The 72,089-nt window shown below is 42.1% G+C and overlaps 1 protein-coding gene across 3 annotated transcripts; it reads left to right on the top strand.

Moving 5' to 3' along the window:
- Nucleotides 1–22,871: 22,871 nt before the first annotated feature.
- Nucleotides 22,872–40,548, top strand: LOC140694307 (trafficking protein particle complex subunit 9-like). Of its 3 annotated transcripts, none has more exons than XR_012070034.1 (3): nucleotides 22,903–23,139; nucleotides 26,848–27,052; nucleotides 40,038–40,122. XR_012070034.1 is itself a non-coding variant. In XM_072957612.1 (3 exons), the coding sequence occupies exons 2-3, from the start codon at nucleotides 26,871–26,873 to the stop codon at nucleotides 40,284–40,286; spliced, it is 297 nt and encodes a 98-aa protein (XP_072813713.1). In that variant the 5' UTR covers nucleotides 22,903–23,139; nucleotides 26,848–26,870; the 3' UTR covers nucleotides 40,287–40,548. The 3 variants fall into 3 exon arrangements, 1 of the variants encoding a protein (XP_072813713.1); XM_072957612.1 differs by having other exon boundaries at nucleotides 26,848–26,918; nucleotides 40,038–40,548; XR_012070035.1 differs by lacking the exon at nucleotides 26,848–27,052 and having other exon boundaries at nucleotides 22,872–23,139; nucleotides 40,038–40,151.
- Nucleotides 40,549–72,089: the final 31,541 nt, after the last annotated feature.

The following is a 72,089-nucleotide window of genomic DNA, read 5'->3' as shown; positions in this document are numbered from 1 at the left end:
GCATTTTATTTTCTGGACATCACCAGGGCACATGTGGGGTTTGTGCCTGCAGGCTGGAATGCGGCAGGACTCCCTGATCATTCACCTTTATGTCCTGGAGCTGCTCCAGTCAGTGAATGATTTTCTGTGGCTTGGAGATAATGTGGTCTGATGGAGATGATCAGATGTGCAGTTAAATTGCTATTACTTGAAGTAAGAGTAACCTAGAAACATTTCTCTAACAATACAGGATGAGGGAGGAGGATTGGCTGAGCTGCTTGCAGTGGGGAGTCTTAGTTGACTCCCTCACCGTGACTCCTGCCAATATCCACCCCAGCCCTGCACGGTAGTCCTGCCGAAGCAAGCAAGCACTTTGCTCAGAAACACACTGAATTTCCTTGTGCCTCTCTTTGTTGGCTTTTTTTGAAAGCACATTTTGCCCTTTGCTTAAATGCCATCCATGCTAGTCACCTCTTACACTCATTTTTCTGGCCTCGTCCATAAATAGCTGCTGAATGGATGAACAGAATATAGTATCTCCATGTAGTGGAACATTATTCACACGTAAGAGTTAATAAAAAAGACAAAAAAGAAGAGGAAAATGAAAAATGCCACCTGTTTTGGGAAGTCCACTTTGACTGTTCAACCCACACTTTTCCCTTTGAAACCCAATCACTTATGCTCCACTCTACTCTTTTTGATAGTACTTACCACCTTCTAATAATCTTTAAAGTTTTCAAAAAAAAAAAAGAAAGAGATGCTGATACCACTTCAAAATGTACAAGACTTGATAACAGCATGTTAATTGAAAGGAAGCAGACACAAATGGCCACATATTGTTGATTTCAGTGATATGAAAAGCCCAGAATAGGCACATGCAGAGGCAGAGAGCAGGTGATGTTTGGAAGGAGCTGGTTGGAGGGGGATTAGGGAGTGACTGCTAGTGACAGGGGGATTCTTTTGGGGTGATGAAGTGTTCTGGAAATAGAAGGTGATTAGGGCTGCACAACCGTGAGTGTGCAGAAGACTGCTGAGCACTGTCTCTGGAAGTGCCTGTTGTCGGGGCATCTTTATTTTTTTCTCATCCTGCAATGTGAAGAACCATCTTCTGCTCTGGCCGTTCTACTCCTGTGAGTGGTGCGGGTCAGAGACTTTGTAGAGTCATGTTTCTTTTTTCCCCCTGGCTGAGTGTAGGCAAAAAAGATTTAAGCCTGAGAAAGTGTTCCATCTGCAGAAATGTCTTTTAGATTTGCATGGTGTAAAAATCTTGAGATCTTTTAATCGTTGAGGCCAGTCTGTGGGGGGAAATACCCCGTGAAGCCTGGGGGAGCCGGGGAAGAGCCACACTGCTCTCCCAGACATGGGTGGGGATTTCACCCCCGTTCAGGCAGTGAAGGGCCCAGACCCGTGAGCAGACTTGACAATTGTGAATATTTACGTGTATCCGCTGCTTCATTTTGGATATTAATTTCAAGCTGAGTCAGTTTGTGGCGGCAGCCTCATCCTACATCAGGAATTTATAGTATCTGCTCTTTGAGGTGAAGACCTGACAGACTTGATTATTTAACAGTCTACCTTGAATTGATATCTCAGGTTCCTTTGTCAAAAGCAAACAGCAGAAATACAGAAGTCCTTTAATGCCAATGTGACCTGGAACGGGTTTAGTCTCTGTGCCTCAGTGGCCTTATCTGTGAGTGGGGAAGATGATAACAGTGCTTCCCTCAGAGGAGCTGGTGAGGGGAGAGTCAGAAGCACAAATGGAGGACTTACAAAAGATGCTCTTGAATGACCGAATTTAGTGCTCTCAGCCTGGTGAGGCCTGAGGGGCAGAGATGTCAGAACAGAGCAGTCCTAGCCGGAGCTCGATCCATGATGGCAGCTGTTATGATCAGTATCACCACTGTGCGTTATCAGGTAATTTTAAGACTTGGTAATATGAATTCTTGAATAATGTTAAAGGACAAGACATCTCAGATCCAGTTTACATAGTCCTCAAGATTTCTTCTGAGAAATGGATGGTTTCTTCCCCATCTTAAATCTGAGATGAGTCTCTAAAAAATTCTGTATTCCTCCATCTTTTTGCTTTAATTTTCCATTTCTTAAAAAAACAATGTTTTTAAATGGAGTTAATGGGGACTGAACTGAGTGCCTCATGCATGCTAAGCACATACTCTCCCAAATGAGGTATAATCTCCTCCGTGATTTTTTTTTAAATTTACTTTCTTAGTTTACAGAGGTAAGAGGCCTCTAATTCTTTTTCTGGAGACTTGTCCATGAACCTGTAAATCTATAATTAATGGACAAAATTTGGTTTATTAAAAAATCATTAGAATATTCTGCAATTCATCCAAAAGGAAATGCTCTTTGACTTAAAATGTTTCTCCTTTAAGGTGATTTCTCCTGTTTGGTCTAGCTTAATTTATTAACAGGCATCCTCATCATCATAATGACCAAACTCGCTGTGGGTGGACACCTACCTAAGGCTAAAATGCTTTCCTCATGTTTTACTTCATAGCAGGTGTTTGATTGTAGGTATCAGTGTCTCCTTTTTTGCAGCTGAGGGATTGAGAGATGGAGCAACTTGTCCCAAATTACACGCAGCAGGCTGTGGCTAGCTCGGTGCTGGAACCCAGGCTGCACAGAATGCATTCTTAATTGCTCCTCTTATCAGCCTCCCGTTAAGTGGTTACCCGAACACCTGTGACTCCATAAATGGCCGAGTTTAGTGATCTCAGACTGATGAGGCCTTGAAAGGAGAGACACCATTGAGAAGTTGAGACAGAGTGGCAGAAATTAAAATTGCTCATTTTCACAATTTTTTAATTCTCAGGTAATTACATAAAAAGTTGTTTTTTTATTTTAGTGCTCTGTAAGCACTAAAAACAAAACATTAAAAATAATTATAGTGCAAAAGAGAAGTGAGCTCTTAAAGTCCAACCACTGCTAATGATGTTGCTTGTTTTTCTCTTGTGGCCCTTTTTGACAGAAATACTTACAAAGATTGAATTGGTTTTATGTAGTTTTAATATGGAAGAAAAGATTGTCAGTGAATATTGTAAGAAAAGTCTTTACTCTTTTCTTTCCTGTTGATGAATATGTACGTTATTTTCATGGCTTAAGTACATTTCCTCATTTGTGAAATTTGAGTAATATCGTTTAATTTGTCTGACTGTGAGAGGTAGATGCCTTGTATACAAAGAACCCAAGAGGTGCTTAATAAAAGTGTGCTGTCACAATGACAGATATTTTAGAAGGATCAACTCTGAATACTAAAGAGTGTCGCTTATTTCTGATACATATTCAATATGTATTTGTATGATATATTTGAATATGGTTTAAAGTAACAAGGAGTCATTTTTTTTTTGGTGTAGTATGAAGTTTTAATGAAATCTGTATCATTCTAGTGAGACAGGGACTAGTTAAATTGCCTTAATCAGATGACCTTGAAGATTATTTACACAGAATATGTATTGTTACAAATCAGAATTTATGTTGCCGTGTAACCATCCACTCAGACATTTAAATTCGTGGGATTCTGACCAGATCCATTAAGTTTAGTAAAATCCATATTGATCATTTTCAGGGAATAAGCTCCTCTATTTTGTGATTAAAGAAAATTTTGATTTTTTTCTACATTCTTAACAGGTTTAAAATATCAAAACATTGATTTGACATGTCACTTTTTTAATAGAGAGAATAAAGCTCATGCTGTTTTATTATGTAAATAAATGTTTTGGTATGGCAACAAAATTGTATGATATCCTGGCTCTTTTAGTATTTTGCAAGATACTTAGATAACCTACTGTTGGAAAAATACAAACGTGAATTTTATGAATATAGGCCTAGTACAGATCTGTTGGTTTTTGCTACAGTGCAAGACATGAGGCATAGGAGAGCTTTGCTGCAGATTGCCAGGAGGACAGATCCCATGTCTCAGTTTCCCCTCCTGTAAAATGAAGTGGCTGAACTGGATTCTTTCCTCTTCTAAGATGAGTTTCCATGAGCCTATGTCTTCTGTTTATATTCAGGAGTATTAGCAATATCAGATTAAATACTGAATATCCCTCCCTTCCCCCGAATCAAAGTGCAGCATGTGCTACATAAGCGTTTATTTATCTGATACTCGTTACTGATCCTACAGGCAATTTTTGTGTTGCATCATTCCCGATAACCTGGAAGGTCATTTTAGCCATAGGTGGCACTGTTGCACCTTCTTACAGTCTTAACTTTCCTGTTTGTAAAAGAAGGCTTAAACAACGTTATTTTATTTTGGTTTATTTGCTTAATGCTTCAGAATAGCCCAATGTCCATTATGTCTGTCTAACTGGAAAAGTTATTCTGCTTATATCTTAGATTTATTCTGTCATCTCACTGTGAACATTTCAGACTTGCTGTGCAAACAATAGCAAAATCAGGCTTTTCTTCTAGTGTTAGAAACCAGTGAGCCGGGATTTTATAAAACAGCTAGAAGCGGCATCTGGAGGACCTTAAAGGTGAAAAGTGTATTGAGTTCCCTGAGTTTTGACCCCGCCGCTGTGTGTTAATTGGTGGTAGGAGATTTGGTACATATACGAAGGGGTGTAGTTTTTGATATGGTTTGCCTGCAAGCGCTGCCACTGAGCCACTTGAGCCTGAGTCAGTTCGTTTTGAGTTTTTCCCTCGTCTGTGAGATGGGGACATTCGTATCTGATTTGTAGAATTGTGAGAATTAGAAATTATGTGCAGTGTTTACCACAGTGAGTATGTCAAGAGGGCTCTTAAACTTTAGCTACTGTTTCGTGTGAAGCCATCATTTGAGAGTCTTTGGCAATTACTAAGAAACAGGAAAATAAGAAGAGATGGTTTTATGATGAAAGATATTTGAGGAGGTTCCATAGTTCCTATACCCATAATTTAGCATCAGCAGAGTCAGAACTGTTACACAGTCGCCCTAAACCAACGTTAAGCCACAGAATTATTTGTTACTTCATATATTTTGGGGTTTAAGGAGATCCAATACTTATACACATGTTGTCTCCAGCAGCCTACTGAGAGATGACACAAAAGAGTATACAGGCGATAAATGTCTTCTTTGTTACTGATGAAGCCACGTTCTCCATGAACTTCAAGGCTGTGGGAAAATGCGTGTCATGATACTGTGTCCCAGAAATACAGAATCACCCTGTCCCATGTAGCTCTGGGCCACAGCGAGCCTTCCCTTGAGAAGACCTGCCCTTTCATGCACAGGGCTTTCCTGCCATGGAGCTGAGCATCCTGCGTGCTTCCCAATGGTGACCAACACTGGAGTGAAAGGAAGGGTTTCACATGCCCTGCTTGTCTCCCTGGACTCACACCTCACTCTGTTAGTGTAATGAGTGCTAGCTGTGGGCCAGGGGCCGGGGGTGTGAAGGGAGAAGCACTCTCCATGGCCCAGAGGAGTGGTTAGGAGACATCCACTCCCTCAGTTTAAACAGGTGGTTGGGTGGAACATAAGGGTGCTCCCCAAGAGTGTATAAAAGGAGAAATAAGGATTTTATTTGGGACATAGGCTAGCCAAGAAACACATAAGATGATTAGAGGGGAGACTTGTAAAACAATTTGATATTAAGTTGACATTTGTTGAACACCCAAAATGTGCTACATTCTTTTCTGAGAGTTTTACAGAAATGAATCCTTCAATCTTCTCAACAAGCGAGTAAGGAAGGTTTGATTGTTATCCCAGTTTTACAGTGTGGAAATTGAGGCACACAGAGGGCAATTAAGTTGGCAAAATCACAGAACTAGTAATTGGCAGAGCTGGTATTTAAACCCTGGCTGTCTGGTTTTGAGGTTCCCAGAGATGGGCTTTGGGTGTTTAGCATTATCAGCATCCCTGAATCTTTGTACCTCTGTGCATCAGTTAGCCTAGAAAGGACAGGGAAAGGAGTGTTACACAGGAGCTCATAGTCATGTCTTGGCCACTGTCCATGGAGAGTGCACCGTGATTGGCGTTAATTGAATTCTGGGCAGTAGATCTGTTCGTATAATAGAAATATAGTCCATTGAATTAATCTAGAAACCCTTCCTGCTCCGTTTCTGTCCATGCTTGCCATGTGACTGCCTGCCCGTGATTGGGCCGTGGAGGAGAAAATGTACTCATGGTTGAACTCTGATATTTCAGTCTGGTTCATAGATTCACGTCTTCTGTTACATTAAAAAGTTAAGTTTCTGGTTTTCTTGCATCAGTGTCTCATGAGTTTGGTTAATGTGAAACCAGTCCATGGGAGCCCAGGGATGATGACGGTATAATTTCTGAGCACGTTGGGGCACTTCTACCCGTGCAGACGTGGTTGGAGGATGTCCAGCTTCCTCACTGATTTCCCCCAACAGCATGGTCCTCTCCCACCCCTGGATGTGAGGTTGGGAGCTCTCTGAGTAGGCCAGTCAGAGGCCGAGTCCACCAATCAGAAAATGATGAAGTACCTGGAAGTGGGTTTAATAGAAGACAAGGGCTTCCAGGTTTTCAGATGGGCTGTTCGAGTCCATTTGGTGAAAAGCTGTCCACTGTCTGTGGTTGAGCTACTTCTTTGCTGTTGAAAAGTCTGGAGTAGATGAAGGGATTTTAAAAAGCAGAAAGGAGTCATTTCAGGTGGTACGTCCACACCAGTGAGAAGTGATGGATGACCGCCTTTGTAAGTCATAGACAGTCTTACAAACTTCATAAAACAGCTTGAAAAGCTCTTCCATCTGAGTGCACTTCATATGGGGTCCAGATCATCACTGGTCGCACTGTGAGGGCAAGTACCTGATAATGGCAGAAAGGACACGGAGGCATCAAAAAGGTCTCAGTCACTTTCCCTGTTTAAAGGATGCAGCACAGTGTAATATATTTTAGCTGGTTTTTCACTAAAAAGTTTTTGGTGTTTTCTGGGACTCCCCAGTACCCCAAGGTTCCATGCAGCTTGGTGTCCCCTCAGCGCAACACTGTCAGCGCTTGCCCTGGGCTGACGCGGTGTCAAGGGGAGCAGGACGGTCAGCGTCCCCGGCTCCTCCGAGCTCCGTCTCCTCATCCGCAGAGCCGGGTTTCTCATCCGTGTCTACTTAGTAGGGTTGCTGAGAATCACACGTGATGCTTCAGGTGTGACTTGTGGTTGTCTCTGTGATTGGCATATAGTTAATATTTGATAGAAACACTTGTTTTTTTAGTATAATTGTAGCATCTAGATTGCAGTGGTTTTTAGTCTGCATTTTTTATAACTTTATTCTTATTTTTAAATATGCACTTATTTTTATTTTTTTTTGGAGGTACTGGGGACTGAAAACAGGACATTGTGCATGCTAAGCAGGTGCTCTACAACTGAGTAATACACACCCTCCTTTTCTGCACTTGAAAGTAAATATTGCTATACGCAAAATAGCTCTTAAACACCGTCATGGGACCTAGTCACTGTATAGACAATTGAACACGTATACTATTTCAATAGGAATAAATGTTTTTGAGACATACATTTCTGAATCTGTTAATGTGCTTAAAAACGATCATAGGTAGTGATAAACACGAATCTTTGATCCAGTACTTCTTAGAGTCTGTTTTGCCATCAAGGGAAATTACATTCTACAGAGAAGGCTAATTGGGTCTCTTTGATATTTGGATGGTTTAGCAGATGATGAAGGCTTTCAAAAGCTGACAGTTTTGTATTTTAAAGTAACTACAAAGTTACCTTCTACAAGTTGTAAGCACTAAGCTTGTGAAGTGCCCAGTAATCCAGGGGGTATGTGTCTGTGTCTGTGTCTGTGTCTGTGTGAACGTTGGTGTGTGTGATTTCAGGAAGGTAGAAAGAAATTCCATATAGACTTCTGATACCTTTCTCCTCCATTTCAAGGTGTTGGCATATATTTACACTAATAAATTGATATTCAGTTGTCATTTGGCATATTGGGAATAAGACTTTCTCATACTTGTTTCAGAAGGGTTAGGGAGCATGAGCTTAGGAAATGGGAGGAGATAGAGGCAGGGAGGTTCTTTACACTTTGTGCAGAATTAGAAACAGTAACTTTTCTCTTTTCTTCTAAAGCAAACTGGCACTGAATTTTAACATACTATTACTCAGAATTGCTTTTCTGATCAGATACAAGTACCTCAGATTTTTAAAGGCAACATGAATGATGACATGTGTTTTAGCAGTTATTTTTAAAAGTAGTCTCTTTTCAAGTAAAAGGCTATAGCCTGTTCTTTCTTCCAGCGGTACAAGAAATTCTCATTGTTCTGTTGAAATGATCTATGTGCTTACTTTCTTTTTTTTTTCTTTAAGTGCTTTTTTCATTGTGGTTTGAATGAATGTTTAAAATTTCTGGATTTTGATCTTTAGAACATGCTGATTTAACAGAACTGTTGAAAACCTGATTGTTCACTGCTCCTTGTTTGGTGGGGCACCCTATTGATTTCTGTTGTCTGCTAAAGAGTGAAATTCTTCCTTTAGCCTGCAGATCATTAAGTGAATGGTTTGCAGTGTGCCTTTAAAATTATTTGTATGCATTGAGCATGTTTGTCCAGTGAATTTTAAATTGACTCATTGTAATGAGTTTGATTTGATTCTGTGGCTTTTGCTCCTCTCCACAAGAATTTGAATTCTCTGTTGCATTTTGTATACGTGTTCTTAACAGGGGAAGAAATTTTGCATTTTTTACAGAGGTGGGTTTTCCTATCCCCTCTGAATGCCTTCTAAAATTGATACAATTAAAATCAGTTATTGCAGTGCATAATTATTTCATAAATTATTTTTTGGCATAATCAGAAACAATGACCAAGAATGATAATAAAAAATACGAAAACCTTCCTTCCTTTGAAGAATAGAAATCAGGTAGTCAGGCTCCCGCATGCTTTGTGCCTGACACACTTACTCTCATGTCATTGTGTATCATGATTCGGAGATGGTATTGTTTCAGGTTTATAGATTTTTGTTTTAACATTTGTGTTGAATTCTTTCTCCAGGCTGATGTTTCCTGTTGGGTTTGTGGAAAGAGTAGAAGGGAAAAAAATACTTTGTTTTGTTTTCAGGAGGCCTGAGTTGATGGGAAAAGAGTTGAGGGTGGGCTGAGGAAACGCGTGACACTCCCTCTCCTCCTGGCTGAAATTGATAAACAAAGAAATCAATTAAGTGTATCGATATTTGATCAAAAGATGTTAGGGAGCCCAAACTGGCTAGAAATGCACAATGGAAATTACTGAATTCAGCTTCAGAATGAGGTGCTTTACCAAGTAGAAGCAGCTTAGAGCAATCAGAAAATCAGTAATATGATGAGATATAAATGGAATATTATATCTTTTATTGCTGAAACTTTTCTACGGAAAGTTGTGTAGAGCTAAAATTAAGTTTCAAGCACCAGGAGTTAAGAGAGTGAGTGGTACTGTAGGATCGTTATTCACGGATGTGCCTAGACCCTGATAGAGTGGCTGAAGATGGCAGGAAAAGACCCACATCCAGGATTTTCATCCTAGGGTGTCCTCCATAATGGTTCCATGTGGAAGCAGATGATTGGGTTAACAAATTGTAACACACCCCAGTCGCGTCTGAATTTTAAGAAGAAAAAATATGCTTTGATACTGCTTTACAAGCAAGTTCCTGTGCATCCTCACTCCAGACTCCTTGCCTTAAAAAGCAGAGACAATGCTTTGCTTGTGTAGTTGAGGTTTTAGATAGCACTCTGCTGGTTGTAAAGCAAGGACCGAGACCCTCAGCTATAAACACTGGGCTTGTGTGTTGTTAGATAGTGTATTATCCCCAAAACAAGGACCTGGCTGGTCTGGTGGTCTGCTTTGTAATGAACATATATAAAAATGTATCTTGTTCCCCTCACCCATGACTTCCCTAAAGATACACTAATCCTTTGTACTCATTGTGTATTCTACAATCTCTGCCTCATCCTGTCTTTCCCGAATTTCCTCCTTACTATCTCACAACTGTTAACGAAGTTTTCCTTTGATTATACCCTATAAATATGGGAGCATTTGAGAGGCTCATGGAGATGGCTCCCTACTCCCTCTCGATTTCTTGACTTTTTCCACAGAGTCTTGAATAATCATTCCGTGTCAGTAAGACTTCTGCCAGCCAGAACCCACAGTTCCAGGTGAGAAGGATGCAGGCTTTATCTCTCCTACCGGAGGCAGAGACAGAAGAGAATTGAGATATGCTCCCCTGTGATCCCTTCCTGCCCCAGGTCTACTGCAGTTCACCTGCAGCCTTCTGGCCTCTGCTCAGAGGGCCTCTGTCCCAGGACTGACCTCAGCGTTTTCTTCCCTTGTCAATATTTCCTGTGCCTTTCAGAACTTGGTCTCTTCTCTGCAATTCAAACCTGGCAGATGTGATGGTGGTCAGCGTGCTGGTGGGCAGTCCTTTGGGGACCCCCAGGAGCCATGCTGATTCTCCTGAGTCTCTCAATCTGGGTTACAGAACAGTCGAGCACCGAAGGAAGCCCATTCTTGAGAGGTCAACAGAGCATTTCATCACTTTCATTTTATTTTTCATTTTATTTTTGGTGGAGAAATTATTTGTAGCGAACTGTTCCAGATATTCGCCGCGTGCTTTCCTCATCACCATTCCTTGTTGTCTCTGGTGCTAGTTTTATAAACCAGGTTTCTTCTCTGGTCATTTCTGGCAGCTGGGCTTGCCGAATCCTTGATCTGTATTTGAAACAGAATGCTTCCTCGTGATGTCAAGGTGATTTTCCTATTTCTGAATATTTCGTGTACACTCAGCAACTGTTTCAAGTGAAATGCTCTTGTCCAATTTCAGTTAACTCACATTTGCTGATCTCCTGCTTTCATGCTGAGAGCAGTTTCTTTTTCCTCTAATAAAAGTTAGCAATTTGCATTTACTATGGAAGATACTGGCCCAAGGTCCTTTTCTTCTTAAGAGTTTTAATACAATTCACCCATTAAAATGTACATTGGTTTTTACTCTATGCCCAGAATTGTGCATCCCAGTCAATCTTAGAACATTTTCATCCCCCCAACAGGAAGCCCCGTATGCATAAGCAGACATTCCCATCTTCCCCATGCTCCCCCAGCCCCAAGGAGCCACTTTTCTCTCTGTGGATTTGCCTGTGCTGGACATTTCATGTAAATCGAGTCACTTCATTCATATAAGTGGAAACGTCTATTGTGACTGACTTCTTTCACACTGAGTAACGTTTTCAATGTTTGCTCATGTTGTGGCCTTAGCCACTATTCTATGCTATGCTATTGCTGAATAACATTCCACTCTATGGCTGGGCCCCACTGTTTACCCATTCATCAGGTGATACGCATTTGGGTTGTTTCTGTTTTTGGCTGTGATGAGTAATGTCGCCGTGAACACTCATGTGGTATTATTTATGTGGATATTTGTTTTCAGTTCTCTTACGTGTGTGCCCAGAGAGCAGAATTGCTGGGTCAGTCAGAAACCAAATGTTCAAGTCTCTGAGGCCCTGCCAGGCTGTTTTCCGAAGTGACCACGCTGTGTTACGTCCTCACCAGCAAGGGCTGCGTGCTCCGCTTCCTCTGTGTCCTCTTTAGTGCTTGTTACCCTTTTTTTTTTATTATACCCTATTGTAGTGAGTGTGAAGTGGTTTCTCCTAGTGGTTTTGACTTGATTTCCCTTACAGCTAATGCTATTGAACATCATTACATTGTGCTTTATGGACATTTGTATATTTTCCTTGAAAATTACCTTTTCAGATACTTTATTAACCTTTTAATTGAGTTGCCTTTTTATTGTTGAGTTGTAGGGTATTTTTTTTTCTTCATTTTGAGATACAAATTCCTTACCAGATAAGTGATTTGAAAAAATTTTCTCCTCTGTGTTGTTGTTTCACTTTCTGGATGGTGCCCTTTGAAGCAAAGTTTTAAATTTTGATGAACTGCAATTTGTCTCTGTTTTCTTTGTTTCTTGTGCTTTTGTGGTATTATTTAAACTCTGAGGTATTTTATTTAAGCTTTTATATATAAAATAACTTAATTCTTAGGACCGTTATAGGAGATGGGTGCAGTTGTTGTCCCCAGTCTATGGATAGGAGACTGAGATGCAGAAAATTTCACTGAAATATAGGTGTCACATCTACCTAGTGCTGTGGGATTTCAGACCCTCATGTTTGTCCCCAGCATTTGTGATCTTCACCACCATGCTCCACTACTGCCTGGAATCGTTAATGAAAATGACTTTCATTTTTTGATTTCTTGTTAGTTTGTTTTCTCATTGGGGACCTCATCTCCTTATTTTCCTTTCGGATATCAGTGTAGATTTATTTTAGGTCTCATGTAGGCAGAAGCATTGCTATCAGTTAACTTCTTTATTACTCACTCTCCAGTGATGATTGTTGCTAGTTGACCTAACCAAGTCATGCTTAAGTCTTTCCTGCTAATGACACTAAAAACAGTCATGACTTATAGAATGCTCAAAGAAGAAAGTACTTGATTGATTTTATTTTGCTACCCAATCAAACCAATCAAGTAAAAACCCCAGTGTTGACACAGACTATAAGCCCTCCAGAATAGGGTCACTGTCTTCCTTGTGTTTCATTTATTTGGTCACAGTGTCTGGATAGTGACTTGCTGTCCAGCAGTTTTGTGAGGATAAGGTGCTCGTGAATCATTGTAAGGACAGAATTTTGAAAAAAGACTGTGTTGTTCATTTCACAAGGGAAAAGGTAATATAGAAATACTGCTCAGATCTATTTTAAAATTAAGCTTGGAATTTTGAGAAGAATTCAAGAAACCATACAAAGCTCTTTTTCACTAATTTTAGATCTATCTTAGACACATATGGTTACATAGCAGAGTAACTTATCAAGTACATTTGACAATAGGAGTGTAAAATTGATTATTTGTTTTAGTTGAAATATTCTACCTGGGATAAAGTAATCAGTGCCCATAAATGAACAAATATGTTTGTATTTCTATGCAACATGGGAGCAGAGTTCATGTTTCTATATAATATGTATGACTATGTGTTTTAATCTGTCTTTCAGTGTTTTTATAGTTTTTCAGCAATGTTGTAACTTCAGAATTCTTCTAACATATTCACTCCCGATACTACTGCAGTTTGTACTGTGTATCCTATCTTATGCATGGGATTCCACTGTCCCCTCAGTGAGGAATTTCCTCTCGTATTGAGCTAGTAGCAGATTTAAAGGAACAGTGATTTCAAGGCCTTTGCTCTCCACGTGTTCGCAGTTGCCTGTCAATCACGATTTTCCCTTTCTTGTTTTTTCATTGTGCAATTAGAATTTTTGAAAATAATTATTAATATGTTTCACCAGTCTCCCTAGAAACTTGATGTGTTTGTGCTTTTCAGTTTTCAATTTATGAAAATTGTAAATGCACACTTGTTTTTAAGTAGTCCTTTTTCACTAGGTATTTGTTTACCTCTTTATAGTTAAAATAATTTTTCCCCAATGAATGAATCGGTGTGCTTGTTTTAAAAGATACCTTACTTTTTATTTTTCTTATTCTAACAGGTATATTCGTTGTACAGAATTTAGAAAATAAGGATAAACACAATAATAACTTAAAAATGGCCTCTAATCTCACTTGTAGATACAGTTGTAATGTTTGAAATTGAGAATTACAAGTCCTCTCACTTTGTTCTACTCTTTCAAGTACGTTTTGGTTACTGAGACCCTCGAATTTCCATATGAATTGTAGCAGAAGCTAGTCAGTTATTGCAGAGGAGCCCGCTGGGATTGTGATCGAGACCACGTTCTATGTGTGCTTCACTCTGGGGAGCACTGCCATCCCAAGAATATTGTCATCTGATCCAGGAATTTGCGTGGTTTGTCTTTCCAGGTATTTAGGTCTTCTTTAATTTATTTCAGCAATGTGTATGGTTTACATAGTATTATTTTACTTTAATTTTTGCCTTTATACTGAGGACAAGTGTGCAAGGTACCAGGATTAGAATTGTATTATAGCCCCGCAACTTGCTGCCACCATGGACGCTGCGGTCTCTCTTTGCCATTTGTAAAATCTCGCACAGAATAGGACCTAAGTAACTCTCTCTTGAAAGAATGATTATATGATTGCTGGATGATGCTTCAGAGTCCTTGTGATGATGTCTTTTTCCCAGACTTTCCCCTCTTCTTAAATATGCCCTTTCTCTTCCTTTCTTCCAGCCTGGGTTTCAGCCTGCCTGTGGCATTGATTTTCCTTGTCTGTGGACTCTTCCTTTCACTAGTTCATGATAATGTTACATGTCGGCTGTGGAAACTTGCTAGATGTCAAGAAAGAGCAAATCCATTGCATGCTAATATTTTTAGAGTGTGTTATTGAATTATCAATTGGAATTAAATCAGGCTGACCCATTGAGCCATCCCCTGAGCTCTTTTTGCTTTCCTACAGGTGATACTGTTCTCGTTGCTGCATGTGCCCTTCCCCCAGACTTAGTTTTGGAGTTGAGTAAATCACCATCACTGGAGCCCTCTCTTTAAAAGATGAAGAGAACATTTGCTCCTTCTCCCTGCTTGGGGACTTGGATGAGATGAGGTAACAGATAAAGAATGGAGCCCCACCTCATTCTGACCACTGCTCTTTCCGTTCATTTCTCCAGGGGAAGAGTACAATTCAAAAATATAAAGATTGTGAGCTAATGAAATATACAAGACAACCGATCATTTATTAAATACCCTTTCATGCCAGAAACAAATGTATTATACACACAATAAGCACATAAAGTACGGTAGTACTGTGGTTACAAACGTGGGTCCGAGTTCGAGTCCTGCTCTGGAGTGACAAGTCCTGTGAGATGGAGAACTTGTAGGTCGGCTTAGCCTCTCCCGGACTTTTTTTCTGTCCTGCAGAGACAGGGCTCGCTAGTCATCCCTCCCCCGTAGAGGTGCTGTGGGTTGTAAATGACGCGCGTGGGCAGGCCGAGCACAGCTGCTCTTTCCTCGTAAGTGCAGGATAGCACAGCTTTTGCGGTTACGGCTTTATGATCGCACCGTGTAGACTCTCAGTGCTCCGAAGGGATGTCTTGCGGATTGGAGATGGGTTTCTCACTTCTGTAAATACCCAAAGATTGTGTTATTGAGCCTTGCTGATATAAATCTATTCTTTAGAAAGTACATAATGTAGATATATTTTTCAAACATGCATGCTTTTTTTCTTTTATTATTTATACGTCTACCCTCTCATCACGTGGTGTGACGTTTCATGGAATCCAGGAAACAGTCCTAAGCCACCTGCCTCTTCACACTTCTTCGTGATGGTTTCCTTCCTTGACTAGAAGAGGGTTTTGCATTGGAAATTTTGTTTGCTCCCCTTCTCTTGGAGTCTCCCTGTTTGTCTTCCCATCTCTCACCTGTCCATCTGTCCATTTCTCTACCCACTCATTCTTCTAACTTGTTCCAAGAAGCACTTCAGGCAGCTTACAGAAGAACAGATACCAAATAAACAGGTGAGAAAATGGGGCCAAGTTCACAAATTGAGGCTCGGAGTTGAGCCTGTGTGAGATTTGCAGGCGTGAGACACACGCCTCTGCCTTGTGACTTATAAGATAGACAGCATCAATGTGCCTGAGGCTCCCAGCACACACAGGGAAGCAGGGTTTGTGGGAGATGCTCACTGGCTGTGAAATAAATAAGTGGCTTAGGAGAAGCCCAGCCTTTCCAACTACTAAGACTTAGGAGAATATTTTGAGTGTCTTCCAAAATCTGAGTATTGCATCTTTTTTTTTCAGAGTTTTATGTATAGTTGGTTAACATTATATAACTGGAAATTTCTCCAAAACTGCTGCCCATGTGAGTCCCATGACTCGGGAATGGGGTGGTTCTGCTCATTGACGGGTGTTGGCCAGAAACGGAAAATGACAGCCTCAAAGGAGCCTGGGATTTGTCAGTTATGTTTTGTCAGTGCTGTAGATTTCAGAAAATGCTTTTACCGTTTCTCTCCATCTGAGGAAGCAGCGTGCTCTCTTCCCAGCATCAGGAACTCAGGGTCTCGGGATGGTGGGGGCTGACTGCACTGCCATAAAGACAGCTGAGCTAGTCACTGCATGTGTGGTGCTTTCACGTAGTGCATTTCATGTTTTTTAAAAGGTTTCAACAGGTAGTTAATTAACTGAGTTAATTAACATTTAATAAATATGAGGCTTTTTTGAAAAGACAGTTATAGGCAGAATATAAGTTGTGAACACTTTAAAAATGGCTTCAATACTGAAATTTCAGTAGGGAAGATTCAGTTTATCTTATTTCCGCCTCTCTTTAAAAGTGAAAAAGGAACAAGACAGAAAAAGCAGAGGATTATTTCTGTTCTTCCTCTCGGCTTGCAGGTGCCCTCACCTCCAGTGGCATCCATCCAGACACCAGCACTGACACTGGCCGTGCTCAGAAATGCCTCAGCCCTGAAGACACAACTGACAAATAGAAGGGAGCCGCGGCCTGTTACAGGGGGTGCTCTCACTTTGTGGGTCCTTATGTAACTGCGTGGTGTTATTCAGGATCGCCCTTTATACACTGTGTGATGGTGCTGCGGTGTCTCCTAGTTATTTGTTTCTGTAACTACTCATATATTTTTTCCAATGTGTGGTACTAGAGATCTAAAAATGCATTTTTTCGATGAAAAATAATGTGTATTTAATATAAAAGTCTGAAAAAAGAGTCAAAAGATTCTATCCTGGTCCCAGTACTCAGAGATAATAATTAACACTTTAACATCTATTTTCTGTTCTTTTCATCAGTGTGTATCAGCTCTGTCATAAAAACCAGCGAGCACTGTGTGCCTGTTTACTGTGTGGAGACCTCAATTTTCCATTCGGCTTATTACACATTTTTCTACAATATTCTATCTCCCCTGACATGATTTTTAATGACCAGTATAGCATTCTGTTTTGTGGAGGCATCGTCCATTTTACTTTGTACTTAAGTAAACTTTTAAATTCCAAGTATACTTAATTGAACTTCTGAAAAGAGAACTGTGGTGGTACCGAAAGTCCCCTACTTCCCTTCCCCTTTTTTCCTGAGAGTAAAAGCTGCTGACAATGTGGAGTATATATTTCATGACCTTTATGCCTTTGTCATATATATATACACACATACATACACGTATATGAGAAATCTATGTATATGTGTGTGTATATATGCTTTATTGAAAAATAAGGCCATACTATATGTTTTCTGCAGCTCGATTTATTCACTAACGTATATATCATAGACGTCCTCCCCCTCCAGACTCACCCGGTCCTTTCAGATAGAGTAAAGGGGTCTCCTGATGTGCAGGTTTGGTCTCTTGTGTAAGGACACCTTTCGTGGGAGAGTACTGTGGACAAGGCCTTGGACCACGCCGAAACGCCGCAACTTTAGTGCCCACAGCTCGCCGTGATTTACCGCATCATTGTCTTGATGGTGAACACTTAAGTTTTCTCCATTTTCCACTGTCAGAAAGGGTGTTTGACTGGCATCCTTCTTGTACAAACATTCCTGTGATCTTGTATGAGTATTCCTTTAGCTAAGGTTTCTGGAAATTTAGTCCTTGGATGTGACAACTTCATACATCACAGGATCCTTTCAAGTGAATCTAGAAATTCCTTCTCCTGTGGGGAATGAAAAGATGTAGAATAAATTATGTAACCAATTCTCTATCGCTGGATATGATTTCACTTCAGCTTTTCTTCCCACCGTTGTAAACAGTGCTGTGTAAACGTTCTGATGAGTACATCTTTTTGAACTGATTTTTTCTAAATGTAACAATTCCTAAAAGTGGAGTTCAGCCTGTGTGCACACACGTTTTTCAGAGTTTACATATCCATTGACATGTCATCCTCCAAAAGATCGCTCACAGTTTGTTGTCTCAAAGATGGACACTAGCTATAATATCTTTTAAACATATTTGCCAATATGATGAGCAAAATGATTTTCATTATTTTAGTTTGCACTTGATGACCAGTGAGGTTTTGAGCAATTTTCACTCATTAGCCACCTAACTTGTAAAAAGTGAATGATCCCTTTTGTCCTTTGCAAACATTTAAGTGGGGGAGCTTCTTGTTGCTTTGTGACAGCTCTATGTATATTATGAACATTAGCCCCTTGTCTTCATCAACATGTATCACAGAGCTTTCCCTTGTCATTTTTTGCCTTTCATTTTGTTCAGTAGGTTCATTTTTGTTGTGGCCCAAAATAACCTTTAGATAGCAAATGTCTTCTTTTTGGGTTTTATTCTTGATATTATTCTTAGAAATGCTTTCTTATAATGGTACAAATCTCTTCTGTAGGTTTTTCTAATCTCTAAGATGGAGATGAGAATGGTACTTGTTACAGTGAGGAGAAGCTGAATTGATATGAGCAAAGAGTTGTATTTGCCCTTATTAGTACTTTCTAATATTTACATCACTTTCAGTAACTTTTCTTGTGGTCATTATGACTGGAAAAGAATTTGTTTTTCCAGGGATTCTCTGATTGTACCAAGACAATTATTGAATTCATACTTTGCTTTTTAATTTGAAATCCCACCTGTAAAAAATATTTATGTACACTAGAGTCTCTTTTTGAACTCATGATTTATTTCTGTCAATCTTACTTTCTTACTCTAGCACTATATCTTACATTTTGTAAAAATTTATTTAATATATTACAGTGTGAATTTTTTGATTCTTTTTTCGATCCCTAAATTTCATGGCTTGTGTTATGACTTTATTATTCCTGAAGAATTCTAATATAATTTTTTCAAGTTAAAAAAAAAACAGATAAGTGTTGTCATGGGATTTTTTAGTAATTTTGAATTATCTTTAGGATAACGTACATCTTTAAAACTGCTTTCCCCCATACAATATGTTGATGTCTCTACTTTCACACTTCTTACTTTACCCCTCAGTAGAGTCCTGTACTTTCTCCATGTACAACATGGGCATTGTTTTTGAGTTTATTCCAGATTATTGTTGATGTTTTTGTTAATTTTTTAAGTGAGAAATTTTTGCTATTATATTTTTTAACTGTTAAAACTGACACCTAGGTAGGCAGATTCGGTTTGTAAATACTCACTTTGTAACTTCTCATTTAAAATTGTAAGTATTAAGTACTTGTTACAGAATCCTTTCTTTTCTGTTTTTAAAAATTTGTTTCCAAGATTCTCAAAATGGTCATAGCTAAGTAGTGTAGGTGGGGAGACAGATGGAGAGAGGTAGTGTGGCTCATGTACAAACTGTGAGCACTTTCATGGCTGCCTTTATGCTGGAAAAGCTGATAAACAGTCCAGCTTAAGCCAGGGTGGCTTTGTATGCACTTGAAAGCCAGCTTTCCTGCCTGTATGGTGAAGCCTGGTAGGCGTGGCAGGTAGATGATCAAGGTCGAATGGAGGTTATTGGCTGCACAGAGCACTGTGTCTGAGAACTGGAGACCATCGCCATGGGAAATGCTTGGTGCCAGGAACAATGCAGAGGAGCTGGGGACCCTGTGTGTTAAGGATTTTCCAGCCCTGGGAGTGGGAAGATCAGACTCTGCATTCAGATCTGAGTTTGAATTCATCCTCTTTAGTTTACTTGTCCTCTGACTTTTGTCAAGCTATATACCGTCTTTCACTTCCTGTTTTCTTGTCTCTCAAATTAGGAGAATTACAGCCTGCTGCTAGAGTGTTTGATCAGGTTAAATAATTTGTGTGTATAAGATGCCACGTACAGTCACAAGCTCAGTGAGAAATGGGCTGTCGCCTCTTCTTCTGCAGCTCAGTGCTTGACAAGACATGGGGGAAAGCCAGTCCCTAATTTGTGTGTGATGCAAGTAGGAACAAATTTAATGTCTTGCCTTTCCCTAGCAGTATTCTTACAGCTTTGCTTCATTTACTTCTTTCCTCCTTTCCTTTCCCCTTTCCCATCCTCCACCAAAAGAGCCTCTCAGAAAAGTAGATTCAAATTACTTTAAAGGTTGGCTCATCCTCATGAAATGGTAGTATCATAAAAAAAACTGCACATCCCAGAATATATTTTATTTGACTTACACACACACATGTGCGTGCAAACACACACACAAAGAAAATCAGGCTACCTCCCACTTGCAGAGGGAGAAGGTCCACTTTTTCTGAGTTTTCATTCACAGAGAGTGAGAACATTGTCTCTTACACAGACTTTCACCAGGCTTCGTGCATGGTGTTTTTAATTGAATTTCTGTTTGTGGCCATAGATATAGTCTCCTAATAGAGGAGAGAAAGTGGAGACATAGACATTCCGCTGAGATATTGGTGTCATCATATTTTAGTTGTAAAGGACTTAAGACTGCATAGAGTCGCAACATTTTATGGGTGAGAATCCATGATGTTGTAACTTGGACAAGAACCTGGGTCTTCTGCCATCTTGTCCATGCGGGTGAAGAGGCAACTGGGCAGGGGATAGTAGGGATCCTTCCTGCTTCACTTCCATGTTCTTGCTAGATTTCATTTCAGCTGCCTTTAGTTTATGTTCATGAGGCCACTCATGGGAATGTCACTCTGTCCTGATAGATTGAGTTTCTTATCAGCGAAAAGCTCTGGACCCACTCATATTTCCCAGAGTTTTCTGCTGACCTGCTGACACTTTATATAATTGAGACCTAAGAAACTACTGAATATAAAATCCTTATTGTTATCATTTCCCCTCGAGTTCCATAGGAATGGGGTGCTGTCTCAGGCTGTCTAAAGCCAGATCTGAACAAAGATAGGGTGATGGGCTGTTCTGCTGGACCTCCACAGTCGAAGGGGATTTCCACCTTAGCTTTATAATCAGGCAGATTAGTTCAAATCTTGCCTTTACCAATTATTATCTTTGTGTCTTGGGGGAGAAACTGTACTTTTTTGTGTCCAAATTTGTTTATCTGTAAATAAGTTCAGTATTTATTTTAAGGTTTCTGTTTTAGAATTGAATGAGCTAATTCCTTCATTTATACCTAAAATAGTGATCGCATGGTTCTATGGTGTTGCCTTGGTAGTTGATTACTAAGGGAATTGGCAGTGAGAATGGGGGTGGGGGACCCCTGGATCATAGAGCTTATATTCCAGGATATGCTTGTAAAAGACTGGATGTGCAGTGGATTTTTAGTAAATATCTACTCCTTTCCTAATCTGCATTGATTGTTTATATATCTTTATACAAATATATGAACAATTTTTATTGCAATTTAAATATTTTTGTAGTATTTACATTATGTAGCTATAAAAAATACGTGAAATAAAATGATTTCACTTTTATTTTCTTTTCAATAAGCAAAACAAAATAAAATAGAAAAGAAAAATGTTTTGAGGGAGTAGAAATAATTTTATTTCTGTGGAATCAATTCCGTATAATAGGTTTTTTGTCATGTTGTTAAACAGCATATAAAATTGATAGGTTGTGACATACTGGAAATGAGGAAACAGTGGAGACATACTACCTCTAATGCAGTCATTTTGTTACCAAGTCCAAACTCGTTCTGCTTGCTGCATGACAGGCCAATAAATGGGGAGATGAGATGTTGGAGTAAGAAATAGTGACTTTATTTGAAAATCTGGCAGACCCAGAAAATGGCATATTGATATCCAGTAGAAATCTCTTCCCCAAAGCAGAATTCAGTCTCCTTTTATACTAAAAAGCGGCAGGGATGTGGTTGGTTGTTGCAAACTTCTCGCTGTACGAATTGTTTGTCCTTGGAATCCTTTGTTCCTGCAGCTGTCCATGTGGGTCAAATTAAGGTGCCCCCGTAAAACCTCCAAATAAAAGAAAGGTTATTATCTATTTTGCAACTTGCCATCTGTACATAAGTGTAGAAGAGCTAATATCCTTAAAGATCAGAACCCGGAGAATAGGCTGTCCTGGATATTTCAAGCTAAAGGCAACTTTTTTTACAAAAGGTGCAGAGATAGCAAGTCGGAGCCTAGAAAACAAGGTACCGGTTTAAAGCCAAACGAACACATCTAACATGGAGTCAAATTTGTTCTTTTCTATTACAATTTCTTTTTCTAACTCATAAATAATTTTAGTAAGAAACATGAGAAATTTTTTTTAATTTTGCTTCTTAATAACGGATTACAACTACACTTTAGTGAGCAGGGATGCTGTGCGTGCCTTGGGGTCACAGCAAACTCTTGTTGGGGATGGTCGACCCTGCAACATGCCTAATGTCCCGTGAGTGTTGGTGAGGATCCCCCTAACCAGGGGCTCTCTTCAGGAACCACCATATGGGCATTGACCTCTGGAGACCTCTTTTTCAGCTGCAGGAAATTTTTTCAGATTTTGTGATGGAAAAATCACTCCAGCTGCAGATAATCAGGGAATAAAGGAAGAGGAAAAGGGCTTGAAGTAGAGGAGAAGAGAAGGACAGAAGATCAGGGAACCTGGGGGGTTGGCAGCGGGGCCTCGGGAGAGAGAGGAGCAGAGGTGTGGAGGGTCCCGGCTACGGAACCAGCTCCTGCACCTTTCCCCGCACCCAAGCCACACAGCTTTTAATTGGGCCCAGGACTCCCTCCTGTCTGGATGTCACCCTGGGCAGAACTTTGAGAATCGAAGGTAAGGGGTGGGCAGAACTCACCTAGGGGGTCACTGAAGACTTTGCTCAAGTCCACATTGACTTTTCCAGTCATGTGCCTTCACCTGTTCTTTATCTCAGGATCTGAGAAGCAGGAGCAAGGAACTCATGGAGAGATCCAGGAAGATATCTGACTGTGTTAAGAGACGACAGTCACAGCGACACGTGGAGCGAAGACACTTGCAGTAAAGTACAATAACTTCACAACTATTGCATCAGAGCTGTTAGTGTGAGAGAGCCTAAGCCTGTCTCAGGGTGCAGGGGACAAGAGGAAAGGAATGGTAAAATTAACACTGACATTTGAAATTTTGTTAAAAAGAATGCTACTGTTAATTGTATCACTTGAATGTATGCAGGTGTTTTTCTATGAGCATTCATAGGTTCACAAAACCCCACCAGCCACTCTTGCTTCCATCTGGTGTGGGCTTTCTCAAGCACAGTGCCCTTCCTGCTTCGGTGGGCCATGCTGCTGGTCCTCGCCTGGGGCCGGACTGCTACAGGACACTGAGTCCCCGAGGCACGGCCTGGGATACATGACAGGAACATCTCTGCTCTTGGCTGAGGGCCTCCGTTTCCCCCTGCAGTGTAAGAATGCCAGTGACTCAGTTAGAAGCATGCATCCAAGCCATCCTTCCGTGTCATCACCATCTAGAAGCGGTGCCTGAATACTCTGAATTTCTGCAGAATGTTGTTTACAATCACCTTGAACAAGTGAGTGTGTGTCCTCTTTCAAGTGGAGGAATTACTGCCGTTTTCCTGGAACTTACTCACCACTAGTCCATCTGATTTTTCTGTGCTAGGATTCAGTATAGCCTGCTAATAACTCTGCAGTCAGATCTTGAAACCCTGATGAAGAGGATTATTTATTTTCTTTCCTTATATGATAGTATTTTACTTTCAAAATTCTGAGTTTTCTGTTCTTGGAGGAATTTTTTCGGGGGTTGGATAAACAACATTGCTCTTACCATCTTTGTGACCTGTTGCTATATGCGTCTCACCTGTCTTCTGTCACTTGTGAGGCGGTTCCATTTGTGACCCTGTCCGGGTTATTCATGTTATAAAACATAAAATCTGTAAAAGTACAGAACCCTTTTACTCCGAAGACATTCCACAAATACTCCTTTAATCTGGGTGTGGTTTTAACAAGACACAATCATTAGAACATATACTTGCAGGTTGCCAGTGCAAAATCCCCAAATGAATAGTCTAGCTCAACATCTAAATTCTTTCTTATCTACCTTGGATATGTATGGATAAGTGAAGCAGTTTGCTAAGAACTCAAGACCAGGTTTAGGATACAGGCTGATGTAGCTCAGCAGGTCCTCCGAAGCTGATGCTCTGCCAGAGGGCGGGGCCGAGGGGAGAGGGCGTGCCCTGCCCTCAATGAGCTGACAGTTTCATGGCAAACACCTTCACCAGGTGAAGAAATTGGAGTTTCTTCTATGAACAGTGGGTCTCAAAAGAGCCCAAAAAGCGTGGGAGTGACACAATCCCATTTGTCTCAAGTAGGGGAGAGTGGCTGTGGGGCCACTTGGGAGACTCGTGAGTCCAGGTGGGCAGTGTTGGTGGCTTCCACTTGAGCGGTAGGATAGTGGGTAAAAGCGAACAGATTGAAGGCATGTTTAGATGGTAAAAAGAAAGAATTAAATCTGTCTGTGAAGGTAGGATGGAGTAAGGCCCAGGTTTCTGGGTGGATTAATGAGTTAAATGATGGTCCTGCTGTGTTCTGAGGAGGGAAAGCTGCAGAGGGAGTTCTGGGGGAAAACTGATGAGTTCAGCTGTGGGTAAAGTGAAAGGTTGTTAGATGTGTGGTCTGGGAGCTCAGGTGAGAGCCAGTAGTGAGTAGGGAGAGGGGAGAGAGACTTTCAAATAATTTTATCTTGTGAACATATATATAAGGATGAGTAATGACACACTTAACCCCTCTATATTCTGTATTTAAAACCCAGTAACATTTTGCTATATTGATTGCAGGGTTTCTTAATTTTTTAACACAAATAAAATAAATAGAAACAAAATAGTGGAGATAATGAATATCTTAGAGTTGATGTGTGTCCTTGTATGTATTTTGATTTCTCAGCTGTTTATAAACATAATCTACAAAAAGTTAACTTGCTTAGAATAAGAGTTAAACACAGGGACATGACACACTCTGTTGGGGGTTGAAGGTGATATCTTTGGCAAATTATGTAGCCTCTCTTTGCCTTTGTTGCATCTTCTGTGAATGCCCCTGGGCCCCTCATCACAGCTGATTTCCTAGACTAGAAGTTGGGAGGGAGGCTGCTGAAGGGAGTAAGAGGTGGCAACTGCTAGGAACAAAGAAGACAGAGACAAAAACAGATTAAAGCCGAGAAACTGAGTCCTAATACCCTCAAGGGAGAAATAATCCTGCAGTGTTTTGAGCCACTTACTGTAAGGGAAACAAAATCACGTGGATCCAAATCTCTTGAGCATATGTATATTGTGGGTGGGAGGGTATCATCAGAAAAGGGTTGAGAAGAGGCTTTTTGGTTTCCCTTAACGTTTTCAGTAAGAATGGGGCACAGAAGCGAAAACCACCCGCTTCACAGTAGAAGGTGTTGTTTTGTGCGAAACTGACCAAAGTTTGGAAACCAGTCATCAGTGGTGCTGGGAAATGAAGAGGCTTCTGGATTGGGTGGGGCACTTACTGTGACTTCCAGGTGACCTGCTGGCTGGGGGCTGTGAGGCGGGCAGTAGGTTTGCAGTGTGACCTGGGCATAATCCCTGGCTCTGAAGCTGCTGTTCTGACTAGCAGACCTGGGCAGTTGCAGTCCTATTGGGGCATCTCGCGATGTGGCCTGGGACACCTGCCATGCTGAGGGCGAGAGGAGGGATCCCCTAAGGGGGTGTCCCTGTGAAGAGTAGAAACGTCCTCCTGCTGGGGAGGAAGAGCCTCTGAGCAGCGGGCCGGATGCACAGACAAGAGCAGCCTGAGCACAGAGATTTCGGGGACCTGGAAGTCATAAAGTGGCCCGAACAGCCTTGTTCCTGAGAAACTGGAGGGAAAAGATGCTGCAAATGCAGGCTAATATCAGACCCTGTGGTGGGTCATGAGTGATAGGAAAGAACTGGTCAGGCAGGCACGAGAGAACCCTGTGGTTGTCCCATTTGGGGCGTCACACCAGAGGGAGGAGCAGAGTTATAGACTTTGTCACTTTTTATCTGTGTGACTTTGAACAATATCACCCCACCTCTCTATATATATATCTTCATCTGTAAAGTGACAGAGTGACAACTCGTGTCATCAGAAGGCTTAGTTTAGCTCTGATCATCTTTGTCCAGTCCTGTCAGTGCTGCCCTGCAAGGTTCTGCAGTGGCTGCTCTTACCCTGAGATGGGAGGGTGTAGAAGGGCATTGTAGCACCCGAGGGCAGGAAGGGGTTGCTTTAAAAGCAGACATGTAGCCTCCTGCAGCTGCAGACCTACAGGCAGTTTGGTTTATGGTCGTGGAGAGGACTTTGGAGGTCTTAGCATCGTCTTAAGACTTGTTTTCCCTTGGGGACCTGATTTGCCTTTGCAGATTAATGTTGAAGATTTGGGCTTCTGGCAAAGCTGTTTTCAGAGATGGGTATATATGTAACATATAGTATAAAATGAAAGGTTTTATTTAATATTTGGGACTTTGTAGCTGTAGGGAACAGCTCTGTTGGCCTGGTTTCCACGGAGGACACTAGCGGTCGTCAGAGCGTGTGGGAGGGCAGGCAGCCTGTAGTGCTGCTGCGGGGGTTCTCCCCAGCAGGACGCTCTGCTGAGTTGACTCTTCTCTGAGTTTGGTTGCCAGAGGAGCAGACAGCAATGTAATGAGTTCTGGTGGGATTGTATAATGACAGAAAGAAAGAGGGAGCCGTAGTTCTTAGGGACTACTACACTCTATTGGTTCATGATCCAGTGTGTCCCATTACAGAATTGATGAGTTGTGTCTATTCTGGGACTTAATTGAAATAAACGTGCAGCCTGAATGTTAAGAGTTATGTTTTATTTGTCAGGAGGACTCGAGCCAGGATGACCGCCTCTCAGAACACTCCCCAAGAGTAGGGGAGAAGCTAGGATTATATAGGAGCTTTACAACAAAGACCAGGTAGTCGGAACAATAAAACATTGCTTGTTATCTAAAGAAAGCCAGGTATCTCAAGTTCATGAATTTAATGCTTTTCAATATATGGGAGGAAGCCAACATTTGGGCTGACTGAATATATACTTTAGACAAGCACCTAGATATCTAGGGCCAGTAATCTGTCCTTTCTTATTCTGAGTCTGCTCAGAGGGCACCGTTGTGAATGGCTGCAGGCCTGTCTTCACTGGGGGGTGGCGGCAGCCGCTGTTAACTTGTTTTCAGCATTCTTTGTTTAGTGACATGGTTGCAATATTTTCATTCAATTTGTAGTATTTTCATTCACAGAAAATTATGATATTACCCTGATTATGGATAATCTGGAAGCTTGGAATGGAACCGAGATGGAATTACTGCAGGTAACTTCTACTTTAATAAGCCATGTGTAAACATGAACACGGAGGAAGCATACAAAAGGATTCGGTGGTGAATGGGAAGGGTTTCTGCACGTTACAGGAGAAGGCAAGGCAGAATTCCTCTTCTTTGTGGGCAGGTATGTGAGTCCAACTTTCCTTTCTGAAGTGCTTTCTGAGAACTGTTTATGGTAATGAACCAACATTGACAAACGGTGACAAACATTGCATTTAAGAGCTGGCTGGCTTCAACTTGGGTATTGGACAGGTGGAATTCATAGGCAGTGGTCAGGTGGATGGGACAGAGATGGAGCCCAGGCCTGGGCCCATATTCACGTTGAAATCGCCATTTACTCACCATAGCGCCTTGGACTTGAACGTAACCTCTCAAACTGATGGTGAATCTGTGAAATGGGCATGATAATATTCGTTACTTCCTGGGATTGTTGTAAGTTCTGAAGATTATTATAGCACACATGAAGCACTTAACACACTGACACTTAGCAGTGTACACTTTGTTCGACCACCACGCTTGGTGTGTGTCAGAGCCTTAAAGGCAGCATGTGTGTGTTTAGGATGCACTGGTAGCCCCTTGGCTAGTTTGTGAATTTGGTGATTTCCTTTAATACTTGTAACTCTGTGTGCCATGGGCAGTTATTTTTATGGACAGATGAGGAATCTCAGGGTAAAAAAGACTGTGTAATTTGCCCAAAGTCAGACCATAATTTTGTGTGCAGGGGCCTCGGTTCAGCATGGGCTCCTGGGCCTTCTGCTCTCTCCGTTCAGCACCAGAGCCAGATGTGGGCTCGGCTGTTTCCCAGCCCAGAATATCCGGCAGGCCACAAGACACACCTGGTCCTGTGCTGCTTGAGCAAAATCTCCGGAGGAGAGGCAGTTACAAAAGGGATAAACATAAAAACAGACGACAGCAAATTGTGATCAGCTCTGAGAAGGAAAGGAACACGTCTGGCCGTGCAGAGCTGGGAGCTTTCCCGTCGGGGCTGCTCTGGGGGCGCTCATCTCAGCTAAACAAGCTCTGCTGCTACACCAAGGCAGGAAGGCAGGGAGCGTGTGGCCAGGTAGACAGGGCCTCGTTGATCGTACTCATTCCCTATTGAGTGGCAGGTGTCACAGGCACTTAACTAATAAACAGATGTTGGCCATAATCATCACGCATTTTGCTTGGTAGTTTTATTGGCGCCAACTTTGAGAGGAGGTCATTGAATCTGGGGAGTTTGCTGCATGCCCGTGATTTCCATGGATATACCCCCACTGGTCTTTCAACCTACACTGGTGTGGCTGTCATGTCCCAGCCTTGTGAATGGCATCGTGTAGCTTCTCCCAAGTGGCCCAAATGACTGACATTGATATACTTAATTCGTAGGAAATGGTATGTGACAATAAGAGAAAAAGTTAGTAAGAAATTGCAAAACTAGAAAATAACCAATTCTTCCCCTGCTGGGGGACCGTACCCTGTGTCACTCACCCCACTCACTGCATGTCACCTCCTCCCTGAGGACCCCATGTTCAGAAGCCACTCTGAGCCTTTGAAGAACATTTTACCTCATGACAGTGTTGACTAGGACCTGCGACCTCTCTGTCCCTGGTTAACTCTCTCTTCAAAGCCATTTAAATTTCTTGCAGGCTCCTCCACTCAAATGTAAGAATAGCCCCTTTAAACTTCTTGATGCAGCTCCTTAATGAAGATCTTGGGAAGGAAACCTAGCCAAAACCTGGGAGGTATTCACATAGTGAATGTAACCTGAGCATTTTTTGACGTTCAGAATCAGAGCGGTGGGAGACACAGGAAGGCCTTTTTAAGTTAGAAAGTGGAAAGAGAAAGGACTCAGGATGTTTGAGACTGAAACATCTCTGTCCCAGCCAGCAAGGCACCTGCGTTCAGGATGGTGTGTGGGGAGTGCAGAGTTCTCAAAAAGAAAGAAGTGGTGGGATGGCAGGGAGGACATTTAGGTACTTAACTGGGGAAGGAAAAAGTTGGCTGAACAATTCATGGTTGAACAAGAGGATTGTGACATGATGTGCTTGTATTTTGGAGAGAAGGGTTTTGTGGAGCCAGGCCTAAGGAGAAATCTCTCTGACTGGGAAGTCAGCACAACAAAAAAACACAGAGAACCGGGCAGACCCCATGGCCCCTGATGGGGGAGAGGCTGCCCACCAATTGGAGACCTGGAGGCTGCTTCTGTCCCTTAGCTGGGGCCTCAGACCTCACTTCACATCCCAGTCCTGTTGATACAAGAAAAAATAAGTGGGGCATGAGAAGGGCTGTGTCCCAGGCTTCCGTTGAGCCCCTGGGATGTGCCCCACCAGATTTTGTTCCTTGGCTTCATGCAGTAAAGAATTCAAGAACAAGCCAGTGTTGAGTAAAGGTAGATTTATTCAGAGAGATACATTGACAGGCATGAGAAACGTCACGAAGTATGGGGGTTTGATGCTCAGATTAAAAGTAGGCACACACTCCACAGAAATAGTGTGGGCCTTCTCCGAAGAGGTAGAGAGAGGGGTTCCTGGGAGGTGGCTCTGTGTTGCTCCTTTTCTTGGGCTTCGTGGTTTCATATGCTAATAAGTAGAAGGACCAGCCTTAGGGCAAGTGGCTGGGATTCCAGGGAGTTGGCCATTTCCCACCCTTTGACCTTTTGTGGCTAGCCTTGTGACTGCCATGGTGCCTGGGGCCGTGTTATTCACCATGTTACTATTACAATGGGTGTATAATGAAGCTCAAGATCTGCTAGAAGTTAAATCTCTTCATCCTGAGCCTCAAGGCCTATTGGGGGTTGAATTCTTCACCATTTTGATGTTAATTGCTGTGGTCTTTCTTAAATGGCTTGCTCTGCCCCCTTCCATCCTGTCTCACTGTGATGACACAGAGAGAGCAAAGGCCGGGCCCTGCGTGTGCTCCTGCATTTAACAGCGGGAGATGTGGGGTGGGCTGAGGATGACTCTGAGTGGTGAGAAATATGTTTCAGATTTTCCCACATGAGAAATGGGGACCTGCCAGCAGCCATCGCAGATTTATCTCACGGGCAATATCGCTTGTGTTGTTACGGAAACAACAGGCCAGCCAAGAAATAAGCACCACTCAGAGGGTGGGAGTACTGAGATTTATTATGCCAGCGGGCTCAGAGGGGCTTCTGTTCCCAAGCCCTGAGCACCTCCAAGATGTGCACATGAGGTTTTATAGGGCTAATTACAAGTATGGGGCTTTTAGCCAATAAGGCTCAAACAACAAAAAGCAAGGAATCAGTACACTGAAGCTTATCAATTTGGAACAGATCACGTTACTGACAATTGTTGACCTTGGATTTATGAGTTAGCTTGTTAGCCCAGTAAACTGACACTGAACTTCAGATTTACGAGTTAGCCCAGCAAAACTTAGATCAGTAAACCGACACTTATCACACTTAGATTTGTGACTTAGCTTGTTAGCCCAGCTGGGGTTTTCCTTCACAGTGTCACTCATCTTTTCTATTTTTCTTTTTTTTTTTAAGTATTTAATCCAAATTTAATATCAGGATTTTTTTGGAAAGAAATTTCTCTTTTTCTTTTCTTTGGGGCTCTTTTGGGGGGTAGGTAATTAGGTATATTTATCTGTTAGTGGAGGCCCTGGGGCTTGAACCCAGGACCCCGTGCACACTAAGCACACGCTCTACCACCTACCCCATCATCTTTTTCTTTTTGCTTTAGCTGCCAAGAATTTTACAGCTGAATTTCTAGTCGGCCTTTAACACTTGCCCTGACTTCATGGAATCCATTTTTATGAGTTTACCTCCCCCTGGTTTCATTTAAGTATTGAATCTCCATTTTCTCTTCACTCTCAGTTTTGCCTTTTTGTTGTTATGGTTGTTAAGCTCTGTTTAAAAAAATTGTTTAATTTCTCTTTTAGCAGGAGGCTGAAGTAAATAAATATGTAAACAAACATCACACTTAAATGCTTTTATATATTCTAAGCTGTTTAGTAGTTAATTAAAAACCGAATTGAATATTAAAGGGATAAGATTTTTAAATTATTTTTTAATTTTTTATAAAGACATAGCTGATTTAAAATATATGTTTCAGGTGTACAATAGATGCTCCATTTATAGTTACTGTAAAACATTGTCTGTATTTCCTGTGTTGTAAGATACATCCCTCTAGAGTGTTTACATTACATGTTGCAGTTTGTATAAGAAATTTGTGTAACGCAGAGTGTGGGACGTGGCTGTGGCTGACCCAGGTTCACGCAAACCCTGCCTGTCAAAGCTCAGGCCTTCACTCCTGTCTGCAGGGGAGCGAGTGGAAGCAGCTCTCATCAGCGCTGGCACCACACTCTGAGTGGCAGTGACAGCAGTGACTGTGTGTGGACGTGAAAATTGTTGTTCCAAGAGTTTTACATGCTTTTCTGCATTAAATAATTAAAGCCCTCCTGTGAGGAAGCGTTTTAAGTTTTTAATGAATAATACATTTTATTTTGATATTGATAGACTTCAAAACTCCGGAAAATTTACAGGAGTAGTACAATAAATGCTTAGATACAGTTCACCTTAAAGGGCACTATTTGCCCTTTTGTAACGGGCTTATTTTAGCATAAATTTTCAAAGATCATTCATATTGTAGCGTGAATCAGTACTTTATTCTTTTTGTTTGATAATATCCTTTTCCTTTTTTTTCGTTTTTGGTCTATTTAAAAATATTTTAATTGAAGTCTAGTCAGTTTATAGTGTTGCATCAGTTTCTTGTGTAGAGCACAAAACTTTAGTTAAATAGGAATATACCTGTATTCATTTTCATATTCTTTTTAAACATAAGTTACTATAAGTTATTAAATATATTCTCCTGTGCTATACAGTATAAACTTGCTGTTTATTGTATACATACTCAGCATCTGCAAATCTTGAACGCCCGATTTATTCCTTCCCACACCCTCTCCCCTCTGGTAACCATAGTTTGGTTTCTATGTCTCTGTGTCTGTTTCTGTTCTGTAGATAAGTTTATCTTTTTGTTTCTTTGTGTTTTTTTTGTTTGTTTGTTTGTTTTAGATTCCACAAGTGAGCGATCTCATATGGTATTTTTCTTTCTCTTTCTGGCTTATTTCACTTAGAATGACATTCTCCTGGTCCATTCATATTGCTGCAAATGGCATTATTTTATTATTATTTTATTGCTGAATAGTAGTCTATTGGACATATATACTACAACCTCTTTATCCAGTCGTCTGTCAGTGGACATTTAGGTTGTTTCCATGTCTTGATATTGTAAATAGTGCTGCTGTGAACATTGGGGTGAAAGTGTCTTTTTGAATTACGGTTCCTTACGGATATATGCCCTGGAGTGGGATTGCTGTGTCATCTGGGCCCCCAAGGTTTTGTCTTTTGAGGAACCTCTATACAGTTTTCCACAATGGCTCCACCAAACTGCATTCCCACCACAGTGTAGGAGTGTTCCCAATTCCCCACAGCCTCTCCAGCATTTAGTGTCTATGAACTTCTGAATGATGGCTATTCTGACTGGTGAAAGGTGATACTTGTTTGCCGTTTTGATTTGCATTTCTCTGATAATGATATTGAGCATTTTTTCATGTGCCTATTGGCCATTTGCATGTCTTCATTGGAGAAATGTTTCTTTAGGACTTCTGCCCATTTTTGGATTGAATTGTTTGTTTTTCTTTTTTATCAAGTGTAAAAGCTGTTTACATATTCTGGGAATTAAGCCCTTGTCACTTTCATTTAATGCAACTACTTTCTCCCATTACATAGGTTGTCTTTTTGCTTTAATTTTTGTTTTCTTTTCTGTGCAAAAGCTTGTAAGTTTAATTAGAACCCACTTGTATATTTTTGCTTGTATTTCTATTGCTTGAGTAGACTGCTCTTGGAAAACATTGTTGAGATATATGTCAGATGTTTTGCCTATGTCTTCTTCTAAGAGGTTTATAGTGTCTTGTCTACAATTTTAAGTATTTAAGCCATTTTGAATTCATTTTTTTGTATGTTGTGAGGGGGTAGTCTAACTTCATTGATTTACATGCAGCTGTGCAGTTTTCCCTGCACCATTTGCTGAAGAGGCTGTCTTTACTCCATTGTATGTTCTCACCTCCTTTGTCAAAGATTCAATTACCAAAAGTTTGTGGGACTATTCTTGGTACTTTTGTTGATCCATTCATTGATGGATGGATATTTTTAGTGACTTTTAGCTACTCTGAATGATACTGCTATGAATATTGATGTGCAAGTTTTTGTGAGAATACATTTCCATTCTGTTGGCTGTACAGTTGGCCCACCATATCTGTAGTTTCCACTTCATGGATCCAGATGGCTGATTGCAAAGGGACTTGATCATCCTTGGATTATGGTATCCAGGGTGGGGGGCTCCTGAAACCAACCCCCCGAGGACACTGAAGGATGACTCTACATGTAGGAGTGGAATTGCTCAGCCACATAACTCTAACCTTTTGAGAAAACATCGGGCTTTTCCAAAGAAGCTGCACCATTGCCCCTTTCCAACGGCTGCATATTGAGGGTATCCATTTCTCTGCCTCCTGACTGACACTTGTTATTGTCCATGTTTTGATTATAACCATCCTAGTGAGTTTAAAATGAGATCTCATTTTGATTTTGATTTCACTAGTGATGCTGAGCATCTTTTCAGATGCTTATTGGCCAATTGTGTCTCTATTTAAATCCTTGGCAAATTAAAAAATTGGGTCGATTTTCTTTGTATTGTTAAGTTGTAAGCATTTGTTTTATATTCTGGATACTAGTCTCTTATTAGATATATGCTTTGCAAGATTTTTCTCCTATTCTGCAGATTGTCATTTCACTTTAATTTTTTTAAACATTAAAACAATTTCTTTATAGGGGAGGTAATTAGATTTATTCATTTTGTTTTTCTTCCTTAGCACGCACTCTATCATTTGAGCTACCCCTTTCCCCTTTCATTTCACACTCTTGATGATGTCCTTTGTAACAAATGATTGTAATTTGATGGAGTCCATTTTATCTATTTTGTATTATCACTTGTGCTCTTGGTATTGTATCTAGGAAGCCATAGCCTATCCTATGACTACAAAGATTCATACTATGGCTTCTTTTAGAAAGTTCATACATTTAGTTTTTACGTTTCTGTCTGTGATCCATTTTGAATTAATATTTGTTATATAAAATATGGGGTCCAGGTTCCAGATTCATTCTTTTGCCTTCAGATACCCAGGTGTCTCTGCTGCATTTGTTGAATAGACTATACTTTCAATGGAGTGTTGTTGGCACATTTCTGGAAAACTGACTGTAAATGTAAGTTTCCCCCCAGGATTTTTTATTGTGTCTCATAGATTTCTGCATCCAAACTTATGACAGAAGCATAATGACTTGAGTGCTATAGATTTGCTGTAACCTTTGAGTGAGTCCTCCAAATTTGCTCTTCTTTTTCAAGATTGTTTTGGCTGACCTGGGTCCCTTGTTTTCAATAAGAATTTTGGGATCAGTTTTTCAATTTTTGCAAAGAAGTCAGCTGGAATTTTGATAGGGATTCCATTAAATATGTAGATTACTTTGGGAAGTCTTAACATTTTTAACAATATTTTCTACCATTGCATGATCATGGGATGCCTTCCATATATGAAGATATTTTAAATTTTTTTTGGTGATACTTCAAAATATTCAATGTACAAATCTTGTAAACTTTTGTTAAATGTATCTCTCATTTTATTTTTTATGCTGTTGTAAATGGAAAGGCTTAGCTTCATAAGGGTGGGACTATATATATCAATTTATTTATTTCTAGGATTCCTACATAGCAAATACACTAGGTTTATATTTGCTACATTGATCTATCCACAATTCTTCCCACCCCCGTGTCATAAGAAACCAAGACCCAGCTTAAGCCATCTGAACACCTATGTGGAAGTGAGAAATGAGACTTTTGGGTGGGGTTTGTGTAGATGATACTGAGATCTTATTCAGGATGGCTTCATCTTAATTTCTTTTAAACAATCCTTTCAGAGTATATAGTCAGATACATTAGGAAAATGCTCTTTTGATGTGCGGAGGAACTAAGACTATAATTTTCAAGTAATTTCTAGTGAGAGTGTTGTACTTGAAACATAATTTGCATCAATCTTTGAAGATTTATGTTTCAGGAGCTTTGAGTAAATAATACCTGTCTTTATTCAATAACTACAACTAAATGCTCAAGCAACATGTAAGAGTTTGAGCAAACTGCTCCCGCCCCGTAGTGCTGGTTGGTTGCAGCTGTAACTGGAGTCAGCGCTTACCTCGCCCAGTACACTTGTGCTGATCTGCTCAACACAGTTCGTCCAACAGTTTGTCGGTAGTCTTTTAGACAAAGCCATAAAGCATTGATTTAAGGTTACTGGAATGTAATCTATTCTTATTAATATTAAGTAAGCACATATTGAGTACTTACTGTATGTTGGGAATTGTCCCTCAGCCTCACATGAATATTACTTCTAATAAAACCTCTCATATTTCCCTGTTATTTGCACTTTACAGATAAGGAGACTGAGGATTAGGTCTTCTCTCTTTTGGGGGGAGCTCATTATCAATGATGGGAAGTTGTAAGGAAAAAGATATTGATTCATCCAGAGAAAATATTTTTCTGAGATTCAGTATTGAAGAAGGTAACCACTGAAGAGGGTGATCATTGTTTGAGTGAGACGAGCCCCGGGTTGTACGGAGTCAGCATCCCTGTCCTGGACGCTGCACGTGTAGAGCTGCGTGGTGGGTGAGGCGGCGCGGCCGCGCAGGGAAAGCGGATGCCGGGCCCTTGGGCTGTGCTCAGGCCCGGTGGGGCTTTCTCCTAAGAGCAGTGGACCGTCATTGACAGATTTTAAGTAGGCTAGTGCGGTGCCCTCGTAGATCACTTTTGTCTTGTAGAATGCTTAGAAACATTTAGAAGGCTCGGCAGGAGGTGATGTGATGAGTCAGAGTAGGGTGGCTGCGAGGTGTAGCAGTGTTCAGTTTTCAAGTGATTTTCAGTCCCAGGTTTGTGGCTCAGTAGCCGTGTCACTTTGGATGACACACCCAAGGAAGTGAAACAATTTATCTAATCAATAGAAGCAGTGATGTACCGAACTCCCAGGACTGCTGTGTAGATCCAGTGAGATAACGTGTGCACAGTGTGCAGCATGGTCCCCAGCACAGAGTCAGTGCTGAGGGAGTGCCAGTGAGTACCTGGTAGGACAGGTGTGGGTGGTGGATCTCGTTGACTGAGGAAATTTGTCCTTGAAGGAGGGATCTTGTCACATCTGTGAGTGATTGGCCTGAGCTGGGAGAGGCAGGGAGACCTTGCCCCCGACTAGGGGCCCTGGGCAGGATGGCTATGGGAGGAACACCGTGAAGTTAGCTCTTTGCAGGTGGAGTTGGAGGTGCCCTTGAGACATCTAAGTGCAGTGTCACAATCACAGAAGTGGTCTGGTCCCGGGCTGTGCATTTTCCTGCCGAGATATTGATCTCTGAACGCGAAGACATACTTTACAGGACAAGTGAATAGTAGTATCATCTCTCATCAAAGCTCACATCTCTTTATTCATCACTCACTTTGCTAATTGGGTACTTACAGAACACACTTCACTGTCCTCCCCTGGGCTCAGGCTCCACAGAAAAGAGCTGGTGAGTCTCCCTCTTTTCCAGAAGAAGACACATTTAGCTGGTAGACTTCTATACCTCGCCAGACTTAGAATTTTAGGTTGTTGATTTAATTCTATTTTCTGTTGGTCATCTCCTGACAGGAGAGACGTTTTACCTCATGCTCAGGTTTCAATTAGCTGTTACTGAGAATTGCTGGTCTGATCCATAGTGTATTTATTCTATTAACTTTGTAGAGTACTTACCATTTTTCTGTCTTTGCTCTTTAATTTTGTTTGCTCCTTAAATTTTCTATCTTATTTGGGGCCTTATTTTATTTTTTAATTAAAAAATGTCTATTAGCAGTTAACAAAACAAAAGCAAAGAAAAAATGCACATGATAGCTAAATTTAGAAAATATCTTGTGTGTTTTCTGTCTCAGCAATGGAGGGTTCTAGAAACTCGTGAAAAGCTTCATTACATAAGTTCCTTTAAATTCTGATTAAGAAATAAAACCTTCCTTCCTCATCTTTCAAGCTGCACAGCTAATTGTCAAGAAAGTGAGGGGAAATTCTCAGAAGCCAAGACAAACCAGAAAGCAGGGATTCTGGGAGATACGTGAGCCTTAGAAGCCCTGGGGTGCCGGTTGGCTCCTGAACTGAGTTTCAGTTGCCCTGGCAGGAGGGCAGGAGGTGAGCCTGTGGCCTCTCACACTGGGAGTTGGATGGCTGTTCTTATGTAAGGCCAAGCACATCCTGAGAATCCTGGTTTATAAAAGGTTGAATTAGAAAGAAAAGAATAAAAACATTCCTCAAGGCAAGGAAGTAAGGAAAGTAAAATTTTTTGGAAGCGGGAAAAAATAACATATCCAAAGTAAGGATTTAGTTTAAAGCTGTTCTGGCATGAGAGTGACCACAAACCCATGGCAGAAAATCACAGCTCCTCCCGGAAAGAGAAGGTGTGTTTTGAATGAATCAGTGGACAGCCATTCTGAAAAAGGCCTCCAGAGTCTTCTGGATCAAGATACTGGACTCAAATACCTCCCTTCCATGGTCTCATTTAAATAACCAGAAAGGTTTTAAAGGAAAGAAGCCATAATCATAGTTCTATTTATTGACATTACTTTATGCTAGGAATTCAAAGGTGACTATGGAGTTGTCTCCTCTTTTATGGACCTTACTTTCTATTTGACATAGTTGGGGAACTTGGTGGAGGGTGATGTTAGTATGTTGCAATTAACCAGGAGAGGAGTTTAAGAAAGCAGTGAAGGGTTGGTGACATTTTTCGCTGAGGACAGTCCTGTTCAGTTGGCTTGTAATTACAGGCTCGTTGAGTTGTCACTGGAGGGAATTAATCTTAAGGAATTTGGACTTAACTCAGGCCTCTTCAGAATGGACAAGTGAACCTGGAGAAAGACAGTCAAATCTGTGCAGACATTGAAGTTCACTTCAACATGCGGTATCCATGAGCCAAAGATAGGACTAGTAGGCAGCACTTCTTGAGGACAGAGGAGTGGTTTTTAAGGTTCTTCAAGAATGAATCCCAAGGTACCGGGATGGCCTGTTGTCAAACTGTGACTTTGCTCTTTGGACGGTGTATCCACCAAGGGTATTGGCCGTTTATAAGTTTCCATTTCTCTTTAATACATGTCAGGTTTTGAGGACGTGGGCATAAACGTTTCACACCTTGTCAAGGTGGCCGCACATCCCGCTCCCCGGCTCCGTGATCACGGCAGAGTGGTTCCTTATTGAGCTGTCCATTTCTTCTGTGACATCGTAACCAAACAAAAGACTGGAGAGTATTAGCTTGGCTTTTTTCTTTTCTAACATTCCCTTCAAATTATGATGACCGATAGTGGACCCAGTTACGTTTGCAGATGATTTACAAGTAGGGCTGTCAGTACAAACCTTGTAATCCCCGCTGTGTGATCTAGAGAAGAAAGTTACACTCTTTCCAAATTGTTTTGATGCACTTATGTGGGAAAATGATGTATGTTTAAATATGTATTTCCTCTCTTAATCATCATGGCTAGAGATGAATATTTGTAGACATGGAATGAGTACTCTGTATTTGAACTGTATGGTCCCCTAAATTCTCCCCAGCTTTTTAAAGTCATCACTGGAGTGCTACCTCCAGAGTGCCGCAAAGCATCCAAAACTGCCTGCTCTTCGGACACTGTAAGTTTCCAAGTTGGAGAAGGCTGCTGGCTGGTGAGGCATTCTCTCGCACATCTCTGGTTGGGTGATGTGAGCTGAGAACACAAGAATTGGCAGACAGTAACTAACCACGATCACGTCCATTTCTGGAACACTCATGGAGGATTTTACACCTATGCTAGTGGAATACGTTATTTCATTTAGTTTTCCCAACAATCATAATTAGATTTTATCACCTGTATTAAAAAGGAAACTGTCAAAGCGAGTGACGTGCAGACTTTGGACTGGAACACGGGTCTTTCTGATCCCTGTCTCTGTTCCCTCCCCGGCCTATCCTTGCAAATGACCAGGAGACTCTTCCTCAGTCTTGAGTTACCCTCTGATTTTACCGCTCTCTTTGTTTCTAAGAGAGGAAAACAAGTCTAAACTTACTTTCCAGTTGGAAATGGAATGGAGAGTTAACGTTGGAAGCCGGGAGAATCTGTCCTGTGATGAAGTGGTCTCCGAGCCACTTCCACTGGGATGTCACATCACCGTCTGGGCCCCTTGCTCAGCCTGTGCACAGGTGACAGCGCAGTTGTGCCGAGCAGTCCTCCCGGACAGGGCAGTGGGTTGGAAATGAGTTTGGGGATTTGGTTTCATTACACAAGTTCCTGAGGGCCTTGACCTGGCACTTCGAGTGGGAGCATTCCCTGTCCCACAGACTGTGCTCTGGGCCCGTGCAGACCTGACGTGGCCTCAGCCTGAGTCTCAGGGCCCGTGGTGATGAGGAGCATTTTAGCCCAGGGTCTGCCGGAGGCTCTGAGACTACTGGGCTGTGGGACTTTGTCCAGGATGATAATAATTCCTCCCCGAGTTTCAGATTTCCTTGCCTGTGAGCCGGGGTAGTAGTTGTTTCTGAGATGATTGTAATGATTCAGTAACGGGCGCAGCGTGTGCTGACAGGTAGCTGGGTGCTTTAGGAGCAGAAGTCGCAGTCACTCTGTCAGCCTCTCCCTGTGCGCTCTGTGCTTTGAGAAGTTGTGTGTTTGGTGAAAGTCCCACCCAGACCCTAGGGTCTAGATGAACTGTTGTTCCTTTACTTTCCCTTCCTTTTCCTCTTTCCCTTCTCTGTGTCCCATGTTTAGGTAGCAGATTCCTCTATTTCAGGGAATACGGGCTTTTCTAGTAAAGGGACATGTGGAATGCGGAGAGGTGGGGCCCAGAGGGGGTCTGGAGTGTCTGCACAGTGCTGCTTCCCTGCGTTTCTGCATCCGGTCACATCAGTGCACTAAGTCAGCCTTCCTCTTCCTTCCTGTGTCATCGGGTCTCTGTTTTAAGGGAAAACCATTTTTAAGGGTCTTTTTTCACTTACGTGTTTCATTCAGATGCTTGTTGCTTTTCTCCTTGTGCTTCAGCGTTCCGAGGAGAGAATTCAGCCGTGCAGCATCCTCTCCGAGCTCTACGAGTTGATCGGCTTCCACTGCAAGTCCACCTTCTTCAAGAGGGTGGCCCCCGTGCGGCACGCGGCCCCCGGCATCCCAGAGCCTGGCGGGAAGGCCTGCTCCCAACTCCTCCTGCAGACGCTTCCTGGCTACAGTCTGTCGCTGGACCTGCAGGACTTCAGCAAATGTGTTGGAACTAAAACATTGCTTCAGCCCCATTAACCATGCCTGGTTTGGGCCCTGCTGTCCTGCCTCATCAGGGTGAATTTTGATTCATTTAGAACAGGGCTCAGCAGACTTTTCCTTTCAAGGGCTTGGGGGTAAATATTTCAGGGTCTGAAAACCTCCTGATCTCTGGTGCAGCTGCTCAGCTCTGCTGTTTAGATGCCAGAACAGCCAGACAGTCCACACACCCATAGAGCTTTATTAACAGCGGTGGCTGGGGCTGGACTGGGTGTATGCACTGCAGTTTGTCCCCACAGCCTCCTCAATATTGACACCTGCACCAGAGTGTACATTTGTGACAATGGGTGAACCTACACTGACACGTCATCATCACCCATAGCCCATAGTTGACACTAGGATTTACACATTGTGTTGTGCACTCTGTGGGTTTGGACAGATGTACAATGACATGTATCCACCATCACAGCATCATACAGAGTCGTCTGTCTTAGTGACCTTAAAATGCTCCATGCTGCACCTCATTCATTGCTCTTTCCCCTCTAGCCTCTGGCAGCCACTGATCTTTCAGTCTCTGTGTTTTTCCCTTTCCCAGAACACCATACAGTTGGAATCAGACAGTTGCTGAAACTTCCCAGATTGGCTTCTTTCACTTGGTAATATGCATTTAAGGTTCCTCCATGTCTTTCCATTCCTTGATAACTCATTTCATTTTAGCACCAAATAATAGTCCATTTTCTGGTGGGACCACAGTTTATTTATCCATTCACCTACTGAAGAAGAGCTTAGTTGCTTCTGAATTCTGTTGAGTATGAATAAAGCTGCTATTAACATCTGTATGCAGATTTGTGAGTGAACATAAGTTTCCATTTCATCGAGTAAACACCAAGGAGCACAGTTGCCGGATCATATGTTAGAATTATGTTTAGCTCTGTAAAAAATTGCCAGACCGTTTCCAAAGTACCTGGGCCATTTTTCATTCCCACCAACAATGCATTATAATTTCTGGTGCTCCACATCCTCACCACCATTCGGTGCTGTCAGTGTTCTGCATTTTGGCAGTTCTGACAGGTGTGCAGTGGTATCTCTCTGTTTCAGTCTGCATCCCCTTGATGACAGGTGCTGTGGAGCATCTTTCCAAAGGCTTCTTTGGCATCTAGATTTCTTCTTTGATGAGGTGTGTGTTCAGGCATTTTGCTCATTTTTTAATCAGGTTATTCATCCTTCTTGTTGAGTGTAAAGAAATTTTGGTATATTCTGGATTTCAGCCCTTTATCAGTGTGTCCCTGCCCTTCACCTGCAGTGCCAGAGTTGTCCTTTGGGTCTCAGTGGAGTGTCAGATCTTCAAAGAGATTCCCTGTCTTCCCTCAGCCTAAATAATGTCCTTGTATTTTTCACTTTCATTGACTCATTTTGTTCTTTTTAAATAGCATTTCCCATAATTTGTAAGTACATTAAAGAGAAAAGGGCAATGATTGAACACCGCCTGCCCCACCAGGTTGTGTGCCCTGTGAGAGCAGAGGCCCTGTCCCCACTCACCGTTTCCCATGACAGCACATGGCACATGTCCATGTAAAAGTGTGTAACGTGGGGCCAAACCTGATGAGCAGCTATGACGACATGTGTTGTCTACCATTTATAGAGTAGACTTTGTTTCTGATCTTAATTATTAAATCATATGAATGAAACTTGTTTGTTTTGAAAAATAAAACAACAAAGCACACCTCAATCTGATTGGTAATTTCTACTTAGATTTCTGACCCAGGAGGGGATGTTCACCATCATTTTGTGGAGGAGGTTGGGGAGGTAAAGTAAGAGAGTGAGACCAAATAAAGTAAAAATGATAACTGTAAGTTGGCTTTATTTTCACTGACATAAAAGTTACTTTAAACCCTATCTCAGCATTTGTTTTGTTGTTTCAAACATTTCTCATAGAATTAAATGGAAGGCCACTAAACCCTGAAAGGGAAATTGTGTGCTCAGGTCCTGAAAATTGTTTATGTCTATTTCTTGAGATGCACATTTCCCTGCTGGTTAAAGAAATTCGAGGCGGGAACACAACAGTGCACTGTGTGTGTTTGCCGGCTTCACGGGATGCTCAGTGTCATTTTAATTTTCTTGTGTAGCAGTTTATGACGGTTTTCCATGAGATAAATTGCTCAGACTTTTCCTGAATGAAGGATTGAATTTTCCACAGGAAATCTTATGAAAGAGAGTAACAAGGCACATGGGTTTCCAATAAAGGAATAGTTGATGTAATAAACTCTCACTAGGGTGAACATTTTTAATAAAAGGCAGTTGAAAATTTTATCACTAGGTCATATGGCACAAATCCATCTTAAGAAAAAAGATTCACATTTTAAAGAACAAGCAGTTTGAATCAAGTAGAAATTATGATTTGTACAATAATTGTTGTTAGAACTTATAATCAGTCTTAACATAATTGCCTGTGGTAGGAACTGGATCATGATTTATTTATTAAAAAAAAATCCACTAGGTGCTATTTGCCCCATTCTTGATGCGGCAGTGCTGTGGTTAGTTAAGTTGGGCCATTTAGGAAACTTAGCTAGGTTTTCCGGACATTGATTTCAGAGTTTTAATCTTTTCTACAATCTCTTCTTTTGTATCGGCCAATAGTACATACATATATATGGGGAGGTACAAGCTTCAAATCGGTTTCACAGTGAAAATGGCAGGCACTTCAAACCGGGACTAGGAAACAGACTGAGAAACTAGAGTAAGTGTCTCTCCTGCAACCCGTTCCTTTCTGCTGGGTGAACGAACGTCTCTCCACATGCTGAGTTCTGAGAGATAAGTGTGTGTGAAAGCCGTCCTTCACCTAGCTTGAAGGGAACACAAAGTTACTTTTCATTTGCCATCTGCCCTCCATACATATATATGGGTAGGTACATGCTGCAACCCGGTTTTACAGTGAAAACAGCAGGGACTTCAAATCGGCACTAGGAAACAGACTGAGAAACCACAGTAAGTGTCCCACCTGCAACCCGTTCCCTTTCTGCTGGATGAACGAACGTCTCTCCACATGCTCAGTTCTGAGAGATCAGTGTGTGTGAAAGCCGACCTTCACCTAGCTTGAAGGGAACACAAAGTTTCTTTTCAGTTGCCAACCCCACTCCATACATATATATAGGGAGGTACAAGCTCCAACACGATTTTACAGTGAAAACGGCAGGCAATTCAAGCCGGCACTAGGAAAAAGACTGAGAAACCAGAGTAAGTGTCTCTCCTGCAACCCCTTCCCCTTGTGCTGTATGAACGGACGACTCTCCACATGCTCAGTTCTGAGAGATAAGTGTGTATGAAAGCCGTCCTTCACCTAGATTGAATGGAACACAAAGTTTCTTTTCAGTTGCCAACACCCCTCCATACATATATAGGGGGATGTACAAGTTCCAACTCGGTTTTACAGTGAAAACGGCAGGCACTTCAAACCGGCACTAGGAAACATAATGAGAAACCAGGGTAAGTGTCTCTCCTGCAACCGGTTCCCTTTGTGCTGGATGAACGAAAGTCTCTCCACATGCTCAGTTCTGAAAGACAAGTGTGTGTGAAAGCCGTCCTTCACCTAGATTGAATGGAACACAAAGTTTCATTTCAGTTGCCAACTACCCTCCAAAAATATATATGGGAAGGTACAAGCTCCAACACGGTTTTACAGTGAAAACGGCAGGCACTTCAAACCGGCACTAGGAAACAGACTGAGAAACCAGAGTAAGTGTCTCTCCTGCAGCACGTTCCCTTTATGCTGGATGAAAGAACGTCTCTCCACCTGCTCAGTTCTGAGACATAAGTGTGTGTGAAAGCCGTCCTTCACCTAGCTTAAAGGGAACACAAAGTTTCTTTTAAGTTGCCAACTCCCCTCCATACATATATATGGGGAGGTGCAAGCTCCAACCCGGTTTTACAGTGAAAACGGCAGGCACTTCAAACCGGCACTAGCAAAAAGACTGAGAAACCAGAGTAAGTGTCTCTCCTGCAACCCGTTCACTTTGGCTGGATGAACGAAAGTCTCTCCACATGCTCAGTTATGAGAGATAAGTGGGTGTGAAAGCCGTCCTTCATCTAGCTTGAAGGGAACACAAAGTTTCTTTTCAGTTGCAAACTCCACTGCATACATATATATGGGGAGGTTCAAGCTCCAACCCGGTTTTACAGTGAAAACGGCAGGCACTTCAAACCGGCACTAGGAAACAGTGTGAGAAACCAGAGTAAGTGTTTCTCCTGCAACACGTTCCCTTTGTGCTGGATGAAAGAACGTCACTCCACATGTTCAGTTCTGAGAGAAAAGTGTGTGTGAAAGCCTAACTTCATATTGCTTGAAGGGAACACAAAGTTTCTTTTCAGTTGACAACTCAACTCCATACATATATATAGGGAGGTATAAATCCAACACGGTTTTACAGTGAAAATGGCAGGCACTTCAAACCGACACTAGGAAACAGACTGAGAAACCAGAGTACGTGTTTCTCCTGCAACCCGTTCCCTTTGTGCTGGATGAACGAACGTCTCTCCACATGCTCAGTTCTGAGAGATAACTGTGAGTGAAAGCCGTACTTCAACTAGCTTGAAGGGAATACAAAGTTTCTTTTCAGTTGCAAACTCCACTCCATACATATATATGGGGAGGTTCAAGCTACAACCCGGTTTTACAGTGAAAACGGCAGGCAATTCAAACCGGCACTAGGAAACAGAGTGAGAAACGAGAGTAAGAGTTTCTCCTGCAACCGGTTCCATTGGTGCTGGATGAACGAACGTCTCTCCACATGCTCAGTTCTGAGAGATAAGTGTGTGTGAAAGCTGTCCTTCACCTAGCTTGAAGGGAACACAAAGTTTCTTTTCAGTTGCAAACTCCACTCCATACATAAATATGGGGAGGTTCAAGCTCCAACCCGGTTTTACTTGAAAACGACAGGCACTTCAAACCGGCACTAGGAAACAGACTGAGAAACCAGAGTAAGTGTTTCTCCTGCAACCTGTTCCCTTGGTGCTGGATGAATGAACGTCTCTCCACATGGTCAGTCCTGAGAGATAAGAGTGTGTGAAAGCCGTCCTTCACCTAGCTTGAAGGGAAAACAAAGTTTCTTTTCAGTTGCAAACTCCACTCCATACATATATATGGGGAGGTTCAAGCTCCAACCCGGTTTTACAGTGAAAACGGCAGGCACTTCAAACCGGCACTAGGAAACAGACTGAGATACCAGAGTACGTGTTTCTCCTGCAACCGGTTCCCTTTGTGCTGGATAAACGAACGTCACTCCACATGTTCAGTTGTGAGAGATAAGTGTGTGTGAATGCCTAACTTCATATTGCTTGAAGGGAACACAAAGTTTCTTTTCAGTTGACAACTCAACTCCATACATATATATAGGGAGGTATAAGCTCCAACACGGTTTTACAGTGAAAACGGCAGGCACTTCAAACAGGCACTAGGAAACAGACTGAGAAACCAGAGTACATGTTTCTCCTGCAACCCGTTCCCTTTGTGCTGGATGAACGAACGTCTCTCCACATGCTCAGTTTTGAGAGATAAGTGTGAGTGAAAGCCGTACTTCACCTAGTTTGAAAGGAACACAAAGTTTCATTTCAGTTGCCAACTACCCTCCATACATATATATGGGAAAGTACAAGCTCCAACTCGGTTTTACAGTGAAAATGGCAGGCACTTCAAACCGGCTCTAGGAAACAGACTGAGAAATCATGGTAAGTGTCTCACCTGGAACCCGTTCCCTTTGTGCTGGATGAACGAACGTCTGTCCACATGCTCAGTTCTGAGAGATAAGAGTGTGTGAAAGCTGTCCTTCACCTATCTTTAAGGGAACACAAAGTTTCTTTTCAATTGCAAACTCCACTCCATACATATATATGGGGAGATTAGAGCTCCAACCCGGTTTTACAGTGAAAATGGCAGGCACTTCAAACCGGCACTAGGAAACAGACTGAGAAACCAGAGTAATTGTTTCTCCTGCAACCCGATTCCTTTGTGCTGGATGAACGAACCTCTCTCCACATGCTCAGATCTGAGAGATCAGTGTGTGTGAAAGCCGTCCTTCACCTAGCTTGAAGGGAACACAAAGTTTCTTTTCAGTTGCCAACTCCACTCCATACATATATATGGGGAGGTACAAGCTCCAACCCGGTTTTACAGTGAAAACGGCAGGCACTTCAAACCGGCACTAGGAAACAGACTGAGATACCAGAGTACGTGTTTCTCCTGCAACCCATTCCCTTTGTGCTGGATGAACGAACGTCTCTCCACAAGCTCAGTTCTGAGAGATAAGTGTGTATGAAAGACGTCCTTCACCTAGATTGAATGGAACACAAAGTTTCTTTTCATTTGCCAACTCCCCTCCATACATATATATGGGAAGGTTCAAGCTCCAACCGGGTTTTACAGTGAAAAAGGCAGGCACTTCAAAACGGCATTAGGAAACAGTCTGAGAAACCAGAGTAAGTGTTTCTACTGCAACACTTTCCCTTTGTGCTGGATGAACGAACGTCAATCCACATGTTCAGTTGTGAGAGATAAGTGTGTGTGAATGCCTAACTTCATATTGCTTGAAGGGAACACAAAGTTTCTTTTCAGTTGACAACTCAACTCCATACATATATATAGGGAGGTATAAGCTCCAACACGGTTTTACAGTGAAAACGGCAGGCACTTCAAACCGGCACTAGGAAACAGACTGAGAAACCAGAGTACATGTTTCTCCTGCAAACCGTTCCCTTTGTGCTGGATGAACGAACGTCTCTCCACATGCTCAGTTCTGAGAGATAAGTGTGTGTGAAAGCCTAACTTCATATTGCTTCAAGGGAACACAAAGTTTCTTTTCAGTTGACAATTCCACTCCATAAATATATATGGGGAGGTTCAAGCTCCAACACGGATTTACAGTGAAAACGGCAGGCACTTCAAACCGGCACAAGGAAACAGACTGAGAAACCAGAGTAAGTGTCTCTCCTGCAACCAGTTCCCTTTGTGCAGGATGAACGAACATCTCTCCACATGCTCAGTTCTGAGAGATAAGTGTGTGTGAAAGCCGTCCTTTACCTAGCTTGAAGGGAACACAAAGTTTCTTTTCAATTGCCAACTTTCCTCCATGCATATATACGGGGATGTATAAGCTCCAACTAGGTTTTATAGTGAAAATGACAGGCACTTCAAACCGGCACTAGGAAATAGACTGAGAAACCAGAGTATGTGTTTCTCCTGCAACCCGTTCCCTTTGTGCTGGATGAACGAACGTCTCTCCACATACTCAGTTCTGAGAGATAAGTGTGTGTGAAAGCCGTCCTTCACCTAGCTTGAGGGGAACACAAAGTTTCTTTTCAGTTGCAAACTCCACTCCATACATATATATGGGGAGGTTCAAGCACCAACCCGATTTTACAGTGAAAAAGACAGGCACTTCAAACCGGCACTAGGAAACAGACTGAGAAACCAGAGTAAGTGTTTCTCCTGCAACCCGTTCCCTTTGTGCTGGATGAACGAACGTCTCTCCACATACTCAGTTCTGAGAGATAAGTGTGTGTGAAAGCCGTCTTTCACCTAGCTTGAAGAGAACACAAAGTTTCTTTTCAGGTGCAAACTCCACTACATACATATATATGGGGAGGTACAAGCTCCAAGCCGGTTTTACAGTGAAAACGGCAGGCACTTCAAACCGGCAATAGGAAACAGACTGAGAAACCAGAGTAAGTGTTTCTCCTGCAACCGGTTCAATTTGTGCTGGATGAACGAACGTCTCTCCACATGCTCAGTTTTGAGAGATAAGTGTGTGTGAATGCCGTCCTTCACCTAGTTTGAAGGGAACACAAAGTTTCTTTTCAGTAGCAAATTCCACTCCATACATATATATTGGGAGGTCCAAGCTCCAACCGGGTTTTACAGTGAAAAAGGCAGGCACTTCAAACCGGCACTAGGAAACAGTCTGAGAAACCAGAGTAAGTGTTTCTCCTGCAACCCTTCCCTTTGTGCTGGAATATCGAATGTCACTCCACATGCTCAGTTCTGAGAGATAAGTGTGTGTGAAAACCGTCCTTTACTTAGCTTGAAGGGAACACAAAGTTTCTTTTCAGTAGCAAATTCCACTCTATACATATATATGGGGAGGTACAAGCTCCAACCCGGTTTTACAGAGAAAACGGCAGGCACTTCAAACCGGCAATAGGAAACAGACTGAGAAACCAGAGTAAGTGTTTCTCCTGCAACCCGTTTCCATTGTGCTGGATGAACGAACGTCTCTCCACATGATCAGTTCTGAGAGATAAGTGTGTGTGAAAGCCGTCCGTCACCTAGCTTGAAGGGAACACAAAGTTTCTTTTCAGTTGCAAACTCCACTCCATACATATATATGGTGAGTCATAAGCTCAAATTCGGTTTTACAGTGTAAACGGAAGGCACTTCAAACCGGCACTAGGGAACAGACTGAGAAACCAGAGTAAGTGTTTCTCCTGCAACCCGTTCCCTTTGTGCAGGATGAACGAACGTCTCTCCAATGCTCAGTTCTGAGAGATAAGTGTGTGAAAGCCGTCCTTCACCTAGCTTGAAGGGAACACAAAGTTTCTTTTCAGTTGCAAACTCCACTTCATACATATATATGGGGAGGTTCAAGTTCCAACCCGGTTTTACAGTGAAATCGGCAGACACTTCAAACCGGCACTAGGATACAGACTGAGAAACAAAAGAAAGTGTTTCTCCTGCAACCTGTTCCCTTTGTGCTGGATGAACGAACGTTTCTCCACATGCTCAGTACTGAGAGATAAGTGTGTGTGAAAGCCGTCTTTCACCTAGCTTGAAGGGAACACAAAGTTTCTTTTCAGATGCAAAGTCCACTCCATATATACATAAGGGGAGGTACAAGCTCCAACCCGGTTTTACAGAGAAAACGGCAGGCACTTCAAACCGCCAGTAGGAAACAGACTGAGAAACCAGAGTAAGTGTTTCTCCTGCAACCCGTTCCCTTTGTGCTGGATGAACGAACGTCTCTCCACATGCCCATTTCTGAGAGATAAGTGTGAGTGAAAGCCGTACTTCACCTAGGTTGAAAGGAACACAAAGTTTCATTATAGTTGCCAACTTTCCTCCATACATATATACGGGGATGTATAAACTCCAACTCGGTTTTATGGAGAAAACGGCAGGCACTTCAAACCGGCACTAGGAAACAGACTGAGAAAACAGAGTAAGTGTTTCTCCTGCAACCCGTTCCCTTTGTGCTGGATGAAGGAACGTCTCTCCACATGCTCAGTTCTGAGAGATATGTGTGTGTGAAAGCCGTCCTTCACCTAGCTTGAAGGGAACATAAAGTTTCTTTTCAGTTGCAAACTCCACTCCATACATATATATGGGCAGGTTCAAGTTCCAACCTGGTTTAACAGTGAAAACGGCAGGCATTTCAAATCGGCACTAAGAAACAGACTGAGAATCCAGAGTAAGTGTTTCTCCTGCAACCCGTTCCAATTTGGCAGGATGAACGAACGTCTCTCCACATGCTCAGTGTTGAGAGATAAGTGTGTGTGCAAGCCGTCCTTCACCTAGTTTGAAGGGAACACAAAGTTTCTTTTCAGTAGCAAATTCCACTCCATACATATATATGGGTAGGTTCAAGCTTCAGCCGGGTTTTACAGTGAAAAAGGCAGGCACTTCAAACCGGCACTAGGAAACAGTCTGAGAAACCAGATTAAGTGTTTCTCCTGCAACCAATTCCCTTTGTGCTGGATGAACGAACGTCACTCCACATGCTCAGTTCTGAGAGATAAGTGTGTGTGAAAGCCGTCCTTCACCTAGCTTGAAGGGAACACAAAGTTTCTTTTCAGTTTCCAAATCCCATCCATAATTATATATGGGGAGGTACAAGCTCCAACTCGGTTTTACAGTGAAAACGGCAGGCAGTTCAAGCCGGCACTAGGAAACAGACTGGGAAAACAGAAAAGGTGTATCTCCGTCAACCCTTTCCACTTGTGCTGGATGAACGAACGTCTCTCCACATGCTCAGTTCTGAGAGATAAGTGTGTGTGAAAGCCTAACTTCATATTGCTTCAAGGGAACACAAAGTTACTTTTCAGTAGCAAATTCCACTCCATACATCTATATATAGGGAGGTTCAAGCTCCAAACATGATTTACAGTGAAAAAGGCAGGCACTTCAAACCGGCACTAGGAAACAGTCTGAGAAACCAGAGTAAGTGTTTCTCCTGAAACCCGTTCCTTTGTGCTGGATGAACGAACGTCTCTCCACATGCTCAGTTCTGAGAGATAAGAGTGTGTGAAAGCCGTCCTTCACCTAGCTTGAAGGGAACACAAAGTTTCTTTTCAGTTGCAAACTCCACTCCATACATATATATGGGGAGGTTCAAGCTCCAACCCGGTTTTACAGTGAAAACGGCAGGCACTTCAAACCGGCACTAGGAAACAGACTGAGAAACCAGAGTAAGTGTTTCTCCTGCAACCCGTTCCCTTTGTGCTGGATGAACGAACGTCTCTCCACATGCTCAGTTCTGAGAGACAAGTGTGTGGAAAGCCGTCCTTCACCTAGCTTGAAGTGAACACAAAGTTTCTTTTCAGGTGCAAACTCTACTCCATACATATATATGGGGAGGTTCAAGCTCCAACCCGGTTTTACAGTGAAAACGGCAGGCACTTCAAACCGTCACTAGGAAATAGAGTGAGAAACCAGAGTAAGTGTTTCTCCTACAACCTTTTCTCTTTGTGCTGGATGAAAGAACGTCTCTCCAAATGCTCAGTTCTGAGAGATAAGTGTGAGTGAAAGCCGTACTTCACCTAGGTTGAAAGGAACACAAGTATCATTTCAGTTGCCAACTACCCTCCATACAAATATATGGGGTGGTACAAGCACCAACCCGGTTTTACAGTGAAAACGGCAGGCACTTCAAACCGGCACTAGGAAACAGACTGAGAAACCAGAGTATGTGTTTCTCCTGCAACCCGTTCCCTTTGTGCTGGATGAACGAACGTCTCTCCACATGCTCAGATCTGAGAGATAAGTGTGTGTGAAAGCCGTCCTTCACCTAGTTTGAAGGGAACACAAATTTTCTTTTCAGTAGCAAATTCCACTCCATACATATATATGGGGAGGTACAAGCTCCAAGCCGGTTTTACAGTGAAAACGGCAGGCACTTCAAACCGGCAATAGGAAACAGACTGAGAAACCAGAGTAAGTGTTTCTCCTGCAACCCGTTCCCTTTGTGCTGGATGAATGAACGTCTCTCCACATGCTCAGTTCTAGGGACAAGTTTGTGAAAGTCGACCTTCACCTAGGTAGAAGTCAACAAAAACTTTCTTTTCAGCTGCAAGCTCCACTAAATACATATATATGGAGATGCACAAGCTCCAACTCGGTTTTACAGTAAAAACTGCAGGAACATCCAACCCTCACTAGGAGACAGAGAAATCAGAGTAAGTGTTTCTCCTGCAACCCGATCTTTTGTGCTGGATGAACGAACTTCTCTCCACATGCTCAGTTCTGAGAGTTAAGAGTGTGTGAAAGCCGTCCTTCAGCAAGCTTGAAGGGAACACAAAAATTCTTTTCAGTTGCAAATTCCACTACATACATATATAAGGGGAGGTGCAAGCTACAACTCAGTTTTAAAGTGAAAATTGCAGGAACTTCAAACCGGCACTAGGAAACAGACTGAGAAACCAGAGTAGGTGTTCCTCCTGCAACCCGTTTCCTTTGTGGTAGTTGAAGGAACGTCTCTCCAGGTTCTCAGTTCTCAGAGATAAGTGTGTGTGAAAGCCGCCCTTCACCTAGCTTGAAGGGAAAACAAAGTTTCTTTTCAGTTGCAAACACCAACACTTAAATATATATGGGGAGGTACAAACTCCAACTCGGTTTTACAGTGAAAACGGCACGATTTATAACCGGTACTAGGAAACAAACTGAGAATCCAGAGTAAGTGTTTCTCCTGATTCCCTTTCCATTTTTGCTGGATGAACGAACGTCTCTCCACATGCTCATTTCTGAAACATTAGTGTGTGTGAAAGCCGTCGTTCAACTAGCTTGAAGGGAACACAAAGTGTCTTTTCAGTTGCAAATTCTGCTACATACTTATATATGGAGTGGTACAAGCTCCAACTCGGTTTTACAGTGAAAACTGCAGGAACTTCAAAAAGGCACCAAAAAACAGACTGAGAAACCATAGAATGTGTTCCTCCTGCAACACGTTCCTTTGTGCTGGATGAACCAACGTCTCTCCACATGCTCAGTTCTTACAGATAATTGTGTGTGAAAGCCGGCCTTCACCTATCTTGAAGGGAACACCAAGTGTCTTTTCAGTTGCAATATCCGCTACATACTTATATATGGAGAGGTACAAGCTCCAACTCGGTTTTACAGTAAAAACTGCAGGAACATCCAACCCTCACTAGGAGACAGAGAAATCAGAGTAAGTGTTTCTCCTGCAACCCGATCTTTTGTGCTGGATGAACGAACTTCTCTCCACATGCTCAGTTCTGAGAGTTAAGAGTGTGTGAAAGCCGTCCTTCAGCAAGCTTGAAGGGAACACAAAAATTCTTTTCAGTTGCAAATTCCACTACATACATATATAAGGGGAGGTGCAAGCTACAACTCAGTTTTAAAGTGAAAATTGCAGGAACTTCAAACCGGCACTAGGAAACAGACTGAGAAACCAGAGTAGGTGTTCCTCCTGCAACCCGTTTCCTTTGTGGTAGTTGAAGGAACGTCTCTCCAGGTTCTCAGTTCTCAGAGATAAGTGTGTGTGAAAGCCGCCCTTCACCTAGCTTGAAGGGAAAACAAAGTTTCTTTTCAGTTGCAAACACCAACACTTAAATATATATGGGGAGGTACAAACTCCAACTCGGTTTTACAGTGAAAACGGCACGATTTATAACCGGTACTAGGAAACAAACTGAGAATCCAGAGTAAGTGTTTCTCCTGATTCCCTTTCCATTTTTGCTGGATGAACGAACGTCTCTCCACATGCTCATTTCTGAAACATTAGTGTGTGTGAAAGCCGTCGTTCAACTAGCTTGAAGGGAACACAAAGTGTCTTTTCAGTTGCAAATTCTGCTACATACTTATATATGGAGTGGTACAAGCTCCAACTCGGTTTTACAGTGAAAACTGCAGGAACTTCAAAAAGGCACCAAAAAACAGACTGAGAAACCATAGAATGTGTTCCTCCTGCAACACGTTCCTTTGTGCTGGATGAACCAACGTCTCTCCACATGCTCAGTTCTTACAGATAATTGTGTGTGAAAGCCGGCCTTCACCTATCTTGAAGGGAACACCAAGTGTCTTTTCAGTTGCAATATCCGCTACATACTTATATATGGAGAGGTACAATCTCCAACTCGGTTTTACAGTGATAACTGCAGGAACTTCAAACCAACACTAATAAAAAGACTGAGAAACCAGAGTAATTGTTTCTCCTGCAAAACGTACCCTTTGTGCTGGATGAACGAACGTCTCTCCACATGCTCAGTTCTGAGAGATAAGTGTGTGTGAAAGCCGTCCTTCACCTAGCTTGAAGGGAACACAAAGTTTCTTTTCAGTTGCAAACTCCACTCCATACATATATATGGTGAGTCATAAGCTCAAATTCGGTTTTACAGTGTAAACGGAAGGCACTTCAAACCGGCACTAGGGAACAGACTGAGAAACCAGAGTAAGTGTTTCTCCTGCAACCCGTTCCCTTTGTGCTGGATGAACGAACGTTTCTCCACATGCTCAGTACTGAGAGATAATTGTGTGTGAAAGCCGTCTTTCACCTAGCTTGAAGGGAACACAAAGTTTCTTTTCAGATGCAAAGTCCACTCCATATATACATAAGGGGAGGTACAAGCTCCAACCCGGTTTTACAGAGAAAACGGCAGGCACTTCAAACCGCCAGTAGGAAACAGACTGAGAAACCAGAGTAAGTGTTTCTCCTGCAACCCGTTCCCTTTGTGCTGGATGAACGAACGTCTCTCCACATGCCCATTTCTGAGAGATAAGTGTGAGTGAAAGCCGTACTTCACCTAGGTTGAAAGGAACACAAAGTTTCATTACAGTTGCCAACTTTCCTCCATACATATATACGGGGATGTATAAACTCCAACTCGGTTTTATAGAGAAAACGGCAGGCACTTCAAACCGGCACTAGGAAACAGACTGAGAAACCAGAGTAAGTGTTTCTCCTGCAACCCGTTCCCTTTGTGCTGGATGAAGGAACGTCTCTCCACATGCTCAGTTCTGAGAGATATGTGTGTGTGAAAGCCGTCCTTCACCTAGCTTGAAGGGAACATAAAGTTTCTTTTCAGTTGCAAACTCCACTCCATACATATATATGGGGAGGTTCAAGTTCCAACCTGGTTTAACAGTGAAAACGGCAGGCATTTCAAATCGGCACTAAGAAACAGACTGAGAATCCAGAGTAAGTGTTTCTCCTGCAACCCGTTCCAATTTGGCAGGATGAACGAACGTTTCTCCACATGCTCAGTGTTGAGAGATAAGTGTGTGTGCAAGCCGTCCTTCACCTAGTTTGAAGGGAACACAAAGTTTCTTTTCAGTAGCAAATTCCACTCCATACATATATATGGGTAGGTTCAAGCTTCAGCCGGGTTTTACAGTGAAAAAGGCAGGCACTTCAAACCGGCACTAGGAAACAGTCTGAGAAACCAGATTAAGTGTTTCTCCTGCAACCAATTCCCTTTGTGCTGGATGAACGAACGTCACTCCACATGCTCAGTTCTGAGAGATAAGTGTGTGTGAAAGCCGTCCTTCACCTAGCTTGAAGGGAACACAAAGTTTCTTTTCAGTTTCCAAATCCCATTCATAATTATATATGGGGAGGTACAAGCTCCAACTCGGTTTTACAGTGAAAACGGCAGGCAGTTCAAGCCGGCACTAGGAAACAGACTGGGAAAACAGAAAAGGTGTATCTCCGTCAACCCTTTCCACTTGTGCTGGATGAACGAACGTCTCTCCACATGCTCAGTTCTGAGAGATAAGTGTGTGTGAAAGCCTAACTTCATATTGCTTCAAGGGAACACAAAGTTACTTTTCAGTAGCAAATTCCACTCCATACATATATATATAGGGAGGTTCAAGCTCCAAACATGATTTACAGTGAAAAAGGCAGGCACTTCAAACCGGCACTAGGAAACAGTCTGAGAAACCAGAGTAAGTGTTTCTCCTGAAACCCGTTCCTTTGTGCTGGATGAACGAACGTCTCTCCACATGCTCAGTTCTGAGAGATAAGAGTGTGTGAAAGCCGTCCTTCACCTAGCTTGAAGGGAACACAAAGTTTCTTTTCAGTTGCAAACTCCACTCCATACATATATATGGGGAGGTTCAAGCTCCAACCCGGTTTTACAGTGAAAACGGCAGGCACTTCAAACCGGCACTAGGAAACAGACTGAGAAACCAGAGTAAGTGTTTCTCCTGCAACCCGTTCCCTTTGTGCTGGATGAACGAACGTCTCTCCACATGCTCAGTTCTGAGAGACAAGTGTGTGGAAAGCCGTCCTTCACCTAGCTTGAAGTGAACACAAAGTTTCTTTTCAGGTGCAAACTCTACTCCATACATATATATGGGGAGGTTCAAGCTCCAACCCGGTTTTACAGTGAAAACGGCAGGCACTTCAAACCGTCACTAGGAAATAGAGTGAGAAACCAGAGTAAGTGTTTCTCCTGCAACCTTTTATTTTTGTGCTGGATGAAAGAACGTCTCTCCAAATGCTCAGTTCTGAGAGATAAGTGTGAGTGAAAGCCGTACTTCACCTAGGTTGAAAGGAACACAAAGTATCATTTCAGTTGCCAACTACCCTCCATACATATATATGGGGATGTGGAAGCTCCAGCTCGGTTTTACAGTGAAAACGGCAGGCACTTCAAACCGTCACTAGGAAATAGAGTGAGAAACCAGAGGAAGTGTTTCTCCTACAACCTTTTCTCTTTGTGCTGGATGAAAGAACGTCTCTCCAAATGCTCAGTTCTGAGAGATAAGTGTGAGTGAAAGCCGTACTTCACCTAGGTTGAAAGGAACACAAGTATCATTTCAGTTGCCAACTACCCTCCATACATATATATGGGGTGGTACAAGCACCAACCCGGTTTTACAGTGAAAACGGCAGGCACTTCAAACCGGCAATAGGAAACAGACTGAGAAACCAGAGTAAGTGTTTCTCCTGCAACCCGTTCCCTTTGTGCTGGATGAATGAACGTCTCTCCACATGCTCAGTTCTAGGGACAAGTTTGTGAAAGTCGACCTTCACCTAGGTAGAAGTCAACAAAAACTTTCTTTTCAGCTGCAAGCTCCACTAAATACATATATATGGAGATGCACAAGCTCCAACTCGGTTTTACAGTAAAAACTGCAGGAACATCCAACCCTCACTAGGAGACAGAGAAATCAGAGTAAGTGTTTCTCCTGCAACCCGATCTTTTGTGCTGGATGAACGAACTTCTCTCCACATGCTCAGTTCTGAGAGTTAAGAGTGTGTGAAAGCCGTCCTTCAGCAAGCTTGAAGGGAACACAAAAATTCTTTTCAGTTGCAAATTCCACTACATACATATATAAGGGGAGGTGCAAGCTACAACTCAGTTTTAAAGTGAAAATTGCAGGAACTTCAAACCGGCACTAGGAAACAGACTGAGAAACCAGAGTAGGTGTTCCTCCTGCAACCCGTTTCCTTTGTGGTAGTTGAAGGAACGTCTCTCCAGGTTCTCAGTTCTCAGAGATAAGTGTGTGTGAAAGCCGCCCTTCACCTAGCTTGAAGGGAAAACAAAGTTTCTTTTCAGTTGCAAACACCAACACTTAAATATATATGGGGAGGCACAAATTCCAACTCGGTTTTACAGTGAAAACGGCACGATTTATAACCGGTACTAGGAAACAAACTGAGAATCCAGAGTAAGTGTTTCTCCTGATTCCCTTTCCATTTTTGCTGGATGAACGAACGTCTCTCCACATGCTCATTTCTGAAACATTAGTGTGTGTGAAAGCCGTCGTTCAACTAGCTTGAAGGGAACACAAAGTGTCTTTTCAGTTGCAAATTCTGCTACATACTTATATATGGAGTGGTACAAGCTCCAACTCGGTTTTACAGTGAAAACTGCAGGAACTTCAAAAAGGCACCAAAAAACAGACTGAGAAACCATAGAATGTGTTCCTCCTGCAACACGTTCCTTTGTGCTGGATGAACCAACGTCTCTCCACATGCTCAGTTCTTACAGATAATTGTGTGTGAAAGCCGGCCTTCACCTATCTTGAAGGGAACACCAAGTGTCTTTTCAGTTGCAATATCCGCTACATACTTATATATGGAGAGGTACAATCTCCAACTCGGTTTTACAGTGATAACTGCAGGAACTTCAAACCAACACTAATAAAAAGACTGAGAAACCAGAGTAAGTGTTTCTCCTGCAACCCGTTCCCTTTGTGCTGGATGAACGAACGTCTCTCCACATGCTCAGTTCTGAGAGATAAGTGTGTGTGAAAGCCGTCCTTCACCTAGCTCGAAGGGAACACAAAGTTTCTTTTCAGTTGCAAACTCCACTCCATACATATATATAGGGAGGTTCAAGCTCCAGGCCGGTTTTACAGTGAAAACGGCAGGCACTTCAAACCGGCACTAGGAAACAGACTGAGAAACCAGAGTAAGTGTTTCTCCTGCAACCCGTTCCCTTTGTGCTGGATGAACGAACGTCTCTCCACATGCTCAGTTCTGAGAGATAAGTGTGTGTGAAAGCCGTCCTTCGCCTAGCTTGGAGGGAATACAAATTTTGTTTTCAGTTGCAAACTCCACTCCATATATATATATGGGGAGGTTCAAGCTCCAACCGGGTTTTACAGTGAAAAAGGCAGGCAATTCAAACCGGCACTAGGAAACAGTCTGAGAAACCAGAGTAAGTGTTTCTCCTGAAACCCGTTCCTTTGTGCTGGATGAACGAACGTCTCTCCACATGCTCAGTTCTGAGAGATAAGAGTGTGTGAAAGCCGTCCTTCACCTAGCTTGAAGGGAACACAAAGTTTCTTTTCAGTTGCAAACTCCACTCCATACATATATATGGGGAGGTTCAAGCTCCAACCCGGTTTTACAGTGAAAACGGCAGGCACTTCAAACCGGCACTAGGAAACAGACTGAGAAACCAGAGTAAGTGTTTCTCCTGCAACCCGTTCCCTTTGTGCTGGATGAACGAACGTCTCTCCACATGCTCAGTTCTGAGAGACAAGTGTGTGGAAAGCCGTCCTTCACCTAGCTTGAAGTGAACACAAAGTTTCTTTTCAGGTGCAAACTCTACTCCATACATATATATGGGGAGGTTCAAGCTCCAACCCGGTTTTACAGTGAAAACGGCAGGCACTTCAAACCGTCACTAGGAAATAGAGTGAGAAACCAGAGTAAGTGTTTCTCCTACAACCTTTTCTCTTTGTGCTGGATGAAAGAACGTCTCTCCAAATGCTCAGTTCTGAGAGATAAGTGTGAGTGAAAGCCGTACTTCACCTAGGTTGAAAGGAACACAAGTATCATTTCAGTTGCCAACTACCCTCCATACAAATATATGGGGTGGTACAAGCACCAACCCGGTTTTACAGTGAAAACGGCAGGCACTTCAAACCGGCACTAGGAAACAGACTGAGAAACCAGAGTATGTGTTTCTCCTGCAACCCGTTCCCTTTGTGCTGGATGAACGAACGTCTCTCCACATGCTCAGATCTGAGAGATAAGTGTGTGTGAAAGCCGTCCTTCACCTAGTTTGAAGGGAACACAAATTTTCTTTTCAGTAGCAAATTCCACTCCATACATATATATGGGGAGGTACAAGCTCCAAGACGGTTTTACAGTGAAAACGGCAGGCACTTCAAACCGGCAATAGGAAACAGACTGAGAAACCAGAGTAAGTGTTTCTCCTGCAACCCGTTCCCTTTGTGCTGGATGAATGAACGTCTCTCCACATGCTCAGTTCTAGGGACAAGTTTGTGAAAGTCGACCTTCACCTAGGTAGAAGTCAACAAAAACTTTCTTTTCAGCTGCAAGCTCCACTAAATACATATATATGGAGATGCACAAGCTCCAACTCGGTTTTACAGTAAAAACTGCAGGAACATCCAACCCTCACTAGGAGACAGAGAAATCAGAGTAAGTGTTTCTCCTGCAACCCGATCTTTTGTGCTGGATGAACGAACTTCTCTCCACATGCTCAGTTCTGAGAGTTAAGAGTGTGTGAAAGCCGTCCTTCAGCAAGCTTGAAGGGAACACAAAAATTCTTTTCAGTTGCAAATTCCACTACATACATATATAAGGGGAGGTGCAAGCTACAACTCAGTTTTAAAGTGAAAATTGCAGGAACTTCAAACCGGCACTAGGAAACAGACTGAGAAACCAGAGTAGGTGTTCCTCCTGCAACCCGTTTCCTTTGTGGTAGTTGAAGGAACGTCTCTCCAGGTTCTCAGTTCTCAGAGATAAGTGTGTGTGAAAGCCGCCCTTCACCTAGCTTGAAGGGAAAACAAAGTTTCTTTTCAGTTGCAAACACCAACACTTAAATATATATGGGGAGGTACAAACTCCAACTCGGTTTTACAGTGAAAACGGCACGATTTATAACCGGTACTAGGAAACAAACTGAGAATCCAGAGTAAGTGTTTCTCCTGATTCCCTTTCCATTTTTGCTGGATGAACGAACGTCTCTCCACATGCTCATTTCTGAAACATTAGTGTGTGTGAAAGCCGTCGTTCAACTAGCTTGAAGGGAACACAAAGTGTCTTTTCAGTTGCAAATTCTGCTACATACTTATATATGGAGTGGTACAAGCTCCAACTCGGTTTTACAGTGAAAACTGCAGGAACTTCAAAAAGGCACCAAAAAACAGACTGAGAAACCATAGAATGTGTTCCTCCTGCAACACGTTCCTTTGTGCTGGATGAACCAACGTCTCTCCACATGCTCAGTTCTTACAGATAATTGTGTGTGAAAGCCGGCCTTCACCTATCTTGAAGGGAACACCAAGTGTCTTTTCAGTTGCAATATCCGCTACATACTTATATATGGAGAGGTACAATCTCCAACTCGGTTTTACAGTGATAACTGCAGGAACTTCAAACCAACACTAATAAAAAGACTGAGAAACCAGAGTAATTGTTTCTCCTGCAAAACGTACCCTTTGTGCTGGATGAACGAACGTCTCTCCACATGCTCAGTTCTGAGAGATAAGTGTGTGTGAAAGCCGTCCTTCACCTAGCTTGAAGGGAACACAAAGTTTCTTTTCAGTTGCAAACTCCACTCCATACATATATATGGTGAGTCATAAGCTCAAATTCGGTTTTACAGTGTAAACGGAAGGCACTTCAAACCGGCACTAGGGAACAGACTGAGAAACCAGAGTAAGTGTTTCTCCTGCAACCCGTTCCCTTTGTGCTGGATGAACGAACGTTTCTCCACATGCTCAGTACTGAGAGATAATTGTGTGTGAAAGCCGTCTTTCACCTAGCTTGAAGGGAACACAAAGTTTCTTTTCAGATGCAAAGTCCACTCCATATATACATAAGGGGAGGTACAAGCTCCAACCCGGTTTTACAGAGAAAACGGCAGGCACTTCAAACCGCCAGTAGGAAACAGACTGAGAAACCAGAGTAAGTGTTTCTCCTGCAACCCGTTCCCTTTGTGCTGGATGAACGAACGTCTCTCCACATGCCCATTTCTGAGAGATAAGTGTGAGTGAAAGCCGTACTTCACCTAGGTTGAAAGGAACACAAAGTTTCATTACAGTTGCCAACTTTCCTCCATACATATATACGGGGATGTATAAACTCCAACTCGGTTTTATAGAGAAAACGGCAGGCACTTCAAACCGGCACTAGGAAACAGACTGAGAAACCAGAGTAAGTGTTTCTCCTGCAACCCGTTCCCTTTGTGCTGGATGAAGGAACGTCTCTCCACATGCTCAGTTCTGAGAGATATGTGTGTGTGAAAGCCGTCCTTCACCTAGCTTGAAGGGAACATAAAGTTTCTTTTCAGTTGCAAACTCCACTCCATACATATATATGGGGAGGTTCAAGTTCCAACCTGGTTTAACAGTGAAAACGGCAGGCATTTCAAATCGGCACTAAGAAACAGACTGAGAATCCAGAGTAAGTGTTTCTCCTGCAACCCGTTCCAATTTGGCAGGATGAACGAACGTTTCTCCACATGCTCAGTGTTGAGAGATAAGTGTGTGTGCAAGCCGTCCTTCACCTAGTTTGAAGGGAACACAAAGTTTCTTTTCAGTAGCAAATTCCACTCCATACATATATATGGGTAGGTTCAAGCTTCAGCCGGGTTTTACAGTGAAAAAGGCAGGCACTTCAAACCGGCACTAGGAAACAGTCTGAGAAACCAGATTAAGTGTTTCTCCTGCAACCAATTCCCTTTGTGCTGGATGAACGAACGTCACTCCACATGCTCAGTTCTGAGAGATAAGTGTGTGTGAAAGCCGTCCTTCACCTAGCTTGAAGGGAACACAAAGTTTCTTTTCAGTTTCCAAATCCCATTCATAATTATATATGGGGAGGTACAAGCTCCAACTCGGTTTTACAGTGAAAACGGCAGGCAGTTCAAGCCGGCACTAGGAAACAGACTGGGAAAACAGAAAAGGTGTATCTCCGTCAACCCTTTCCACTTGTGCTGGATGAACGAACGTCTCTCCACATGCTCAGTTCTGAGAGATAAGTGTGTGTGAAAGCCTAACTTCATATTGCTTCAAGGGAACACAAAGTTACTTTTCAGTAGCAAATTCCACTCCATACATATATATATAGGGAGGTTCAAGCTCCAAACATGATTTACAGTGAAAAAGGCAGGCACTTCAAACCGGCACTAGGAAACAGTCTGAGAAACCAGAGTAAGTGTTTCTCCTGAAACCCGTTCCTTTGTGCTGGATGAACGAACGTCTCTCCACATGCTCAGTTCTGAGAGATAAGAGTGTGTGAAAGCCGTCCTTCACCTAGCTTGAAGGGAACACAAAGTTTCTTTTCAGTTGCAAACTCCACTCCATACATATATATGGGGAGGTTCAAGCTCCAACCCGGTTTTACAGTGAAAACGGCAGGCACTTCAAACCGGCACTAGGAAACAGACTGAGAAACCAGAGTAAGTGTTTCTCCTGCAACCCGTTCCCTTTGTGCTGGATGAACGAACGTCTCTCCACATGCTCAGTTCTGAGAGACAAGTGTGTGGAAAGCCGTCCTTCACCTAGCTTGAAGTGAACACAAAGTTTCTTTTCAGGTGCAAACTCTACTCCATACATATATATGGGGAGGTTCAAGCTCCAACCCGGTTTTACAGTGAAAACGGCAGGCACTTCAAACCGTCACTAGGAAATAGAGTGAGAAACCAGAGTAAGTGTTTCTCCTGCAACCTTTTATTTTTGTGCTGGATGAAAGAACGTCTCTCCAAATGCTCAGTTCTGAGAGATAAGTGTGAGTGAAAGCCGTACTTCACCTAGGTTGAAAGGAACACAAAGTATCATTTCAGTTGCCAACTACCCTCCATACATATATATGGGGATGTGGAAGCTCCAGCTCGGTTTTACAGTGAAAACGGCAGGCACTTCAAACCGTCACTAGGAAATAGAGTGAGAAACCAGAGGAAGTGTTTCTCCTACAACCTTTTCTCTTTGTGCTGGATGAAAGAACGTCTCTCCAAATGCTCAGTTCTGAGAGATAAGTGTGAGTGAAAGCCGTACTTCACCTAGGTTGAAAGGAACACAAGTATCATTTCAGTTGCCAACTACCCTCCATACATATATATGGGGTGGTACAAGCACCAACCCGGTTTTACAGTGAAAACGGCAGGCACTTCAAACCGGCAATAGGAAACAGACTGAGAAACCAGAGTAAGTGTTTCTCCTGCAACCCGTTCCCTTTGTGCTGGATGAATGAACGTCTCTCCACATGCTCAGTTCTAGGGACAAGTTTGTGAAAGTCGACCTTCACCTAGGTAGAAGTCAACAAAAACTTTCTTTTCAGCTGCAAGCTCCACTAAATACATATATATGGAGATGCACAAGCTCCAACTCGGTTTTACAGTAAAAACTGCAGGAACATCCAACCCTCACTAGGAGACAGAGAAATCAGAGTAAGTGTTTCTCCTGCAACCCGATCTTTTGTGCTGGATGAACGAACTTCTCTCCACATGCTCAGTTCTGAGAGTTAAGAGTGTGTGAAAGCCGTCCTTCAGCAAGCTTGAAGGGAACACAAAAATTCTTTTCAGTTGCAAATTCCACTACATACATATATAAGGGGAGGTGCAAGCTACAACTCAGTTTTAAAGTGAAAATTGCAGGAACTTCAAACCGGCACTAGGAAACAGACTGAGAAACCAGAGTAGGTGTTCCTCCTGCAACCCGTTTCCTTTGTGGTAGTTGAAGGAACGTCTCTCCAGGTTCTCAGTTCTCAGAGATAAGTGTGTGTGAAAGCCGCCCTTCACCTAGCTTGAAGGGAAAACAAAGTTTCTTTTCAGTTGCAAACACCAACACTTAAATATATATGGGGAGGCACAAATTCCAACTCGGTTTTACAGTGAAAACGGCACGATTTATAACCGGTACTAGGAAACAAACTGAGAATCCAGAGTAAGTGTTTCTCCTGATTCCCTTTCCATTTTTGCTGGATGAACGAACGTCTCTCCACATGCTCATTTCTGAAACATTAGTGTGTGTGAAAGCCGTCGTTCAACTAGCTTGAAGGGAACACAAAGTGTCTTTTCAGTTGCAAATTCTGCTACATACTTATATATGGAGTGGTACAAGCTCCAACTCGGTTTTACAGTGAAAACTGCAGGAACTTCAAAAAGGCACCAAAAAACAGACTGAGAAACCATAGAATGTGTTCCTCCTGCAACACGTTCCTTTGTGCTGGATGAACCAACGTCTCTCCACATGCTCAGTTCTTACAGATAATTGTGTGTGAAAGCCGGCCTTCACCTATCTTGAAGGGAACACCAAGTGTCTTTTCAGTTGCAATATCCGCTACATACTTATATATGGAGAGGTACAATCTCCAACTCGGTTTTACAGTGATAACTGCAGGAACTTCAAACCAACACTAATAAAAAGACTGAGAAACCAGAGTAAGTGTTTCTCCTGCAACCCGTTCCCTTTGTGCTGGATGAACGAACGTCTCTCCACATGCTCAGTTCTGAGAGATAAGTGTGTGTGAAAGCCGTCCTTCACCTAGCTCGAAGGGAACACAAAGTTTCTTTTCAGTTGCAAACTCCACTCCATACATATATATAGGGAGGTTCAAGCTCCAGGCCGGTTTTACAGTGAAAACGGCAGGCACTTCAAACCGGCACTAGGAAACAGACTGAGAAACCAGAGTAAGTGTTTCTCCTGCAACCCGTTCCCTTTGTGCTGGATGAACGAACGTCTCTCCACATGCTCAGTTCTGAGAGATAAGTGTGTGTGAAAGCCGTCCTTCGCCTAGCTTGGAGGGAATACAAATTTTGTTTTCAGTTGCAAACTCCACTCCATATATATATATGGGGAGGTTCAAGCTCCAACCGGGTTTTACAGTGAAAAAGGCAGGCAATTCAAACCGGCACTAGGAAACAGTCTGAGAAACCAGAGTAAGTGTTTCTCCTGCAACCCGTTCCCTTTGTGCTGGATGAACGAACGTCACTCCACATGTTCAGTTCTGAGAGATAAGTGTGTGTGAAAGCCGTCCTTCACCTAGCTTGAAGGGAACACAAAGTTTCTTTTCAGTTGACAACTCAAGTCCATACATATATATAGGGAGGTATAAGCTCCAACACGGTTTTACAGTGAAAACGGCAGGCACCTCAAACCGGCACTAGGAAACAGGCTGAGTAACCAGAGTAAGTGTTTCTCCTGCAACCCGTTCCCTTTGTGCTAGATGAACGAACGTCTCTCCACATGCTCAGTTCTGAGAGATCAGTGTGTGTGAAAGCCGTCCTTCACCTAACTTGAAGGGAACACAAAGCTTCTTTTCAGTTGCAAACTCCATTCCATACATATATATGGGTAGGTTCAAACTCCAACCCGGTTTTACAGTGAAAACTGCAGGCACTTCAAACCGGCACTAGGAAACAGGCTGAGAAACCAGAGTAATTGTTTCTCCTGCAACCCGTTCCCTTTGTGCTGGATGAACGAATGTCTCTCCACATGCTCAGTTCTGAGAGATAAGTGTGTGTGAAAGCCGTCCTTCACCTAGCTTGAAGGGAACACAAAGTTTCTTTACAGTTGCAAACTCCACTCCATACATATATATGGGGAGGTTCAAGCTCCAGCCCGGTTTTACAGTGAAAACGGCAGGCACTTCAACCCGGCAGTAGGAAACAGACTGAGAAACCAGAGTAAGTGTTTCTCCTGTAACCGGTTCCATTTGTGCTGGATGAACGAACGTCTCTCCACATGCTCAGTTCTGAGAGATAAGTGTGTGTGAAAGCCGTCCTTCACCCAGCTTGAAGGGAATACAAAGTTTCTTTTCAGTTGCAAACTCCACTCCGTACATAGATATGGGGAGGCATAAGCTCAAACTCGGTTTTACAGTGTAAACGGCAGGCACTTCAAACCGGCACTAGGAAACAGACTGAGAAACCAGAGTAAGTGTTTCTCCTGCAACCCGTTCCCTTTGTGCTGGATGAACGAACGTCTCTCCACATGCTCAGTTCTGAGAGTTAAGTGTGTGTGAGTGCTGTCCTTCACCTAGCTTGAAGGGAAAACAAAGTTTCTTTTCAGTTGCAAACACCAACACTTAAATATATATGGGGAGACACAAACTCCAACTCGGTTTTACAGTGAAATCTGCACGATTTATAACCGGTACTAGGAAACAAACTGAGAATCCAGAGTAATTGTTTCTCCTTATTCCCTTTCCATTTTTGCTGGATGAACGAACGTCTCTCCACATGCTGATTTCTGAAACATTAGTGTGTGTGAAAGCCGTCATTTAACTAGCTTGAAGGGAACACCAAGTGTCTTTTCAGTTGCAAAATCCGCTACATACTTATATATGGAGAGGTACAATCTCCAACTCGGTTTTACAGTGATAACTGCAGGAACTTCAAACCCACACTAGGAAAAAGACGGAGAAACCAGAGTATGTGTTTCTCCTGCAACACGTAACCTTTGTGCTAGATGAATGAACGTCTCTCCACATGCTCAGTTTTGAGAGATAAGTGTGTGTGAATGCCGTCCTTCACCTAGCTCGAAGGGAACACAAAGTTTCTTTTCAGTTTCCAGCTCCACTCCATACATATATATGGGGAGGTACAAGCTCCAACTCGGTTTTACAGTGAAAACGGCAGGCACTTCAAACCGGCACTAGGAAACAGACTGAGAAACCAGAGTAAGTGTCTCTCCTGCAACCCGTTCCCTTTGTGCTGAATGAACGAACGTCTCTCCACATGCTCAGTTCTGAGAGATAAGTGTGTGTGAAAGCCGTCCTTCACCTAGCTTGTTGGGAACACCACCTTTCATTTCGGTTGAAAGCTACACATATGGAGAGACTTTCATTCATCTAGCACAATGGAAATGTGTTTCTGGGGGAACCCTCACCATTTTTTCTCAGTCTGTTTCTTAGTGCCTTTTTTAATTTCCTGCAATTTTCAACGTAAAACAGATTCGGGGCTTTTACCTCCCCATATATATATTTGTAGTGTAGTTTCCAGCTGAAAAGCATCTTTGCGTTCCCAAAAAGCTAGGTGATTGTCGGTTTTCACACACACTTCTCTCTAATAATTGAGCATATGTAGTGTTTTTTGTGTATCTAACATTAAGTGGATGGGTGGCAGTTATAACACTGAGTCTTGTTTCTCATTATGTTTCCTAGAGCCTCTTAGACGTTCATGCAGTTTTCACTGTTAAGTCGAGTTTGAGCTATTACCTCCCAGTATATATTTATGTATTTTTTTTCCAGTAGAATAAAACTATGTGTTCACATCTAGGTAGGTGATTCTCGGATTTTACACAAGTTTTATTATCAGAGTTCAGCTTGTGGACAGACGTCCATTCATCTAGCAGAAAGTGAATGGGTTGCAGTAGATACACTTACTCTGGCTTCTCAGTATGTTTTTTAGTGTCTGTTTGAAGTTCATGCAATTTTCACTGTACAACCGTGTTGAGCTATTACCCCTATATATATGTATGTAGATTGTTTTCTCACTGAATGAAACTCTGTGTTCCTTTCAAGCTTGTTTATTGATGGCTTCCACACAGTCTTAACTCTCAGTACTGGGCAAATGGAGAGACGTTTGTTCTTATAGCATAAAGAGAATAGGTACCACTAGAATCTCATACTCTGTTTTCACAGTATTTTTAATGTTTTCGGTTTGAACTTCATGATGTTTTCACTGTAAAACCTAGTTGGAAACTGTACCTGCCGATGCATATTTATGTAGTGTGTTCCTCACTGTAAACAAACCATGTAATCCCGAGAAGATTTGTGATTTTCGGCTTTCACACACATTCAATTTTTAAACTGAGTATATGAGGAGGTATTCGTTCATCTACCCTAAACAGAATGGATTGCTATAGATACAGTTACTGTGGGGTCTGATTTTATTTCCTAATTCCGGTTTGAAATTGATGCATTTTTCTCTGTAAAACCGAGTTGGAGCTAGTACCATCCCATATATATATATACGGTGTAGTTTCCCGCTCAATAAAAGTTTGTTTTCCCAACAAGCTAGGTAATTGATGGCTTTTACACTGACCTAAATCTCAGAATTTAGCATGTGGAGAGATTTTCGTTCGTCTAACCTAAAGGGAATGGTTTGCTGTAGAAACGCTAACTTGGGTTATCAGTAGGTTTCCTAGTGCCTGTTTGAATTTCATGCAGTTTTCACTGTAAAACCGAGTTGGAAATATTACCTCCCCATATATATTTATATAGTGTAGTTTTCCAGTGTAAAGAAAGTGTGTGTTCCAAACAAGCTAGCTGGTTGACGGCTTTCACACACACTTAACTCTCATAATTGAGCATGAGGTGAGACGTTTTTTCATCTAACATGAAGGAAATGTGTTGTAGTTGAAACATTTACTCTGGTTTCTCTGTATGTTTTCTATTGCCGTTTTGAAGTTGATACACTTTTCACTTTAGACACGAGTTGGAGCTTGTACCTCCCTATATATATGTATATAGAGTAGTTTCCCACTGAAAAGATTCTGTGTGTTCCCAAGGTGCTAGTTGATTGACGGCTGTCACACACAATTAATTCTCAGAATTGAGCGTGTGGAGAGACGTTCGTTCTTTTAGCAGAAAGACAATGGTTTGCAGTAGAAAGAACTACCCTGGTTTCTCAGGATGTTTCCTAGTGTCCATTTAAAGTTCATGTATTTTTCAGTGTAAAACCGATTTGGAGGTAGTACCCCCATATATATATATATGTAGTGTTGTTCTGCACTCTTAAGAAACTATGTTTTCCCTTCAAGCTAAGTGATGTTTTACATTTGCACACATTCATCCCTCATAACTGAGCATGTGTAGAGGCTTTCGTTCAATTAGGATGAAGGGAATTCTTTGCAGTTGAAACACTTACACTGGTTTCTCAGTCTGTTTCCTAGTGCCGGTTTGAATTTCTTGCAGTTTTCACTGTAAAACTGTGTTGGGGCTAGTACCTCCCCATATAAAATTATGTCATGTATTTTCCCCATGAAAAAAATTGTTTTTCCCCAACAAGCTAGGTGATTGATGGCTTTCACACTCACTTACTCTCAGAATTGAGCATGTTAAGATACGTTCTTTCATCTAGCATAAAGAGAAGAGGTAGCACTTGAAATAATTACTCTGGTTGCTCAGTATGTTTCCTAGTGGCGGTTTGAAATTCATGCAGTTTTCAGTGTAAAAATGACTTGGAGCAATTACCTTCCAATATAGATGTATGCAGTGTATTTCCCCACTGAAAAGAAACTATGTTTTCCATACAAGCTTAGTTATAGTTTACATTCGCCCATGTTCAACTCTCAGAACTGAGCATGCGGAGAGGCGTTCTTTCAACTAGCATAAAGGGAATGATTTGCAGTAGAAACACTTACTCTGTTTTCTCAGTATGTTTCCTATTTCGGGTTTGAAGTTCATGCAGTTTTTACTGTAAAACCGAGTTGGAACTAGTACCTCCCCATATATAGTTATTTAGTGTTGTTTCCCACTGAAAAGAATTTGTGTGTTCCCAAAAAGTTAGCTTACTAACGGGTTTCACACTCATTTAACTCTCAGAATTGAGCATGTGTAGAGACGTTCATTCATATAGCATAAAGGGAATAGTTAGCAATTGAAACACTTACTCTGGTTTCTCAGTATATTAACTAGTGCCGGTCTGATCTTCATGCATTTTCCACTTTTGAACCGACTTAGAACTAGTACCTCCTCATTTATACGTATGTAGTGTATTTCCCCAATCAAAAGTAACTGTGTGTTCCCTACAAGCTAAGTGATAGATGGCTCTTGCACAGAGTCATCTCTCAGAACTGAGCATGGGGTGAAGCGTTAGTTCATCTAGGATGAAGGGAATGGGTTGCAGTTGAAACACTTATCTGGTTTCTCAGTTATGTTTCCTAGTGCCGGTTTGAAGTTCATTCAGTTTTCACTGTAAAATCGACTTGGGGCTAGTAACTCCCCGTATATATGTATGTAGTTAGTTTGGCACTCAAAGAAACTGTGTTCGGTACAAGCTAAGTGATTGATGGTATTCGCTAGCATTAAACTCAGAAAAGAGCATGTGGACAGGTTTTCGTTTGTCTAGCATAAAGGGAATGGGTTGCAGTAGAAATAATTACTCTTGTTTCTTAGTATGTTTCCTAGTGTCGGTAAATTTGCTGCAGGTTTCACGGTAAAACAGTGTTGGAGCTAGTACCTCTCCATATATATGAATGTATTGTAGTTTCCCACTCAAAAGAATATGTTTGTCTCCAACAAGCTAGGTGATTGTCGGCTTTCACACACACTTAACTCTCAGAATTTAGCATGTGGAGTCTGGTTCCTTCATCTAGCATAAAGGGAATGATTTGCAGTAGAAACATTTACTCTTTTTTTCAGTATGTTTCCTATTTCGGGTTTGAAGTTCATGCAGTTTTCACTGTAAAATCGACTTGGAGCTAGTACCTCCCCATATATATGTATGTAGTGTAATTCCCCAGACAAAAGAAACTGTGTTCCCTACAAGACTAGTGATAGATGATTTCGCACACATTCAACTCTCAGAACTAAGCCTGTGGAGAGCCGTTCGTTCATCTAGGATGAAGGGAATGAGTTGCCATATAAACACTTACTATGGTTTCTCAGTATGTTTCCTAGTGCCGGTTTGAATTTCATGCATTTTTCACTGTAAAACAGAGTTGGAGCTTGTACCTCCCCATATATATTTATATAGTGTTATTCCCAACTCAAAAGAAACTGTGTTTTCCCAAAAAGCTAGGTGATTGACGGCTTTCACACACACTTAAGTCTCAGAATAGAGCATTTTAAGATACTTTCATTCATCTAGCATAAAGGGAATGGGTTGCATTAGAAAGTCTTACTCTGGTTTATCAGTTTCGTTTCTAGTGCTGGTTTGAATTTCATGCAGATTTCACTGTAAAGTCGACTTGGAAATATTACCTCCCATATATATGTATATATTGTTTTTCCCCACTCAAAAGAAACTGTGTGTTCCCTACAAGCTAACTGATTGATGGCTTTTGAACACATTCAACTCTCAGAAATGAGCATGGAGAGAGGCGTTCATTCATCTAGGATGAGGGCAATGGGTTGCAGTAGAAACACTTAGTCTGGTTTCTCATTATTTTTCCTAGGTCCGGTTTGAATTTCATGCAATTTCCTCTGTAAAACCAGGTTGGTGCTATTATCTCACCATATAGATATCGTGTAGTTTCCAATAGAAAATAAACTGTATTTTCCCAACAAGCTAGTTGTTTGATGGCTTTCACACACATTCAACTCTCAGAATTGAACATGTGTAGAGGCGTTCGTTGATGTAGCATAAATGGATTTTGTAACTTTAGAAACACTTACTGCGATTTGTAAGTATGTTTTCTAGTGCCGGTTTGAAGTTCATGCAGTTTTCAGTGTAAAACCGTGTTGGAGCTACTACCTATCCATATATATATATATGTAGTTTAGTTCCACACTCTAAAGAAACTGTGTGTTCACAACAAGATAGGTCATTGACCGATTACACGCACATTCAACTCTCAGAATTGAGCATGTGGAGACGCGTTCGTTTATGTAGCATAAAGGGATTGAGGAGCCATAGAAACACTTAATGTGATTTCTCAGTATGCTTCTTAGTGTCAGTTTCAAGTTCATGCACTTTTCTCTGTTAAACCGAGTTGGAGCTACTACCTCCCCATATATATTTATGTCATGTATTTTCCCACTGATAAGAAACTGTGTGTTCCCAACAAGCTAGGTGATTGACGGCTTTCACACACACTCAACTATCAGAATTGAGCATGTGGAGAGGCGTTCATTCATCTAGCATAAATGGAATTTGAAAGCAATTATAATGACCTATGTTGGTAGGAAAACAGTAAAGGGAGCATTAATTTAGAGCCTGTATAGTTATGGTCAGCATACATGACAGAATTTCGTTTTCAGCAGCAGATTTCTTTTTTTTAAGGTTCAGAAAACTTAATTCTTTCCTGTACCTGGATATAGATAGTGAATGTTTTAAAGTCTTTGAGCAACTGCTTTAAACTAGAATTGTTACTTTGCTTTTGGTCTTTAACCTAAGAGAATATCCAGAATTCCAGTGGCAGTTCAAAAACAAGGGCCTGAACCTTGCCTATTACTTGTTTTAAGTACAGTAAGAATAACTGTAGACTTGGGTACTGTGGATAACTGAAGGGCTGCTTGGATATGT

This window comes from Vicugna pacos, unplaced genomic scaffold, assembly GCF_048564905.1.
Source record: "Vicugna pacos unplaced genomic scaffold, VicPac4 scaffold_21, whole genome shotgun sequence".
Lineage (NCBI taxonomy): Eukaryota > Metazoa > Chordata > Mammalia > Artiodactyla > Camelidae > Vicugna > Vicugna pacos.
The sequence above is the reverse complement of the archived record's forward strand: the minus strand, read 5'-3'. Positions and strand labels throughout refer to the sequence as shown.

What these genes read in the sequence shown, in the direction of transcription:
- LOC140694307 (XM_072957612.1), top strand. Translation starts at nt 26,871, where the DNA reads ATGGATAATCTGGAAGCTTGGAATGGAACCGAGATGGAATTACTGCAG. An exon ending in CCGAGATGGAATTACTGCAG is followed by an intron (nt 26,919 to 40,037) that starts GTAACTTCTACT and finishes CTTGTGCTTCAG; the next exon opens with CGTTCCGAGGAGAGAATTCA.